General features: G+C 35.7%; 4 protein-coding genes and 1 non-coding gene across 5 annotated transcripts; 3 read left to right on the top strand and 2 right to left on the bottom strand.

The window, feature by feature from the left end:
• Positions 1 to 104: 104 nt before the first annotated feature.
• LOC145164351 (uncharacterized) lies at positions 105 to 692 on the bottom strand. Its single transcript, XM_079083071.1, has one exon. The coding sequence runs from the start codon at positions 690 to 692 to the stop codon at positions 105 to 107; it is 588 nt and encodes a 195-aa protein (XP_078939197.1).
• A 33,286-nt stretch (positions 693 to 33,978) lies between these two features.
• On the bottom strand, positions 33,979 to 34,569 carry LOC145164350 (uncharacterized). Its single transcript, XM_079083070.1, has one exon. The coding sequence runs from the start codon at positions 34,567 to 34,569 to the stop codon at positions 33,979 to 33,981; it is 591 nt and encodes a 196-aa protein (XP_078939196.1).
• Positions 34,570 to 35,635: 1,066 nt separating this feature from the next.
• LOC145168002 (small nucleolar RNA R71) lies at positions 35,636 to 35,742 on the top strand. Its single transcript, XR_013741598.1, has one exon. It is a non-coding gene; the product is annotated as a small nucleolar RNA R71 (small nucleolar RNA).
• A 13,540-nt stretch (positions 35,743 to 49,282) lies between these two features.
• Positions 49,283 to 54,572, top strand: LOC145164349 (replication protein A 70 kDa DNA-binding subunit B-like). Its single transcript, XM_079083069.1, has 13 exons — positions 49,283 to 49,401; positions 51,728 to 51,884; positions 51,975 to 52,208; positions 52,321 to 52,463; positions 52,548 to 52,675; positions 52,785 to 52,869; positions 52,951 to 53,086; positions 53,164 to 53,348; positions 53,425 to 53,545; positions 53,633 to 53,815; positions 53,909 to 53,977; positions 54,061 to 54,264; positions 54,546 to 54,572. The coding sequence occupies exons 1-13, from the start codon at positions 49,283 to 49,285 to the stop codon at positions 54,570 to 54,572; spliced, it is 1,791 nt and encodes a 596-aa protein (XP_078939195.1).
• Positions 54,573 to 56,788: 2,216 nt separating this feature from the next.
• Positions 56,789 to 57,319, top strand: LOC145164348 (bZIP transcription factor 53-like). The gene has a single exon (XM_079083068.1). It carries the CDS (start codon positions 56,789 to 56,791, stop codon positions 57,317 to 57,319), a length of 531 nt encoding a protein of 176 aa, XP_078939194.1.
• Positions 57,320 to 72,089: the final 14,770 nt, after the last annotated feature.

Genomic DNA, 72,089 nt, shown 5'->3' with positions numbered 1-72,089 from the left:
AGTTGAAATATCAGGATGAGCTTTCCCCTTTGACCCACTATTGGACGGTCCAACTTGAGCTTTCCCTTTCCAATTGGGTTGGGCATTTTCCATCCTTTTCATTCCTAGCCATGATTAACAGCCAGGATAGGAGCACTTGTCTCAGAAGGGACATGAGTCTTCTTCATTCCCGATTCAACAGTTTGCAACAAGCTGTGGAGTTGGGTCAATGTGGTCTCTTTTTTGTTCAAATGATATGTCAAAATAAACTGATCATAACTAGCAGGTAGGGAGTTAAGGACCAGGTCAATGTCCAACTCCTTATCGAATTTTGCATTGAGATTTTCCCACCTTTCCACATATATATGCATCTTTTGCACATGAGCGCATACAGATTCTCTTTCCTTTAGCTTACATGCAATTATGGACTTGACGACTTCATAACGCTCTTGTCTTGCTTTATTGTGAAACTTTTCAGCAAGGTCCACGCTCAAATCATATGGCCAGTAGTCCCCATAGAACTTTTGTAGCTCATGTAACATAGTTACAACTATTATACAAGCGACCTTAGTGGCGTTGTCAACATGTTGTTTGTAAAGAGCTAATTCTTCAAGAGTAGCATTCGATTCATTAATCTCGGGAATGAGGTTATCGAGAACATACTCTTTTTTCTTGTAACAAAGATTCATCTTCAAGTTTCTCATCCAGTCCATGTAGTTTGGACCAGATAATAACTAATTAACAACCTGCTAATAAGATAAGGTGAAAATTCCAGAAATTCAGATTCCAAACTGATCTCATGTCGTGGCAGAAGACATCCCACGTTGTGACTAAACAGAATGTCAATTTTTTTTTCAATTCATCTCATGCACAATCAATGTAAGACAATCTGGCTCTAAAACCACTGATGGGTTTCATAGGTTGTAAAATTCATGTACAGTGCGGAAAATAACACTTAACAAATAAGGGCACATACAACCTATTACTGATCTATGTCTTCACATTAAGGCAACATACTATGAACTACAAACCCTAGACTAACCCTACTAAAATTGAAAATCATAGGTTAGGGTTACATACCTTTTGAATTGTTATTGTAAACAATTCTTTTGATTCCTTCCTTTGTAGATCTTTAGAAAGCTAGCGCCAAAAGGATGACGCCTTTAATGGCTCACACCTAAGACTAGAAACTAGAACACAAGAGAGCAGAGATGAGAGGGATGCAAATTTTTGGCTAGGGTACTCTTGAATGAAGTGGACGGAAATTTGCTAGCCAAATGCCCCTTTTTATAGCTGCTACGAAAATGTAGAAACCCTAGATTTGAACATAGAGTAATATTATTTCAAATCATGGTAATTATCTTCTTTCATTAAATTAAATGGAACATTCTAGATTGCCTTGAAAGGCACTCTAAAACTGTCCCCATCAAGAGGTTTCTAGAACCTCTCATTTGTTCAACTATTAAGCAATTACCAAGCAGCCCTTGCACTTCTAATTAATTCCAATTGACCCAAATTAATTCTGATTGATTGTTAGTTAAGGTAAATCTTCAGAAAAGTCCTAAAATTTTACCTTAATTTACGAAAAAGTCTCAAACTAAAATTTGTTTACGAAAAAACATGAATTATCGGTAAAAATGGCGATTTGACCCATTTTTTCCGGTTTACCGGTTTTATTACTTACATGTTTCACTAAAGTCCCATTATTTTACCCTAATTTGCGAATAATTCCCAAAATAAAATTTACTGATGATTTGACCCTTTTCTTCATGTAACATATATTTTATCGGTTTCATTGCTGACTTAGACACCTAGTCATTAATTTAGCTGATAAGATGCATACGATGGGTTATATAATGTCACGTTTACTATAAAATTTGATATTCATCTCATCGGCTCATTTATGACTATGTATCTACATCATCAATGAAACAAATAAAATGTGTGTTTCCAAGAAAAAAGGACAGAAAATGAGTTGATGTCTGATGAGATGAATATATTGAGTTACATAAGATTAGATAGACAATTTGATATTTCTTATAAACGTAAAAAATAACGCAGTTGTTGTTAGTTTATGTAATTATCGTAGTCTTCGTTGGATGCATTTTATGTTCCAAAAAGATATACAATACATCAGGATATCAAGTTTTATGCTAAACATAGCAGTATATAACTCAACATATCCAGCTCGTCATCTCATTTAATAACTAGGCGTCCGGGTCAGCAATGAAACCGGTAAAATATATGTTACATAGAGCAAATGGCCAAATCATTAGTAAATTTTATTTTGAGACTTATTCGCAAATTAGGGTAAAATAATGGGACTTTAGTGAAACAGGTAAGTACTAAAACCGGTAAACCGGAAAAAATGGGTCAAATCGCCATTTTTACCGGTAATTCATGCTTTTTCGTAAACAAAATTTAGTTTGTGACTTTTTCGTAAATTAGGGTAAAATTCTAGGACTTTTCTGGATATTTCCCATTAGTTAATCTAATCTATTTCTAATTAATTTATTAATCATATAAAAAACTAATAAATTATTTCCTCTCTCTTCTAATGTTATTCTAATCAGTTTCTAGTTATGAGGGCAACCCAAAAAGGACTTTACTTCTAATTACAAGTTTATACCAATTTAGTTATGAGCTTAGACACCTTAATCTACCATTTAGGTCATAATGGATTACTTAATATTTGAACAAGAGAGCTGATATGGTATATAATTACTACCTAAAAAGATTATAGGTTATCTTTTGGGTTTTATATGCTTATCATCAATTAATTGTTGAAACATTACAAACAAATAGTATAATTATCTACTACCTACATGTTTATATCCTATAACTTATATCCTATGTATTAATATGTTCGTACAATCTATTGGTCTATGTTATGCATTTTCTATTTAAAACAAATATTGTTGAATCATTTCTAGTGAATATAATTTAAATATATACATTTTCAAAGTTATTGAGTAGTCAGATAAACTATCATCATTATGACATCAAGTGTCACACATAATTAGTCTATTTACAGTCCGTTTAATAGGACAAAGAGTTGAAAAACTTATATGATACGCGTAAGTCATATTCATTATTATCAACACCCCATTTACGTTATAAAAAGACTCTACTGTTGTTCCTTATTCTTGATAAAATCTTATCTAAGATATCTATATTTACATTCTTTTGTTATACTTCCGTCCTTTTGGAAGATGTTCAAGGTGAGGTATCATTCAAACAACAAGATGAAGCACATAGCAGAAATGTTCTCAGTGAAGAATGTTGTATATCTTCTTTCCAGTGAAGAACAATTTTCACTAAATCTAAATTATTCTTTTGAAATTATCATTTGATCATCTTATGAGATCTCATTTTATAATTCTTATTCACATAAACCATGTTTTTGCTTTCATTTTCATTTATTCCTATCAGCTAAGTTTGTATTTTTGTTTTCATTCCCCAAGTATGCAATAATGTTATCAGAGAAAATCATTTACAATAACATTTAATCAAATTCATCACTTACATTATGTTTGATTATGCTGAACATAGTTCCATTTAAAGAGTAATTATTTAGCATTATCAGTCGAAGAATAATTTACATTGAATCTAATCACTGTTTAACAATTTTATTTTCATCATCCAATGAGATCTCATTTCATAACCTTAACTTGTATATTGTATTTTTTTCTCTCTTGAATCATCAAGCAATGTGTTATTAAATAATGAACATTACAACCTCTTATTCCACATCCTATGTCGATGTTGTCAACAACCTGGCGTTCTCAGCTCCATCATGTTTCTTATAGATGTACTCAACTATCATGGTAGTATGTATTATCTAGGTAGGTTAGTTTTGCTCTGCTATTGTAAGAACATTTATTGATGTTCATTTTTATCTTTTAGGAACATACACAACAAGATGTTATTTGAAGCCCATAATAATAAAGTTTTATCTGCAATGACGAAATCATCATAAGTAACCATTTTTGCATTGAAGTTGAATAGCAGAAACTTCTGGATTTCCATGTAATGTAACTATATGCTATTTATGGTGAAACTAACTCATAACACCCGTGTAATGTAATCAGCCGTTTTGAATGGTAAAATTGCAGCAACATTAATTAATTATAACTTTATAATTAACTTGCATTTAAAATTGACTTTGTTCCTTAATATGATAGTTATTGTATAAACATGATCATTTTGTTCATATAAACTCAAACTTTGTGTCATATATAATGTCTAACTTTTTCTCAAAATATGAAATTATGCTTTCCATACATAAAGATATCATAAACGATATGGAAGAAAGAAAAAGCACAATAACATCCTTGGAAGACACGATGAAAGTTACTGATGAGTAGACGCATATTTTGGAGAAACTTCGTTCAAACTCTTCAAGTATGCCCATTACAGAAGTCTTAATGTATAAGTCAATTACCCTTTATACAAAGCTTATTATGTCTTTAATGTATTTGCTCGATTTTCTTGGTAAGTGGATCAATGTAAAAATTAATTTGTTTGACGAGTACATGAAAGATTGAAAAGATTTGATAGTTTTTTTGGGTTTTTTTTTGCAATGTCTTTTTTAATGTTATTGTGTTTCCGCATTTGGGAGGTATAAATTTTATATAAGTGCATTAAAAAAAGTATTCCCATTGAACATATTATATTACTACCATTTTTTTATATCTTTTCACGAGCTTCTCAAATAGTGATATATTAATACTAACTCTATGTTGAAGCACCATCAAGATCTCCTCCAAAGTAGTTTGACGGTGCATGACCCTTTTGATTATTTCAGCAAGGTATAGTCGTGTGATATCATTGTTTTCAAAGTTAGATAAAGTAGCAAAAAGTGAGAGTATTACAATTTTATGTTGTCAAATGGCATCTATGACATCCCTTGTGTCTTGCACGTTTTTCATACTTTCACGATCCATGTTCAAAGCATGCCGAATTTATCTGTCAAGTTCATTTATGTTACAAATGGTTGAAGTTGCTATTTATGGATATGCTATTGTTAAATGGATTTGTAGCAGTATAATTTTAGGAGTAAGCGATAGTGTACGCTAATATTAACTTTACATAAAAAATGATACACGGTATCCACATCCATACTTTTTAGTTTGGATGAGACGTTTTGGTGTCTATACCATGCTAATTGAATGCAATTAATATAAGCATTAACTATGATTTTTGTGAAGCATTTACTTAATATGTGACATTTGAGTTGCTTTTGTGACCATCTTCTATTTAAATGAAGCATAAAATATTTAAGATGTTTTCAAAAAGAAAATTAACATCTCGGTATGTTTATTTCTTTTTTTAAAATAATGTAATGTTTCAATATGTAATTAATTTTTTTCTTTAAATATAAATAAATAAAATATGTTGGTTTATGTGAAATAATCACTTCATTGCTATTTTCAAGCTCAACATCCCCACACCCATGTGAATTGCTATTTTTAAGTTTAATATCTTTACGTTCGTATTCACACATGCCTATCCCTTAGTTATATAATATGATGAAATAAAATAAAATGGATTCTTGGCGTCAACTCATGCATAAAAGAATAAATATGAATTTCATTGGTTGATGATGTGTAATACTATGATGGTACCTCCAATCACAAAATAGTCGTTTCCATATCCTAATTTAGGAACAACCAAGTAGAACTGTAACATCCATAAAATTCATGAAAAATTTAAACTTTTCAAACAATTCCACAAGCCATCATTGTTTACAAAATAGTTTTCAAAACATGTTTATTATCAGAGTTTTCCAAAAATCATAAAAAAAACATGAGGAAGTGCACGATCACGCCTTTGACTTCCCGCGATCATCTGAGTACCTAAAACATAACCCAAAACTGTAAGCCCAAAGCTTAGTGAGTTCCCCCAAATTACCAACACATAACAAATAACACATATACAATAACAACATACTATGGGGCCAATCAACCATCGGGTTGGAATGCCCTTGGCCCCTCAAACATCGGGTTGGAATGCTAACATATTATATGTCCAATCAACCATCGAGTTGGAATACCTCAGGCCCTCAACCCTTGGGTTGGAATGCCAACATACTATGAGTCTAATCATCCTCGAGATGGAATACCCTAGGCCCTCAACCATCAGGTTGGAATGCCCCAACCTGTTGGCTTACATACAAAGCAGTGAAGCCTCAGCCACTGACCAAACATGTGCACATATAATAGATAAGCATACAATAACCAACCAATAAACAAACGGACAGATCTTACAGATCACTAAGCATAACATCATCCTATCTACCAGGATGCAGATCTAACAAATCACTACAACACACAATCAACTGATAAACCAAGATAATAATCAAAAGGGCCGGCCTTGGTGGCTTCGACCCATAAGTACAGTGAGGAAAACTCACCTTGCAACTGGATAGAATCGATGAGGCCCGACTCCGAATCTAATCTCACAACACAATACCTAAATCCACCAAGTGACCAATTCCATCGAAATCCCAAAAATTCCCATTATGCCCTCAAAGTCCAACTTGGTCAAAGTCAACAGTCAAGGTCAACAGTCCATGTTGAACCAACATGCCGTGTTCCGCGAGCATACAAACAGACGGGAAAACTTCAGCCAACACCCCGTGTTGACTTGAAAACACGCCGTATTCGCCAGAGTTCCAACATCTTAGTACATTCAGCTACCTTTGCGTCCCCAAGAGCTCCAAAGCTCAGATCTAGACCAAAAATGAGCTTAGGAAGGATAAATTTTCCAACTTTATCCATTGGCACTACCAAAAGGTCCAAGAACCCAAATCACAAACTTGACAATGCAAGGGCTTGACTACAATCCCCTTAATCCTTAAGATCTGAAGTTCATCCCTTCCAGAAGTGGTTCAAACACCTAAACCATCCCAAAGGTTGGTGATTTTTAGACTTGCATGTCCAATGCATGTCTTGAACCCTTATTAGGCCAAAAGGAGGATTTATGACCTAATCTCTATGCAAGGGATCAAAACTTGGTTATAAACTAGATCCAACCCACTACTAGGTCACCTTGACCTGTAGATTCATAAAGTTGCAAACTTTATGAGATCCATCCATTGCAACATCCAAGAACAAGGAGAAAAAGGGACAAAACTCAAGATCTAACAACTTTAAATGATAAAAATTAGGTTTTGGACACTTACAAAGGTCCAGGAGAGTGCCAAACTGAAGAATGGGGCTTGCATGTTAGGTCCTTGCTTCCTTCTTTCACCTTATTCTTTCCAAACACCAACTAGCTTCACAAATGGGAGAGGAAATGCTTAGAGTTTCTTTTAGAGCTTGAGGGGCTGATGGAGGCTGAGGGTGAACAAACCCTAGCCTCCACATTTCTTTAAATAGGGAGAAAAACTCGGAATACTAGGATTTCATTTTCAGTGGTCAACACGCCGTGTTCCAAGAAGAAACACATCGTGTTGCCTAAATAAAACTCGCGCCTTTTAATATTCAGACACACTGTGTTGGTGCCTCCAACACGCCGTGTCCAAACATCAATTTTACCCAAGAATGCTACCACTTGACCAATTGACATGAAATGGAATTAAAGGGATGAATTTAGAAGTACCTGAACATCGGATGTTACAATTCTCCCCCACTTAAACTAGACTTCGTTCTCGAAGTTTGCTGCGGTGAATAAATCCGGATAATGCTCCCGCATCTCAGCCTCCGGCTCCCAGGTCCACTGGGAGCCCCTCCGGTGCTGCCACTGTACCTTTACCAATGGTACTTCCTTGTTATGCAAAACCTTAACCTTCCTTTCCAAGATATCGATCGGCCTCTCAACATAGTTTAAGCGCTCATCAACCTGAATATCCTCCAAGGAAACCACCGCATCCTCATCCAATACGCACTTTCGCAGCTGCGAAACCTTGCCCACCCTGGCGAGCACTCGAAACGGCCCAATATACCGGGGACCCAATTTTCCCCTCTTCTTTAAGCGTATCACATCTTTCCAAGGTGAGACCATCAGTAATACCATATCGCCAACCTGAAACTCCAACTCGGATCAACGTCAGTCGACATAGTTTTTCTATAGACTCTGAGATGTTTGCAGTCTCTGCCGGATCTGGTGAATAAGCTTTTTAGTCTAAAGGACCACCTCAGTCTGCCCCATTACTCTATGACCAACCTTGCCCCAACAAACTGGGGTACGACATCTCTGCCCATACAAGAGCTCGAAAGATGGAGCACCAATGCTGGAATGGTAGTTGTTGTTATAGGAAAATTGTGCAAGAGGTAGGTAGGAGTCCCAGCTCCCACCAAAATCGATAACACATGCCCGCAACATATCCTCATGGGTCTGTATCGTCCCCTCACTCTGGCTGTCAGTCTACGGATGATAAGCAGTTTTGAAGTTCAACCTCGAACCCAGTTCCTCATGGAACCTCTTCCACAACGGGAGGTGAACCTAACATCACGGTCTGAAACAATGGAGACTGGAACCCCATGGCAAGCAACGATCTTACGAAGATACAGATCAGCCAACTTCTCGGCCGAAGAACTCTCCCGAATCGCCAAAAAGTGAGCACTCTTGGTCATCGATCCACGATGACCCAGATAGCATCCAAACCCTTTGCTGTCTTTGGCAACTTGGTAATAAAATCCATCGAAATCTGCTCCCATTTCCACATGGGAACCTCCAGAGGCTGTAGCTTGCCATGCGATCTCTGATGCTTAGCCTTGACCATCCTTCAGGTCAAGCATCTCTCCACATACCAGGCTATCTTTCTCTTCATACACGGCCACCAATAACTCAATCTCAAATCCCGATACATCTTGGTGGCCCCGGATGGATAGAAAACGAGACTTATGAGCCTCCTCTAACACAACCTGACTGATCCCACCAGAAACTGGAACCCAAACCCGACCACACCAGGTCAATAGCCCACGACTATCTGTGAGGAACCTGAAAATCTCACCTCTGATCCTCTCCTGCTTCCAGTTCTCCTTCTGAACTCCCTCGACATGAGCCTCCCTGGTCAAACCCAAAAGCGGGGAATCAACTGATATCCTCATATACACCACCATATCTGAAGACCCAACCGACTTGTGACTCAAAGCTTCTGCCACAACATTCGCTTTACCCGAATGGTAAAGGATCTCACAATCATAATCCTTGACCATGTCCAGCCACCTGTGCTGCCTCATGTTCAGGTTTGGCTAATCCATAATATGCCTCAGACTCTTGTGATCCCGTAGATAGTACAACGGATCCCATAAAGATAGTGCCTCCAAATATTTAGGGCAAAAACCACTGCCCCCAACTTCGGATCATGAGTGGGATATCGCGACTCGTGCGGCTTCAGCTACCGCCAAGCATAAGCTATCAATGTAAGGGTCGAATTTAGTTGTAATATGTCGAAGTCTTTCTGTACCGTTCGTATGTTTGTTAAGTTTATTTACTGAGGTGTATTTCGTTCGAAACTTAAATGTCAATGCCTTAGTATTTTTTGTATGCTTTCACTGTTCCTATAAATATGGAACTTTACTAGAGTTAGATAAGAGTCCTTTACAGAACCTGTCTATTTTCTCTGTAAATGTTGAAAGCATAAATGAGCAGAAACCATATCTTATTTACATCGTTTGTTCAATCTGCATTCGTTTTACTCTGATTTTGATTAATACTTGATTCCACGATTCATCAATTGGTATCAGAGCAGGAATCATGATCTGAGATCTAATTTTCACTTTGTTTCAAAAGGTTTTTGAATCAAAATTCTGGTTCAAAAAGTTCCGCATCTTTTGACGTGAAAAAGCTTTCTAGATCTTGAGTTGTGATTTGATTTTGCAACAGATTTGTTGAATCGAGTATTCTACTTTGTCTTTCTGTTCAGTTCAGCAATTTGCTCTTAAATTCTCTTTGATTACTCAAAAATTATCAAAAATTTTCTTCCGTACATCAATGGCGAACTTCAATCTCAACTCGATGACTTCATACTCTCATCTGCTAGGATCTTCAACTAAGATTCCTATGCTCATTCCTGAATACTATGATCAGTGGTCTGATCGTATGCAGGATTACTTGAATGGAATCGATGAAGAGCTTTGGTCTTGCATCTTAGGGAATGTTACTCTTCCAACGAACCTTCAACCAATTGGATCTTCATCCAGTACTACGAGTGTGGAAAATCAAATTGATCGTATGAAGAAACTTGAAAAACGATGCATAAGGGAGTTGTGTGGTGCATTGCCTCCAGTGGTGTATAACTATGTCAGAAGTTGTACAACTGCAAAGGAAATCTGGAATAATCTCAAAGAAAAGTTTCAAGGCAGCGAGAAGACGAAAATCAATTCAGTTAAGCAATGCTTGATTGAATTGAAGGATTTCAAGCAAAAAGATGGTGAAACGATTGAAAGTTACTATGATAGACTGAATGAGCTGATTTACAAATGCAATCGTTATGGAATCACGAGATCTGCCATGGAATTCAATCTCACCTTTGTTATGGGACTCCGTAAAGAATGGAGAAGTGTTAGTATGATGGTGAAAAATCAATAGAGTTTCGATACATCTTCTTTGAATGATTTGTACAATCAACTGAAAACGCACGAAAGTGAAGTGAACGAAATGGCAGAAGAGTCGAAGCTTAGTCTGGGAGGTCCATTAGCACTTGTCTCTAAAGTGACTGAAAAGGAAAATGTTGAAAAAGGTGATTCTGATGATGAAGAGGGTTTTCTCATGAATTCGGATGATGAGGCAATTGTTTTTTACTCTAATAACCGAGTCAAAAAGTTTTTCAAGAAACCGTTTAATTCGAAGGTGAAGCAAAGTGAAGGAAAAGGAAGTTTTGTGAACAAAGCTGCAGGAGAAGAGAAGAAGAAGTATGAGAAGAATGATGCGAAGGGTGCTGAGGAGAAGAAAGAGAAGACATTGAAAGGAGATTCTGGTATGGATTGTCATTACTGCTATGGAGCCAATCATCTAGCAAATGATTGCATGCTTCGAAAGAAAGATGAGAAGAAGAATAGAGTGAAGGATGAGGCATATTATGTGGAGAGGTTGGAAGAGGTACGTACGAAGGCGAAAAATTTGTCTTTGGTGGCTCAAGGTGAACAGGAGAATGATGGCACATATCAAATCTGGTCTTCGGGCTCCAATGATGAGGAAATGCGTAATCCTACGCATGGAGCTATGTATGCAAAACTGGAGGAAGATTCAGACGAAGAGGTAAAGGGTCGTTGCTTTGTGTCAAAATCTGCTAATAAGTCTCCAATGACAACAAAGGTACGTAATATTCTTCAATCTTTCAATATTCCTTTAAGTGCATATGATTCTGAAATTGTTGCTTTTGATGATACCGTTGCTTATTTCGATAATTTGGTTGTTTCTGATATCAATGAAGCTAAGAAATTAAGCAATCAGTTGTTAGAGACATAGAAGAAGTTAGATTCGAAAGTTGTCAAGATAGAATGTTTAGAATTGCAAATAACAAACATAATGTGTGATCGTGATTCGTTATCTAGTGATGTAAAACTTTTGTTAGCTCAACGAAATATCTACTGCAATTCTGCTAAACGTCGATATGGCAAATTAACTGCATTGCATCATTCGTGTGATATTAGCAAGGAACAACATAGGAAATTATTACCTTTTCTAGCATACAAAAGAGCGAAGGTAGATAATATTTCGTATGATTGTGAGAAAAACATTGCTGAGTTTGACAAAATTCTTGATGATAGATATGCTTATGGGATTGTCAAAATTGATGAATGTCTTGATACAAATGAATTGGTTAACATTGTGAATGATACTTTGACAAAATCATAACAAATCAAAATTTTGAAAAAGATTGAGAATTCGACATCTGATTCTCAATCTAATTTTGCCGATATTGAAGATAACTCTGACAATATTAGCGAAATTGGTGATATTGAGGATGTTGATTGTTCTTAGTTGTCTGTCATTAATGTAGCATCAAAATCTAAAGGAAAAGAAAAACTTAAGGATTTGGAAGTTAAGATTGACACTGACAAACCTTCAATTTCAAAAGTTTGTGATTCTGAGTTTGTGGATATCCGAGATAGTCAAACGGATAGCAGTGATGATGAAAAAATGATGATGACCAATCGGACGAAAAGGTCTCTTCAAACAAAGATTCGATAGAAAAATAAATTCCTCGTGTTGTTGTTGATCAAATATTTGGGGACACTGAAAATTTCGACAAAGTGTTGTCTGAAAAAGGAGCCCATTATTTGGAAACAAATCAAGTGGTGTATCCTAATTTCAAGTGTACTGATGATGTGGTCTTTCCAAATCAAGTGTTTGTTACAACTGGAAATGTTGAGAACATTAAACCAGAATTCCACAAAATGGTCGAAGATGACAACAAGAAGACAACGGACGAAGGATTCTTTTCAAATCAAAGCACAGTCGAAAATTCCTTAACAAAGAATTTGTATGTTTTTCAAAGACAAAAACCACAACGCAAATGGGTTGAAAAATCGAAAATTGTGAAAGAAGATACAAAAGAAGTTGTTGTGGAAAAAGAAACTGTTGTCAAATTAAACTCCAAAGAATTTAAAGAACAAATTGACAAGTTTTCAAAAGAAAATGCAATTTCAAAAAGACAAGCTCGAAATAAAATATTTTGGCAAACCATGGAACTTCGAAAACAACAAAATGGTGTGAATTTGAAAACAACTGAAAACACAAAGACTAAATCTGTTGAGAACAAGTCTTCTCATTCAGCAATTCATTCAGATCCAAAGCAAAATCCCACTCAAACAAATAAATCTAAATCTGAATTTCAACCAAAAACAAATTTATCGAAAGTTTCAAACTCATTATTTTCAAAAGATAACAAAAATACCTCAAAGATTGTTCAAAATCAACCATCACGACAACGGTTTTCTTTTAATCAACAAACAAGGTTTTCTCAAAAACAAAAATCTACAAATCGATTTTCTCAAAATCTAAGTGTTGGAAACAATGATGGAAGTCGATACACTATGGCATTTCGACCTAAATCAAATGTTGATTTCTTTCCACAAAAATCGAATTTTCCAAACCCTACAGGAAAACAAACCTTAAAAGTTTCGTACACAAAAGGGTTGTCTCGTGACAAAAACATCCATCATTGGCTTGAAGGAAAAGGACGAAAATATCAATCAAGGAAATATTCACAACAACAAATTCACGAAGCCTATGAGAATTATGTGAATTCTTCGTCAAATGAAAGCTCCTCTTCAAAAGATTTGAATGTTTCGGTAAAAACTTGGCAACCAGTTTCGAAAGAAAAGCTTGTTCATACTCAATCTAAAAGGACGAAGGCATGTGTCAGTGACGATCCCAAACTAACAAAAACTTATGTTTGTGTTTCTTTAAATAATGATGTGGACTTAATTGATAGTCTCAAAACTAAAGTTTGTGATTGGGTTAAAAGTTCTTCATTTCATTCTGTTTTCAAAACTAATTTCCAAGGACCCAAACAGCCTTGGGTACCTAAATTCTTTCATTGATCGCAGGTACTATGTGACGAGCAATATGATGAGAAATGGTATATTGATAGTGGTTGCTCACGTCACATGACTGGACGAAAGGAAAATATGAGAGATTTTCGAAGCTTGGAAAATGCAGGAGTTGTGAAGTTTGGCAATAATCACAAATGCCAAGTGAAAGGTTATGGCAAAGTCACGAATGGAAAATTCACTGTTAATCGTGTTGCTTATGTCGAAGGTCTTTAACATAACTTGATAAGCGATTCTCAACTTGTTGTGGGCACTGGAAATCAAGTGGTGTTTAACGAAGAAGGCAGCATCATTTCAAATGTTGAAACTAACGAAGTCTTGCTCAAATCCAAACGACATGGTGACATGTTTATTCTTGATATCAAACCAATCATTGGAAAACCCTCAGTATGCTTACTTTCGAAAGCTTCCTCTGACATCAGTTGGTTATGGCATCGACGTTTATCACATTTAAACTTTCGAAATTTGAATAAATTGGTTGTTGATGATCTTGTTCGTGGTTTATCTGTACTAAAATTTGACAATGATACATTGTGTGCAGCTTGTGAACAAGGGAAACAGCACAGGAAAGGACATCCAATTGTGATAGATTCGAAAATTTTAGAACCGTTGGAACTTCTACACATTGACCTTTGTGGACCATCGACTGTTGAAACCCTTAACAAGAAACGGTACATTTTGGTTATTGTTGATGATTTTTCACGATTTACTTGGGTATATTTTCTCAGGTTAAAATCTGAGGTTGCTCAAACAATGATCGAGTTTATTAAGAAGATTGAGATGAGTCTGAAGAAAAATGTTCGAAAGATCAAAAGTAATAATGGATCTGAGTTTAAGAACAATGTGTTGGATTCAAACTTAATAGAAAAAGGAATTTCGAATAACTTTTCTTCACCTTATACACCGCAGCAAAATGGTGTGGTTGAAAGACGAAATAGGTCACTTTGCGAAGCAGCGAGAACTATGTTGACATATGTGCATCTTCCTTAATATCTATGGGCTGAAGCAGTTTCGACAGCTTGTTTTACTCAAAATCGATCTTTCATTCATCGTTGATTCAACATCACTCCGTATGAAATTATCAATAACCGCAAACCTAATGTCAAATTCTTTCATGTTTTTGGTTGCAGGTGTTTTATAATGAATCTTAAAGATAGCCTTTCAAAATTTCAAGCTAAAGCTGACGAAGGCATATTTTTGGGATATTCGCACAATTCGGTTGCATACAGAGTGTTAAATAAGCGCACAAGAAAAGTTGAAGAGACTTTCAATCTTACTTTCGATGATTATTATGTCAAACAAGTTGAAAAGCAATTTGAACATAGACCAATTATTAATGAATCATCTGTTGAAACTGAAGAATCAAATTCATCTTACTTTGATTATGATTTAATTTTTGGTATTCCTGACACGGCTGTAGATGTTGAAGTTCATGCGAATTATAATCATTCCCCTGAATCTTCGAAGCATAATGATGACTTGGAAATTCCTCAAAACATAGTAGATGTTAATTCAACAATGAATTCTCCCGGAGTTGGCGAAAGTATGCTTAATAATCCAGTGGAAGTAGAGCACTTGGATTCGAATACTCTGGTTGAGGGGGAGCATTCTTTCGAGGGGGAGAATGGGAGAATGGATGATGTTGTTGAGGGGGAGCATCAAAATGATAATCGTGTTGAGGAGGAAAATGATACAATAAATTTTAATCAAAACAATGATTTTCATGATCTAAATGATAATGTTTCTATTGCAGGATCTGAAAATGAAGAGATGTACGAAGATGCACCTTTGGAATTTGATCCAGCATATCCACCATTAGAGAAATGGACAAAGACTCATCCTATAGATCAAGTCATTGGAAATCCTCAAGATGGAGTTTTAATAAGAGCTCAGATTCGTGCGAAGAATGAGGTATTAAATACTCATCAAGAATTTTGCATGTTCAATGTTTTCATATCTAAAGTTGAACCAAAGACAGTTAAGATGGCAATGGAACACTCAGATTGGGTTGTTGCAATGCAATCCGAACTGGCTGAATTTGAAAGAAACAAGGTTTGGAGATTAATTCCTAAACCTGAAAATGTTTCAATTGTCGGGTTAAAATGGATTTTCAAAAACAAAACTGACAAAGATGGAAATATTTTACGAAATAAAGCACGTCTAGTTGTAAAAGAATATTCGCAACAAGAAGGGATTGATTATGAAGAAACTTTTTCCCCTGTTGCAAGACTCGAGGCTGTTCGAATATTCTTAGCATATGCAGCTCATAAGGATTTTGATGTCTATCAAATGGATGTGAAATGTGCCTTTCTCAATGGAGAACTCGAAGAAACTGTTTACATAGAACAACCTCCAGGTTTCGTAAATGAAATGCATCCTGATCATGTGTATATTCTAGATAAAGTTGTATATGGGTTAAAACAAGCACCAAGAGCATGGTATGCAACTCTTACCAGTTTCTTAAAACAGTCGAAATTTAAGCAAGGATCAGTTGACCCCACATTATTTCGAAAGAAAGTTGGGAATAATCTGATGCTTGTTCAAATTTATGTTGACGATATTATTTTTGGCTCTACTGACCCTGCTTTGTCTAGTGAATTCGGAAATTTGATGAAAAGCCAATTTGAAATGAGCATGATGGGTAAAATCAATAATTTTCTTGGCTTAAACATATGTCAAAACAGAGAAGGCATATTCATCAATCAAGAGAAATATACAAGGAATTCGCTCGAAAAGTTTGGATAAACAAATAGTACGAAGTTAAGAGTACCAGTGGCTGTTGGCACAAAACTAACACCTTCGTTAGAAACGCCTGCGATTGATCTTACTTTATACAGGAGCATGATAGGTTCATTGCTTTATCTTACTGCAAGTAGACCTGATATCATGTTTTCTGTATGTAATTGTGCTAGGTATCAAGAAAATCCTCGAGAACCACATTTAACAGCTGTGAATAATATATTTTTCGTTATCTCAAGGGAACAATTTCGTTAGGATTGTGGTATCCTTCGAAAACAGGGTTTTTTATTCAGGCATTTTCAGATACAGATCTAGGAGGGTGTACCTTGGATCGAAAAAGTACAAGTGGTGGTTGTCAATTTTTAGATGGAAAGTTGGTTAGTTGGCAGTCGAAGAAGCAAACGTGTGTTTCGATTTCTACTGCTGAAGCCGAATATGTAGTAGCTGCTGCTTGTACATCTCAAATTATTTGGATTCAAAGTCAGTTGAGAGATTATGTTGTAAATATGAAAAAGATTCCATTGTACTGTGATTCTCAAAGTGCTATACGCATTTGTCATAATCCAGTACAACATTCGAAAACAAAACATATAGCTCTTCGTTATCACTTTATCAAAGATCATGTGGAAGATGGAAACATTGAAGTTCGTTTTGTAAAAATAAATGATCAGCTTGCTGATATTTTTACAAAAGCATTGGATGAAAAATCATTTGTTCGAATTTTGACAGGTTTGGGAATGATTGAAGCGAGTTCTGTTCCAGGAAGGATTTCGAATGTATAGCAAAGGTGTGTTATACAAATGTGTCGATTCAGAGGCAATAAGACGCCATTCAGCGGTTACTGTTCATAGTCAACGCTTCGACACGCTTCGAATTCGACAATTTGCATGTTGGTTGTATGGTACAAAATTTTCGTTTGTTTGTCAAATTTTCGTAAGGTTGTTTAATTTTCGTTAGGTTGTCAAATTTTCGTAAGAATGGAAAATTATAGTTTATTTACAAATATTCGTTTGTTTGTAAAACTGTTTTTTGTAAATTTGTGTCTTAGTTTTCTTTTCGAAAAATCAAAAACTCCAAAAAGATTTTATTTTCATTTTGTTGTTATCTTTTCGAAAAATCAAAAACTCCAAAAAGATTTTATTTTCGTTTTGTTGTTATATTTTCGAAAAATCAAAAATACCAAAAAGATTTTCTTTTGTTAATTGTTTTATTTTTCGAAAAATTCACAAAAACTCAAAAATATTTTCTTTCTGTTAGAAAAATCAAAAATATCAATAAGATTTTTGTTATTTTTTTTTTGTTTGTTTCTTTTTCTCTGTGCAGATATCACGAAAATTTTTCAAGGGGCATGCTTGTGTTTCTATGGGAAGGTAAACTTTCGACAGCTATGTACTAGTTAGACTGTCCCTAGAAGCATGTTGCAGCATGTTGACCCAAGCCTCTGTAGACTCAATGTGTGTTTATGAAAGCCTTAATGAAATTTTTCATACGAAAATTTCTTCCCAAGTCAGGCTTATATTCACATTAGTCGATTGAGCTACCTTACTCTTCTCACATGAGTTAAGAGTTATTTGTTTTGTCCGAAAATAACAGAGGTACAATTCGTTACTCAAAACCAATCTTTTTCATCATCAAATTTCTTACACTTGCACACACAAAGACATATGTCCAAGAGATCTTTGATTCGACCCATCAAGATCTAGATATATCAAAATTCTGTGTTAATGATCTGATATCATGAGGCCGTGATGAAAGTGAAACCCAACTTCTTATCTTAGTAAGGAATTGATGGGGAACTATGTTCCAGATTTGACGAAACATTTGTTTCAGTACCATTTTTAGAAACTCAAAATCATATTCCATGCTTATGAGTTATCTTGATCAAACTATCGAAGCCCACGATGTTTGTTACCCAACAGGATCCAAAACAAATAATTTTTTTTTTGTGAATATGATTTCTGTATGAGTTTCATTTGCTTTCAAAGTTACTATCAACATACTTCAAAGCATACTTGTCACTGACTACACTGGTGAAACAAGTAATTTCTGTTACAATTACTTACCTTATGTTTAAGATGATATGTAACGAAATTATAAACCACCCAATAAGCTTAACAAAAGAAGCCCTTCGATACTTCTCTATAAGTATTCGATTGTAATTCACGGGAACATACACAAGCAGTTGATTATCTCTCTTGATAATTAATGAAGCAACCTTTTCCCGGGGTTTCTCTGCTTTTGTGTCGAAATTTTTTTTTGACATCACAGATCCAAATTTTCGTTAATTTGTTTCTTATCTTTTCTTTGGCACACTGCACACACAAAATCCTTGAGGTTCTGAGTACTACCAACTCAGGCTGATGATTTCGACAGTCTAGCAAATGACTTTGTCTCTAAACCCAAAGACGAAAGAGCTTAACCTCCATCCGAAGGTCGATGACAGTTACTATTCCTTGAGGTGACACGAACAGACTGTGTGAGGAGACGTTTCCTGGTTTCAAGGCGGTGTGACAGTTACTTTTTGACGCATGGCAACTTTATTGGCAGACTGGTGTGACTTTTAAGGTGCCACGTCAGATCTCAATCAATGCTTATCTCGCGTTCAATTCAAATTCAGGGTTACATATAAAAAGGGTATTTACGGGTTCTTTGTCTCTTTACGCTCACAAAAGAAATCAAATACCCAAATTCTCTCTATTCTTCAAAGCTTCAAAACCCTAATCATGGCTGGTGTTGATTCTGCTTCTCGAACAACTGAAGACATCACTTCTCAACCAATAATGAAGATTCAAAGCACCAATTACCAAGTGGAAGGGGATGTGTCTATGTATCCTGAATAATTGAAGATGTTAATCGTAGCATTGAAGAGTTTTGTTCTTTCAAAGGCGATGTTCAAGTCGTTCGCAGTTCCTCTCTCATGGCTTTCTCAGGCAGGATCCACTGCTATGTATAGCAAAGCAATGGATATCATCACCTTTCAACTGGTGAATGACAATAAAATTCGTCTGTCCAAGAAGATGTTTTGCCAGATTCTGGATATTCCCAATTCTCAACTTGTTACTGATCTCACTTATGCACAAGTTGTTCGTATGTTTAATGAGATGGGTCATCAACCCCCACTCACGAAGATTAGTGATTTCAAGAAGTCAGCTCTTCCAACTGTTTGGAATTTCTTGTTTGGAATTTTTCTTCGATACTTGACTGGTCGAAGTGTTGGATTAGACAAAGGTCGCATGGAGGTTTATACGATGGTGGCACGATTGTACTATGATCTTTGTCGACTACTCTACACAACTGTGGAAGGAATTCCAAAAGAGTGTCGAAAACACGAATGTGGTTCAGGGCATTTCGTGTGCTAGGTATTGGAGTTGGATACTTGGATATTTCTTTGAAAAAGAAGGAATTGTTGTACCTGCTGATGAAGAAAAAGCTGAGTTTCTGAAGTATCACTTCCCAAAGGAAGTTTTGGATGATATGGAAGTATTCACACACATTTCTCGGATTCCTGATGCAATATTAAAGAGGGTTGAGCCAACAAATTCGGTGTTGGTTGAGTACTTGAAAACTATCAATCCAGATGTTGAGACTGGTAAATTATTGTCGAAAGAAGAAGTTGGTCCTTCCAAGAAGTCAAAACGTTCTAAGAAGGATGTAAAGGCTACACCTGAGAAACCAGTGCACGAAACTAAAAAGTCTCCTGAGAAGATTGTGCACGAATCCACGAAGTTCCCAAAGAAGCCTGAGACGGCTGAAGTGCATGTTTCGACTGTTGTCATCAAACCAGTGGAACCTGTTGATGATACTATAGTTGCAGAGAAAATTCCTTCCAAATCTGGTGTTTTTCAAAGATTGAAGAAAAGGACTAGGGGTTCACGAAAATCTTCTGATGGTGTGTTAAAATCTTCTCCTTCCAATGTTCGTAAACCACAACTTTCTCATCAAGGGGTCATTTTTCGTGAGGTTCCAGCTCCAGTTTCGCCTTTGTCAAAGAAACGTAGAGCTGAAGATGTGGCTAAACACATTTCAAAGAAGAAGAAAAAGCAAAGAAAGTTGGTTATCCAAGAGGAGTCATCCGAAGAAGAAATAGTTCCTGAAACACCAGAAACAATTGTTTTTCAATCTGTCTCTACTCCTGAGAAGACTACTGTCATACCACCCGAAGTTTCGTTAATTGAATCACATACTGAGGAGGTTCGAACTTCAAGCATTTCTACACACGTATCTGATACGGATGTAAATGTCAATATGGGTGAGGGAGAGTCGAACAAAGAAGTTGCTGCTATTACTCAAGGTATTCCTATATCTTCGAAAATGGATACTTTCGTGTCATTACCTCCTTTTTTTGTTTTGAATACTACAAGTTCACCTACATTTGAAAGCATTCTTCATCAACCATTTACAACTCTTTTTTCATCTCAATCCACTGATCCACCCAAAAACGATTCACCTGTTAAAGGTTCACCTGTTGTTGAACCTGATACTGACAACGAAGGTTTTGGAGGCATGTTTGAAGATTTACAGTTTGATGATGAAGAAGATAATTTTCCTGATCATATGTTGATGACGATGAAACAATTCAAGATTCTCAACAAGAAATTGAATTCTATTCTTCAATCTCAAGCAGATTTGGGGAGTAGTTCGTCTGTCTCCAGTATGGAAGTTGATAGTCTGTTGAAAACATTCGAAGCAAAAGTGGTGAATAAAGTTTCTGGAATGGTTCGTGACTCAGAGACTCGACTCTTGGAGAAGGTTGATCACAATGATCAAAATGATGAGTTAAGAGTGAATTCTCTAACTTCGATGTTTAGAGGGGAGGTGAAAGAATTTAAGCATTTGGTGAAGGAACGACATGTGTTATTCGTTCAGGATGTAAAGAAAGTGAGGGAAGATGTGAATTTGCAACTTCAGGAGCTTCGACAGGATATGCAAAAGGATATTTCAATTGTGCAAAGAGATTATGCTTCCATCAATCAAAAGGTTGACATTATTTGTGATGCTGTTACCAAATATGTCAAGTTGTACGAAGATTTGAGACCTCAACTTACTCAAATTTCGACAACAGAAAATCAAAGCTTTATGGAAGTGCTCAAACTGCTGAAGGAGTTAAAAGATTTATCTGTTAAATCAGTTTCATCTCCGTTGATCACTCCGGAATTTTTGTCTCATAAATTCGTTCATTTTGAAGCCATTTTAAACAAACAATTAGCTCCTCTTTCTCACATTTCGAGCCTTCTTCCAACGAATGCCCTACTTGTTTTCACAGGGGTGCAAGGGGGAGAAAAGGAGGTTGGTGGTACGAAGGCTGGTGGTGAAGATTTGCATGCAGATGCAAAGGTTGTTGGAAAGGTGTTTTCCTCGATGGTTCCAATAACAAAACCGATCATGTCAACAGCTGGGCCAGTTACTTCGACTGTTGTAACAACAATGCGAATTTCAACGAAGCCAATTTCAAGACCAATTTCCAAAGGAATTATGATTAGGGAAGGTGGCAGTAGTTCGAAGCCTAAGGAAGTTGTGGATAATTCCTCAGTTAAAGACAAAGGCATAACGGTTATGGTCGAAAAGTCAAAGGAGGAAAAGAAAGCTGAAGCTGAGGCTGAGGTTGAAAAGCTACGAATCGTACAAAGTATTATGCGACTTCGTGCAAATGATCCACCTGGAATGAACAAGGGTGATCCTTCAAAGCATTACAACTATGAAACGATAGAGTCGAAAGTTACATATAATCATATGTATGCTTTCGAAAAGAAGCCAAAGCAGAGCTATGTTGTTCTTAACACAGACATGAGTCAATTGGATTTTCCCATTAATGAGATGATGTTTATTATGGCTCAGTACAAAATAGCTGAGAAATTTGACAATGATGATGAGTACACTTACATGAAGATCAGATTTCATGCTGTACTTGGAAAGCTTCCAGAGGAGATTTGGTCACTGGTGAAGATAAAGAATGTGATAAGCATAAAGCAAGATGTGTTGTTCGAAAATATGATGCAGAATCTTCGCTTTATTGTTTCGAGGGCAAATAGGCAAGTTTGTGATTTTTCAGTGGCTGACTTTCCTTTAATGAACTTGTATGATCTGATACAATTTGCATTGTTGTTAAAGGATAAAGACGCTTCATATCTTCGAGAAACTGATCCTGAAGTTTTTCGACTTGGGTTGGCTCACATCAAGATTTTCATTGACAACTATTATGAGTGTTTAGCACTTACTGATGTTGAGTTAGCTACAGCAAAGGGATTGACAGTAAAAATGCCAATGGAACTTCCTTTAACTCAACCTGAGTTGAAGAAGTATGCAGACGGAGAAATTTTTTTGAAGCCATTTGGTTTGGTATTTGTTGGGAAGGATAAAAATGGGAAAGCTAAAAGGTTCTTGTTTCAAGCTTCCGAAGTGGAAAGATACACAACATCCCAATATACGAATTTCATTGTTCGTATGAATAGTTCTAAGAAGAATAACGAAGGAGATAAGAAGGAGCTGAAGAAGATTATCTCATGGTACACTGAGATTCGAAGGGTTATGTTGTATGCTATACAGTTACTCTTGAACTGATGAAGGTCGACATTATTACAAAGGGGGAGATTGTAAGGGTCGAATTTAGTTGTAATATGTCGAAGTCTTTTGTACCCTTCGTATGTTTGTTAAGTTTATTTACTGAGGTGTATTTCGTTCGAAACTTAAATGTCAATGCCTTAGTATTTTTTGTATGCTTTCACTGTTCCTATAAATATGGAACTTTACTAGAGTTAGATAAGAGTCCTTTACAGAACCTGTCTATTTTCTCTGTAAATGTTGAAAGCATAAATGAGAAGAAACCAGATCTTATTTACATCGTTTGTTCAATCTGCATTCGTTTTACTCTGATTTTGATTAATACTTGATTCCACGATTCATCAATCAACCGCCCTCTCTGCATGAGGACCGCCCCCAAACCAGTGATGGAAGCATCACAGAATACAACAAAATCCTCAAATCCCTCCGGGAGGGTCAATACCGGGGCCTCACATAACCTCTGTCGAAGGGTCTCAAATGTCGACTGCTACTTAGGGCCCCATCCAGAAATCCACCCCCTTCCTCGTCAGACGATTGAGGGGTACTGCAATCTTGGAGAAATCCTGAATGAATCTCCGATAGTACCCTGCCAAACCCAAGAAACTCTTGATATCCGAGGGAGATTTTGTAACCTCTCATTGCATCACGGCCTTGATCTTGGCCGGATTGACCAATATCCTATCCTGGTTAACGAGGTGTCCAAGGAACTGAACCTCTCGTAACCAAAACTCGCACTTCGAGAACTTAGCATAAATTCGTTCTCGCCTCAAAACCCCCCAGAAGCTCACGAATATGCTCCTCATGCTGTTCTCTGATCTTGGAATACACCAAGATATCATCAATGAACACAATAATGGAACGATCAAGCATCAACCTGCATACCCAATTCATCAAATCCAAGAATACTTCAGGCGCATTGGTGAGCCTAAATGGCATCACCACGAACTCGTAATACCCATAACTAGTCTGGAACGTGATCTTCTCCACGTCCTCCTCCCTCACTCTAACCTGACGATACCCAGACCTTAGATCTATCTTGGAGAACCAAGACACACCCTGCAACTGATCAAAGGATCATTAATTCATGGCAGGGGATAACGGTTCTTCACCGTTAGCTTGTTTAACTCTTGGTAATCAATGCACATACGGTGTGAACCATCCTTCTTCTTGACGAAAAAAATCGGTGCTCCCCACGGAGAACTGCTCGATCTGATGAATTGCTTGCCTAGCAGTTCCGACAGCTGAGATGACAATTCTTACATCTCAGGCGGTGTCAAGCAGTACGACGCCTTGGCAATAGGGGCCGCACCTGGCACAAGGTCGATCCTGAACTTGACCTGCCTCTCGGATGGTACACCGGGTAACTTATCCGGAAATACATCTTCAAACTCCCTCACAACCGGGACCTTCAAAATTGAAGTTTGATCCCAACGCGCGTATCCACCACATAAGCCAAGTAGCATGTACACCCATGTTGAATATACTGCCGACCCCTAGCTGTAGAACAAAACACTGAACCCATCCTGCTGCCCTCTTCGTAGATAACCAGTTCTCCCCCACTTAGGATTCGAACTACCACGCGTTGGCCCTCACAATCAATCATAGCACCGAATCGGCTCAGCCAATCCATACCTACAATCACACAAACGTCCCCCATGAGGATAGGGATCAAATTGATCGGATAAGGCACCCTGAAGATTTCTAGAACACAACCCTGGTCCACTGATGATTCAGAAACCCCGTGTTCATTGGCGATAGAAACTCGCAACGGACACTCCAACTCCCCAATGGGCATATCAAACTCCCTACTGAATGATAGAGATACAAAAGACCGACTCGCACCCAAGTCAAACAACACTAAAATAGGAAAAGAGTTCACTAGGAACGTACCTAACAGAGGCTCATAAATAAGCATAACATAAAACATAATAAATAGAGAAATAAATAGAAACATACCAGTCACAACATCTGGAGCTTCTCTGGCCTCCTCGGTGGTGAGCTGGAATGCGCGACCTCGAGCCCTCGGGGGCTCCACCCTACCCTGAGTCCCATCAGTGATCCTCAAGGTAGCCGGCACTGGAGCCTGCTCCGGCCTGGCAGCAAGCAAGGAATATTGGGCCTTCATATGGCCCACCTGATCATGATGATAACAAAGTCTGATACCCGGAGCTGGAGCCTGCTGCCGTCAGTCCCTCGCGATATGAACCTGGTTTCCACATTTGTGGCATCCCGAAGAAGATAGACAAGCTCCATCATGCACCATAAGTGCGCCTAGGCCACTCTCTGCTCCCTCGTCTACAACTCAATCTCAATCTCATGCTGCCTAGCGGCCTCCTGTAACTCCAACAAAGAACCATAGCGCTGGGTGGATACAAACCGACGAATCTCCGTCTTGATCATGCTCAAGTAACGGTTCATCTGAGCCTGCTTAGATGCAACAAACTCAGGAAAAAACATGGCCTTCTTGGAAAACATCTTGGTGATCTCTGCCACCGACTCCGACCCTGTCTCAAATCCAAATACTCCTGGGCCAACATCTCATGCTCCACCAGCGGCACATATCGAGAGAGGAACATATCCGAGAACTGCTCCCAAGACATAGCAGCTCTCTGCTCAGCAGAAACTAGTAGCAAGTATCCACCAATCCTTCCCTCCGGACCTCAGAAGGTTCAGTGCGCACCTGACCTTCTGGTCAGCTGGGCATGAACAGGTGAAAAAGCATCCCTCAACATCAGACAGCCACCTCATGGCTATGATCGGGTCCTGCACTCCATCGAAGGTCGGGGGCTTCATGTTGTTGAAGTCCTAATTTTTTAACCGTTCCCTGGCAACGGCGCCAAAAACTTGATGTGTGTAAATTCAACTAGTTTTAATCCTACTTTTAGTTATAAAATTGACACACAAAGGCAGTGGACCTGTCAATTGTGGTGTAGTTAAATAAATAGGGTATCGAACTCAGGGAACGGAAAATTAAAACTAAAAACTAGAATTAACTAAAAACAAGTAATAGAAAATAGGGGCTTCTCTAGTTTTACAATACTAGAAACTTAACTAAAACTTAACTACTCAATTAAAAGCTGAAAACACGTAAAAACAAACTAAATTCAATGATCAAAAAGGGTTTCTGTTTAAGTTCAACTTATTTACTCCTATGGTTAATTTTTATGATGATATAATAGATTAATTGTTATTGGTTACCGACTCTAGTGATTAGATTCTCATTCGCTATTACTAATCCTTAGAAAACATACCAATTCAAACAATGGCCAGTTGATTAAACTAATAGATTTCCTAGGTTGATTATTCGGGTTAAATAAGACTTGTAGCTAGCTAATTAAGTTTGGTGATTCAATTAACCTCTTGTTGATGGTGTATCATACAAGCTCACACATTAATTTACCCATTCTCTAATTAGTCCTAGTTTCATGTTCATTATTCCTAGGCATATAGTATTGTGTTCACATAAATTATATGAGATAAGCAATTAAGAGATGTTCATGCAGCTTAATCACTTAGCAATTAACAGAAAATAGTTATAGTTAATGCATAAGGCTCTTTAACAAGCTTAATTTAACAATATCACCAACTAACAATTAATCAAAAAGAGTAAATTAAACCATAGGAGCAAATTTGTCTTCCCCAAACAGAAACTAACGAAATTAGTTCATGATTTCAGTGTATGAAAGCTTAAAAACGAATTCAATTAAACCTAACATAATTCTATTCAAGGTAAAGTGGAAAATTAAACCTAAAGTGCCTTAATCTCTTGAGAATGAAGGATTAGGGTTCTTCACACGTTCTTCTGATCTCCAGCAAGTTCCTTAGTCGTCAAGTAAGTTCTCCAAAAAGCCAGAGAGTCCTCAATTCGGGTTTGTGAAGTCTTTTTATAGTTTTCTCAAAACAGGGGCTACTCGTCGAGTAGATAACTGACTCGACGAGTCCCTTTTTTGAATCCGTATGCGGCAAGGACTTTTCGTATTTCTTCGCGAACCTTCGTGTCTACTCGTCGAGTAGACGACCCTACTCGCCGAGTAGCTTCAGAATTAAGCCTTTTTCTTCTTTCTCCCATTTCCGAGCTTCCATTCATGTCTCCTGCTTCCTTTAGCTTCCGAGCTTCTTTTTTTTGACTGAAAATATAATTTGAACAATAATAAGTACCTTTTGTCCATAATATGCAAATATTTAGCTAATAATTGATAAAAATTTATACTAAATATATGGCTAAATATGCAAATATCAAAATACCCCACACTTGACTTTTGCTTGCCCCCAAGCAAAACTGAATTTTAACACACTAATATCACATAACACAATCCTAATCAAACCCAGCCATTGTGCCAAGACCGCAACGCATGCATTTGTGTCTAAATTTTTCCTAAACGACCCCCTCATCCTAAATACTCACAATCCTCATAAACACTCGCCCACTTCTTTTGAACAATGCTCATTTTGTGCATCCCTCCGAATCCATCTGCAGAAAACCTCCAAGTCTCAAGGTATTTTTGGTTGAGCAACCCAAGCATACATATTCTAAAAATTACAATTTTCGATACCACTATGGAGCTTTTTGAAACTCTTCACTTTCTTGATAATTTGCACTTTAATTTATTTGAATTCTTCAAAATTTGCCACCTTTTTTATTTTCTTTGATTTTTGGGTATCTTCAACTTTTGAACTTTGGAATTCTGATCTTTTGATCTTTATTTTAACTGCTCCAAAATTTCTTCAAACTTTTCTTGTAATTCTCTCATGTAACTCACTTTTTTTTCACTCAAAACCTACATGCTTAAGCAAGGGCGCTCAACTTCAACCTTTATTGATTAAAGATAAAAATTTTCCTGGATACATTTCTGGTACACGATGCTAAACATATTGCATCCCTCAAACTAAGCGAGGTTGTGTTTTTGTCCCATGATTTCACTAGAATAAAGGAGGCCACAAATGCACTAGAACATATATAGGCTCAACTAAACATTTGGGTCTTCATGCAATCATCAAACATAACACTAGCATGATTCCTAATTGCTTTACCAAAAATTTCTAATTTAGCCCTAGCAATTTTTATGCAAAATTTCAAAATTTAACTAAAATTCTAACTAATGTAACCAACCCCCTACCCCACACTTAATTTATGCAATGTCCCCATTGCATATTATGCATGATAAAGAATAATAAAAACATAGATAGGGAACTGGAACAAACTCCCCTGGGGTAGTAGTGGAAAGGTCGATCTTCTTCATTTAAAGCTCCATCTTCCATTGACTTTAGACATGGGAACAGCTCATCCATGTCTTGGGTGTGTCATATCTTGTGTGGGAAAGCTCCAAAAATGCAGGAAAAATACTCGGAAATCTTCAGAAATTAAAACTCTAAGGAATATGAGCTCGACCCGTAGTGAATATGAGCAGAATATAAGCCTTGAGAATGAAAAAAAACTGTAAACTCGTCGAGTCTATACGGAAACACGTCGAGCAGCAGCGTATCAAGTAGAGAATTCGTGAAATTGAACTCGGACTCGTCGAGTAGGTAATGTGCACTCGGCGAGTCCATCGCTGAGTAAAAAAATAAAAATATTCTGCTGTTGGGTTCCGTTTCTGATATGGCTGGGTATAATAACTCAGTGTATTTTCTTCATTTTTCTTCAACAAATAACACTCTAAGACCCTCCTTGAGAACGGACTCGACCCTAACTCATGCACATTCTCATCTAGACCCGATCTTCACTCTAAACTTGACAATTAAGACTCTTGCATGCATCCCATCCTCCAATCTGAAAAGAAAACAACCACAAGTAATAAAAGAAAACAAATACCTACTTAAATATCCTACAAGTTCAATACCCAACACAAATAAGAATAAATAGTTTTAAACATCAAAAACACAATAAAATAAGGCATCAATCTTCCTCCTCGTCTTCAGCTCCTCCGACTCCACTTCCACCCGCTTGGTTTCGTCTCGCTTGCACCCTTTCATCCCAACTAGGCACATACGGGAATCCGGGCCCGGGCCTTGGCGCAAAATGCATTTGGTCAAATAAATAAGTAAATGACTCGTTGACATAGTTCACGCCCCGCCCAAGATCGTCTTGGTACCTTCGCTACTCCACATTATACCAATCCATAGGGAGCTCCTCATCCACCGGAATAACCGGTGGGTCTCGTGGTACCCGCTCTCTCCTTCGCCTTACCCTCCTTCCTGGTTCTTCCGGCACCACTGGCTCATCATCATTGGGAATGCTAACATGGCCCCCTCCATAATCCTCAATGATCCTAGCCCTCCTAAATAAAGTTGTGGTGAAGGGAGGACTAGGAATCATAGTCAACACTCGTGCCTCTGGTCGGTCCAAAATGCCATAGGTTCTCGCAAGCCTTGTCACAAACATGCCACCATTGATTTTTGAAGTTACTCGTTCTTTCACTGCCCCCTCTGCCAAGTATTTTGCCATGCAATATGGAAAGTTGCAAAATAAATTAGGAGTAATAATACTCCACATGTAGAAGATGTCAAGAGTGGGGACTTTATTGTCATCCTTTCGCATGTTTATAGAGCTCGCGATCAGACGATGTATTAGGCGATGAATCGGGGAGCGGATCATCCCCTCTTGATCGGATGAAGGGATGTAGACTTGGTTGGCAATGGTGTTCCACCAAGTAGAGGCAACAACACCCTCGGGCAAGTCTTTGTAGGACTGCTCTAAAAATGACTCGAAAGTCTCAGACATGATCTCATTCTGATCATAAATTCCCAGCCTCCATGCCAGCTCTGCCATGCTACACTGGCGATACTCTCCTCCAAGGCAGAATGAAATGATGTTTGGACTATAGTAGTCATCACCACCACGGAAAGAGATGGTAGCAAAGAATTCCCAGCAAAGCGCTTGATATACCGGCTCTTGCAGCTTAAACAACCGACTCCACCCGTCACAGATTATTTCTACCCCATTTATTTCAGAAGACTTGACCAAATAATGGCTTAGTGCTTCTTCCAGCCCAGCTTGCCCCATCCATGACCAGTCCAACTCATTGGGAACATATATTTCCTTCCGCCTCAAAGCCTCCAGCTTGTTCTTTGTTCGTGTGAGTGTACACTTGTTGGCGATGCTTGGAAAAGTCAACCATGGGATGTCCCCATAACCGCCTCCTCGTGAGCTTTGTCCTCTCCTAGACATGGTTCCTGCACAGCAGAGAAACAAGAAAACCATAAGCGAAATACCAAAAAATATTAAAAATTGCAGAATACTGGGCATCAGCAGTATGGACTCGCCGAGTCCATGAACTACTCGGCGAGTAGGACGAACTGCTCGAGTCCAAAATCCGTTCTGATGAAATCAACAGGCCAAATCCATAAATTATTGTAGGGGTTTGCTGCGGAATATTCCAGGAGCATATGAATGTAAAAATTTATGTCTAAAACGTCCTAATTTGTCAAAAATCAAAACCCTAAAATTCAAGTTTTCCCAAAATCGGGATTTTCCATAAATTAAAGGTGTTATTACACCAAAGATCGAAACTTGTAAAGGATTAAGAGCTAAAGTTGTTACCTTGTTGGTTGAAATTGCAGAAGAAGAGAAAAATCAAGATGGATGCTTGAGAGTGTTTGCACGTCGAGTAAGGGGAGGCGGCTCGTATGAATGACTGAATGTTTGCAAATTAGGGTAAAAACCCCTCTTTTACAGAAAATATATGTACTCGTCGAGTAGGCGGACCTACTCGGCGAGTAGATGCTTGATTCAACGATTTTTCGGGGTTTCTGAAATGGGCTCATCGAGTAGCCTTAGGGACTCGTCGAGTTTTTCATTCTGTGAAAAATTTGAGTTTGTAAAATGAAATGTATGGCACCCCACACTTGAGCATTGCTGGCCCTTAAGCAATCATTTTGAACATAGAAGAATATTGATAAAAAAAATCCTAAGCAAAATAAAAATAAAAAAACGAAAGAGAAGAAAAGAAAGCAAACTCTAAACGCGGGTTGCCTCCCGGAAGCGCTTCGTTTTAAGGAGTCATTAGCTGGACTCCTTCCCGCTCTACGTTTCTGTAATCCCTTCCAGTAGCAGCCCTTCTTGAAGTTCTTCATTCCTTGGCATTCCTTCTTAATATTTTTTCACCCTATGACCATTAACCTTAAAAGGAGTTCCTTCTCTTGATAGTAGCTCAATAGCTCCATGTGGAAAAAATTTCTTTACTATAAACGGACCATCCCATCGTGTCTTTAGCTTGCCCGGAAATAGTTTGAGCCTTGAATTAAAAAGTAACACCTTTTGTCCCTCTTTAAAATCTTTATTACCCTTGAGTCTCTTGTCATGCCAATTCTTGGTCTTTTCTTTGTAAATTAAGGAACTAGTGTAAGCCTCATTCCTAAGCTCTTCCAAGGCATTCATTTGCATTAACCGGTTAGTTCTAAGTTCAGCCAAATCAAAATTGCACACCTTTACTGCCCAATAAGCCTTGTGCTCTATTTCAACCGGTAAGTGACAATTTTTTTCATAGACTAGCCTATATGGTGTAGTACCAATAGGTGTCTTAAAGGCTGTTCGGAAAGCCCAAAGTGCATCATCAAGCTTATCCGACCACTCTTTTCTATTACTCCCAACCGATCTTTCTAGTATTCTCTTCAGCGCCCTATTCGTTACTTCGGTTTGGCCACTCGTTTGAGGATGATAGGATGTTGAAAATCTATGGTGAACACCATATTTTTGCAACACCTTTGCTAATTGATCATTGGCAAAGTGAGTGCCCCGGTCACTAATGAGAGCTTTAGGAACTCCAAATCGTGAAAATAATTTCTTTAAAAATCGTACCACCACCCGAGCATCATTAGTGGGTAATGCTTGTGCCTCCGCCCATTTAGATACGTAATCAACCGCCACCAAGATGTATTTGTTTCCTTTAGACACGGGAAAGGGTCCTATGAAGTCAATCCCCCACACATCAAATACTTCACACACTTGGATGCTTTGTTGGGGCATTTCATTTCGGGATGATATATTTCCCGCTCTTTGGCATGAGTCACATTCCTTGACATATTGAGCAGCATCCTTGAAAATTGTAGGCCAATAGAACCCAATATCAAAAATCTTCTTTGCGGTGTAATGTGCTCCATGATGTCCTCCGGCGGGTCCACTGTGGCAATGTGCCAAAATTTCTTGACTTTCCTTTCCAAATACACATCTTCGTATCATTCCATCCGCGCAGCTTCGGAAAAGGTATGGCTCGTCCCAAAAGTAGTATTTAATTTCCGAAAAGAATTTCTTCTTTTGTTGGCGAGTCAAATCTTTTGGGGTGTATTTGGTTGCTAAATAATTTGCTATATCCGCAAACCATGGCACTTCTCCCGCTACTACCAAGATATACTCATCGGGAAAATCATCCCCAATTTTATCTTCTTCTAGCTTCTCCAAAAGTGGGTTCTCTAGTCTTGATAAATGATCGGCAGCTACGTTTTCCATCCCCTTTTTATCGCGAATTTCGATATCAAACTCTTGTAGAAGTAGGACCCAACGTATCAATCTGGGCTTCGCATCTTGCTTGGCAAATAGATACTTCAACGCGGAGTGATCGGTAAAAATGATTGTCTTGGATAAGACTAAGTATGGCCGGAACTTGTCAAAAGCGTATACCACTACTAACAGCTCCTTCTCGGTAGTAGTGTAGTTCTCTTGAGTCGGATTCAATGTCTTGCTTGCATAATAGATTGGCTGAAAATGCTTGTCAATTCTTTGTCCCCAAAACAGCACCCACAGCATAATCACTAGCATCACACATTAGCTCGAAAGGAAAATTCCAATTTGGTGCTATCATGATAGGAGTGGTGGTTAATTTTTCCTTTAGCAAATGAAATGCCTTATGACATTCCTTGGAAAAATCAAATGGGCGTCCTTCAAGAGTAATTGAGTCAAGGGCCTAGCAATCCTTGAAAAATCTTTAATAAATCGGCGATAAAATCCCGCATGGCCTAGAAAGCTTCTTACTCCCTTGACATTTGATGGAGGTGGTAAATTGGCTATCATATCAACCTTTGCTCTATCCACCTCTATCCCCTTCTTAGAGATCTTGTGACCCAACACAATGCCTTCCTTCACCATAAAATGACATTTCTCCCAATTGAGAACAAGGTTGGTCTTCTCACATCTTGCTAGCAGTAGATCCAAGTTGGACAAGCAATCTTCAAAAGAGGACCCAAAAACCGAGAAGTCATCCATAAAAACCTCCATAAACTTTTCGATCATATCATGAAAGATAGCCATCATGCACCTTTGGAAAGTAGCTGGTGCATTGCATAACCCAAAAGGCATGCGTCTATATGCAAATGTTCCACTCGGGCATGTAAAAGTGGTCTTCTCTTGGTCTTGTGGGTCGATTGGAATTTGAAAGTACCCCGAAAACCCATCGAGAAAACAATAATAAAGATGACCGGAAAGCCTCTCAAGCATTTGATCGATAAAAGGTAATGGAAAGTGATCCTTGCATGTGGCCTCATTTAGCTTCCTATAGTCGATGCAAACTCGCCACCCGGTTACTGTCCTTGTTGGAATTAATTCGTTGTTTTCATTAGCCACTACCGTCATGCCTCCGTTCTTCGGAACCACTTGGACCGGACTCACCCATGGACTATCGGAGATTGAATAAATGATTCTGGCATCTAGTAATTTCACCACCTCCTTTTTCACCACTTTTTGCATATTCGGGTTGAGTCTTCTTTGGCGTTGTACTACAGCTTTTGATCCATCTTCTAAGTTGATTTTGTGGGAACAATAGGCCGGACTAATGACCTTTATGTCGGTTATCTTCCATGCTATAGCACCTTGTCTCTTCTTCAGTACACTCACAAGGCTCTCCTTCTCATGTTCGGCCAAATCGGCAGCAATAATTACAGGTTTTTGCTGTCCATCTTCAAGAAATGCGTACTCCAAGTGATCTGGTAGTGCCTTGAGCTCAGTTTTTGCGTTCTGAATGCTGAACACGTCGAGTCCAGTAAAGGGACTCGTCGAGTATGGTGTAATATTCGCGACTGTTCGAGTTTCTTCGAATGGACTCGCCGAGTCGATCGAGGCTACTCGGCGAGTCGGTCTTTCTGCACTTCTGATCAGATCGTCATACTCAGCTTCCTCGAGCAGTCTTTCTAACTCCATCAGGTCCCTTTCAGCATCAAACTCTTCTTCAAATGAAACGGTGGACTTGCTTGGTTTTTCTTCTTTCTAGTCTTCCAACATTTCTTCCAACATGTCGATTGAAAATGTCGTGTCATCACTACTCCTTGCATGCTTCATGGCTTGATCAACTCCAAATGTGACTGATTCATCTCCTACCCGAAGGGTAAGTTTAGAATCTCGCATGTTGACGATAGCACTTGCCGTATTAAGAAAAGGTCTTCCTAATATGATCGGGACTTGGGGATCCGCTTCCATGTCTAGAACTATAAAGTCCGCGGGGAACACGAACTTGTCCACCTTCACCAAAAGATCTTCACAAATTCCTCTAGGAAATGTAACCGTTTTGTTTGCGAGGTGGATTGCCATAGGAATGGGTCTTGGCTCGGGGAGATCTAACTTTTTGAAAAACGAGTAAGGCATGAGATTTACACTTGCCCCTGAATTAGCTAGTGCGTAAATGGTGGCCAAGTTTCCAAATTGGCATGGCAATGTTAAACTTCCCGGATCTCCTTTCTTCTTAGGAAGTTTGTTCAACATAGCAGCTGAACAGTTCTCGTTTAGGACCACCTTCTTCACTTCTTCCATCTTCCTTCTATTAGTTAGAAGATCCTTGAGAAATTTGGCGTATTTTGGCATTTGAGCAACCGCTTCTATGAATGGTAAATTAATTTGAAGAGCCTTTATGTGTTCTAGAAACTTCTGGTAGTCTTCTTCATTCTTCTCTTGTCTAGCTCGGGCTGCATATGGCAGTGGAGGCTGATATGGCTTAACAGGAGGTGCATTTTTCTAATCAGATGTCGGACTCGTCGAGTCCATTTCGTGGACTCGGCGAGTAGGGTCTGTGTTCAGCTGGGTCTGATTTTGGTTCTGCCCTCCTGCCTCCTTCTCTTGTACTAGCTTCGGGTCTTCGTTCTGAATAGGGGCCAGAGGGGTTATAATCTTCCCACTCCTAGTTGTGACAATGTTTATATGTGCGCCTTTTGGATTGTTTTCGGTGTTACTAGGAAGTTCTCCCGGTGCTCTTTGATTCATTTATTGGGCAAGTTGCCCCAGCTGCTTCTCAATGTTGTGAATAGATGCTTGCTGATTCCTTAATATTGTTCTTGTATCTTGTATTGCAGCATCGTGGTCATTATGTCTTTTTTCGGATGCAGCTACAAATTTAGTGAGCATTTCTTCTAGATTTGGTTTCTTTTCTTGTACCGGCTCCTCCTTTTGGTAAAAACCCCTTGCCTTTTGTCTAAATTTCTCCTCCCTCGCTTTCTTGTACTCATCATAAGGGAGCCATTCTTTCTTAGGTTTTCGCCAATCGTCATCAAATCTATCACCACTAGAATAGCATACTTGCACTTTCTTATTCCCGTTCTCGTCCAAATCACAATCTCTAGTTAGATGAGGCCCATTGCAATTCTCACATCCTACCCGAATAGCATGGATTGTTTGATCCATCTTATCCATCCTCCTATCCATGGTTTTCAACATTGCCATAACTGCCGACAAATCTTCAGAAGCTGCATAAGCCGATCCCTTGGTCATATCATTCCTTGGATTGTGGTATTCTCTAGAATGCTTAGAGAATTCTTCAATTAGTTCTTTGATCACCGGGGGTGCCTTCTTTGTGAGGGGTCCTTGCGAGTCAAGGAGCTGCCTAGTTGTTACATTGACTCCATCATAGAAAATGGAGACTTCTTGCTGGCTATTAAGATCATGATGTGGGCAATTCCTTAGTAGACTTTTGTATCTCTCCCATGCCTCATAAAGGGACTCTCCAGGTTGTTGTTCAAAGTTGGCAATAGCTTTCTTCAACTTGGCTATTTTCGAAGGTGGGCAAAACTGGTTAATAAATTCTTTCTTCATCTTAGCCCATGTAGTGATGGATCCGGGAGGGAGTGACTTGAGCCAATCCTTTGCAGCACCTTTGATTGTAACTGGAAGCATACGAAGCAGTTGGGTTTCGCGAGGCACATTTGGAACATTAAAATAATCAGCTACATCATTGACTTCATCCAAGTGTTTATAGGCATCTTCGTGGTCTTTTCCATAGAAGGGGATCTCCTTGAGTTGAGCAAGAATGTGACCCTTAAGCTCAAAAGTGGCAGTCGCGGGAATTGCGGGTTGCACAAGTCCCGGACCGGTATCATCCCATATCCTCTTCTTCCATTCGCCCATGGGAACTTCATCGATGTTCGCCATGGTGTTGTCAAAGTCACCTTCTATATCGCTACCTTCTCCGAATTCGCTTTCTTCCCTTTCGGATTCGTTCGCTATGTCTTCCTTGATTGGGTCTTCGTTTGCCAAGGAAGAGGTGCTGGATGCTCCTGATTTGTTGCTTTTCTTCTTGCTAAAAACGGATTTGAGATTCTTCAAAGGTGAGTTCTTTGAAGAAGCGGATTCTCCAATGGCTTTTCCTTTGTTCTTCCTTAAAGCGGACTCCGGGTCTTCAAGTGGAGGAACCAAAGACGTATTGGATCCTCGGGTCATGTAACAACTGCAACCAAAGTAAGAAAAACGCGTAAAAAGAACACAAAGAAAATAAAAATAAAAAGTGCAAAACTGCGATGGACTCGCCGAGTAACTTCGACTGCACTCGGCGAGTTCAAGGCAGAAACATAAAAAAATTTTAAATTAAATTTCTAAAACAGAAAACTATTAAAACTAAACCTAATAACTAAATTACCTAAAAATAACTTTGTGCAAGATAAATCTCACACAGAGGATCGATAAAACTAGAAATTAGTGCTAATTTTTTAACCGTTCTCTGGCAACGGCGCCAAAAACTTGATGTGTGTAAATTCAACTAGTTTTAATCCTACTTTTAATTATAAAATTGACACACAAAGGCAGTGGACCTGTCAATTGTGGTGTAGTTAAATAAATAGGGTATCGAACTCAGGGAACGGAAAATTAAAACTAAAAACTAGAATTAACTAAAAACAAGTAATAGAAAATAGGGGTTTCTCTAGTTTTACAATACTAGAAACTTAACTAAAACTTAACTACTCAATTAAAAGCTGAAAACACGTAAAAACAAACTAAATTCAATGATCAAAAAGGGTTTCTGTTTAAGTTCAACTTATTTACTCCTATGGTTAATTTTTATGATGATATAATAGATTAATTGTTATTGGTTACTGACTCTAGTGATTAGATTCGCATTCGCTATTACTAATCCTTAGAAAACATACCAATTCAAACAATGGCCAGTTGATTAAACTAATAGATTTCCTAGGTTGATTATTCGGGTTAAATAAGACTTGTAGCTAGCTAATTAAGTTTGGTGATTCAATTAACCTCTTGTTGATGGTGTATCATACAAGCTCACACATTAATTTACCCATTCTCTAATTAATCCTAGTTTCATGTTCATTATTCCTAGGCATATAGTATTGTGTTCACATAAATTATATGAGATAAGCAATTAAGAGATGTTCATGCAGCTTAATCACTTAGCAATTAACAGAAAATAGTTATAGTTAATGCATAAGGGTCTTTAACAAGCTTAATTTAACAATATCACCAACTAACAATTAATCAAAAAGAGTAAATTAAACCATAGGAGCAAATTTGTCTTCCCCAAACAGAAACTAACAAAATTAGTTCATGATTTCAGTGTATGAAAGCTTAAAAACGAATTCAATTAAACCTAACATAATTCTATTCAAGGTAAAGTGGAAAATTAAACCTAAAGTGCCTTAATCTCTTGAGAATGAAGGATTAGGGTTCTTCACACGTTCTTCTGATCTCCAGCAAGTTCCTTAGTCGCCAAGTACGTTCTCCAAAAAGCCAGAGAGTCCTCAATTCAGGTTTGTGAAGTCTTTTTATAGTTTTCTCAAAACAGGGGCTACTCGTCGAGTAGATAACTGACTCGACGAGTCCCTTTTTTGAATCCGTATGCGGCAAGGACTTCTCGTATTTCTTCGCGAACCTTCGTGTCTACTCATCGAGTAGACGACCCTACTCGCCGAGTAGCTTCAGAATTAAGCCTTTTTCTTCTTTCTCCCATTTCCGAGCTTCCATTCATGTCTCCTGCTTCCTTTAGCTTCCGAGCTTCTTTTTTTTTGGCTGAAAATATAATTTGAACAATAATAAGTACCTTTTGTCCATAATATGCAAATAATTAGCTAATAATTGATAAAAATTTATACTAAATATATGGCTAAATATGCAAATATCACTGTGTATCTGTCATCAAAGAACTCCATCATCGCGGTCTTAATAGACCCAAAAAACTCCGGTATCCGATCCCGGACAATATCCACAACCTCCTCACGGAGAATCTCCCTAATCCTGTCATCCAACGCAGCTGACCCACCCTGAGTCCTGACTGCCAGCTCCTGATCTCGATCCAGACCCAGTCTCAACTCGCCTCGTCGTCACCATAATGAAAATAAACCAGGGGATATCACATAACACGCAAATCACATAAGGGAAACCAACTCCCAAGAAAGCCCTAGGGGTTGTGACTTCCCTGTTACACGTACGGGTTCTGTGCTTCCAGTAGTACAGGCCCATACTACCTTCCACACCTACCCATATTTGTCTCAGAGGATCATCGCAACAACCCTAACAATACACAATAGCATAATCATACACTCAATCCTCACACCATAGAGGAAAGGATAATCATCTCGGAACTGGCCGGTTGACCCCACATAACTCATCCATGAAACTTCCACCAACCCTGCAGCACTCGTGTATGCTAATCATACATAACGTTGGACCCTATAGACATTTGTATAACTGATCCTACCCTAAGCCCCTCATCAAACAAGAACATGAAATAAGGCCAAACCAAATATTATCATGCTATAGAATCTTAGTTATGTATAACCATGATGCATACACTAAGCAACTACAGTAATGATGTCAATCCCATATAAGAAAAACGCTAGGCTATCATGCATCATATAATCAGGCAATTCTATTGTAACGCCTGGTTTCTGGTATGATTTTATTTCCCATTATTGCATTTTTCCTGGAGGAATCGTCGAGTTGAAGTTGTCTTGGTCACAAAGTTTAATGAGTTAACTCGACGTGTTGAAGTTGTCTTGGTCACAAAGTTTAATGAGTCATCATATAAGTATACTTGAAGTTAAAGTTGGAAACTTTATGTGGTATTTCAACTTATAGGGCCAGATCTTCAGTTTGGGGTTATGCCTTTGGTGATTTAGTGCTTAATGATTAAGTCCTTACTCTTTTAAGCCTAGGGTTTGGGTTTTGAACCCATTTTGGTGGTTCTTAGGGGTAAAGTTGGAAACTTTACCCTTCTTGAGGCCATTCCAGTTAAGATCTGATTCATGAAGCTCTTAGTTTCGTTAAGAACGGCTTAATGGATTAAGATGTTGGATTTCTGGCGAACTCGACGAGTTTACGGAGGAACTCGACGAGTTGGATCGGTTTTTTCCTGACTTTGCAAACTAATGGATAAACTCGGCGAGTTTATGGATGAACTCGGCGAGTTGGGTCAACTCGGATTGTTGTCTTTGACTTTGACTTTAGTCTTTGACCAAGTTTGACCTATAAGGGGCTTTTGGGCATTTTGTGTTGAACTTAAGGAAATCTTTTATGTTTAGAGGTTGAGTACAGTCGATATTCAGAGTCGGGATCCATCCAGCTACCTTTCTGCATTCGAGGTGAGTTTCCTCACCAGGTTCAGTGGGTCTAAGGCACCAAGGCCGACCCTTGTTTGATCATGTTATTATACTTGTTGTCTGTGTGATACTTGTATATGCTTGTATATGTATGTTTATTGGGCGGGGCCCGTTATATGAGTGTGGATGCGGCCCATATCTTATTTCGATCCGAGTGTGGGCGGGGCCCGTATCTCACTATCATCCGAGTGTGGGCGGGGCTCGTATCTCATTGGGCGGGGCCCGTTATTCGTGTGTGGGCGGGGCCCGTATCTCATGATTATATGAGTGTGGGCGGGGCCCGTATCTCATTATTGCATGATATGTATAGTATGCGGTATTTTGGGCGAACTCACTAGGCTTTGTGCTTACGGTTTTTAGTTTATGTTTCAGGTACTTCCAGTTGTAAAGGGAAGAGCTCGGGATGACTGCATTGCACACACCATTGAGATTCCGCTATGATGTTTTACTCTGATTTATGACAAATTGATACATTGGTTTTATTCGAATGTTTGGATGTTATGGGAAAAATACTATTTATTTATTATTAAATTAAAAAATTTGGGACCATATTTTTGGATGTTACAAGTTGGTATCAGAGCCTTGGTTTGAGGGATCCGGGCACACTCTCGGGTGTGTCTGAACTCAAACTAAGGACTTGTTAGAAATTATCCAAAGAAAAACATTTTATCAAAAGGATTTCTAAAAGAGGAAAGGGTGTGGTGCGTGCAATCAACCGAGCTCAAGTAAGTTATCCCAATATACCCATACATGTTTATATATGATATGAATTTTGAAATTGTGAAGCGCATGATAGATTAGGGCTAAGGATCTAGGAGAGATGCCTTTGTATGCCTGTTATATGAGCTTATAGATTTGAATGCTAGTACTGATCAGTCAGTGATAGGATGTCCTGATTAGATTATGCTCAGTTCTGATTACTTGATGCTCGAATGCTGCTTGCTTTGTGCTTTTAGGAGTTCTTGCTAATCTCAGCTAGTTAGTAAGCGAATATGCTAAGTTACATATTTTGGAAACTAAATATTTCAGAAGGTTAGGTTTAGCTCTATTGCGCAGCTCTTGTTTGAGTCCAACCGTTGTAAGGAGAGACCTCACATTCGAAGAATTATCTAGTCCTTGTAATATGTAATTGTATTCGTGAGCTAGTTAGAGAAGGTTAGCATGAGTTCCTTCTGCGGATGATGGCAGATAGTGGTGTGGAGTTTGCCCTAGGAAAACCTAGGATGAGATTTAGTGTTGGGAGCCCTAGCTGCGAGGATCTGTTGGTTATATAGTAACTTGGCTGAGTGAAGGCACTTCTTGAGGAAAGTATGGATAGATGTGGAAGGTAGTATGGGCCCGTACTATTGGAAGCAGAGGATCTGTACTCGATTCAAGGAGGGATGTAATGAAGCCAGGAAGCTTGTGTAGTTATGATTTTCCCGATATGCGCTTTGATGCTTATTTTGATGGTATGGTCTATTTTCAATATGGTGGTATTGCGAGGAAGGCCAGTGGGCAGTTCCGGTTTCGGGGAGGGTTCATGCTCAGGTTTTGGAGTCAGGCAGCTTGATGACTAGACGAGGGAGTTCATCTTCTTCTGAGATTACGCGTAGCATCCTTGATCAGACTATTGTGATCTTTGGCACGGTCAAGGAGGGTATTTTGGAGATTCTTGATGAGAATTTGAGCGCCTTTCGTGCTGAGATTGTGGCTTTGATCGGGACGCGCTCTCTGACTTTTAGGGAGTTTCGGGCAGGTGGAGCGCCAAACTATCATGGGGCTAGGGACCCCATTGTGACCAGCAGGTGGTTGGCAGATGTTGCCAACGTCTTCCGTACACCTTGTCCCGAGGAGGACAAGGTCATATTAGCTTCCTTCCTCCTGAAGGACAGGGCTCGTGATTGGTGGGAGGAGGTAGGGCATGTTGTAGGAGGTGATGCTATTGATTCGATGACCTGGAGTGATTTGTCGACCAGGTTCCGACCCGAGATTGCACCGGTGATCGAGGTGCAACAGTTGGCACGAGAGTTTCAGGATCTCTGTCAGACTACTGAGACGGTGACTGAGATCACTACTATATTCAGGGAGAGGACACTTCTGGTTCCGTAGTATGTGGCGGATGAGAAGATGAAGAAGGTCCGGTACCACGAGATGCTTAGGAGCGACATTCGGCAGTTTGTTAGCCAATCTAGCTGCAATACGCTGGAAGACATGATAGCGAGGGCTAGACAGAGGGAGATTTATCTAGAGATGGAAAAGAAGAGGAACCCATATTCTGTGACCAGTGTTGAGAGTTCGAACAAGAGGCCCAAGGTGGTTCATCCAAAAGTGAAGGGCCATCAGGGCCGAGGCCGCTGTGGCAAGTGCGGCAGATCGAACGAGGGAACGTGCAAGGTGGATGGTTCTGGCTACTTCAAGTGCGGCCGAACTGGTCATGTCAGTAGGGATTGTACTGCTACCACCACCGTCACCCCAGTATCTGAACTGATTTGCTTTTAGTTCAATCAGAGGGGCCACAAGAGGGCCCAATGTCTGATTTTAGGTGCAGCAGGACCGGTGTCAACACCTGCTCCTACGACATTGCAGATTACTGACGGCCGTCAGGGCCGGGCAGATACGCCAGCGGCGAAGAGCAGGGCGTTCCAGCTGACGACGGAGGAGGCGCATGCAGCTCCTGACGTTGTGATGGGTATGTATCTTCTCCTTATCTCTTTATTTATATCGAACTGTTGCTTATGTTTATGTGTTTTATTTTAGGATCGTTCCTCGTGAACGATATCTCTGCCTTGGTATTATTTGATTCGGGGGCTACCCGGTCTTTTGTATCTCTTGTGCTTAGCAAGATATTTGTTGGAGCTCCAGGGGAGCTAGATCTTCCTCTTGATGTAGAGATTGTTGATGATAGGTCTATGCGGGTTGTGAGGGTTCATCGAGGGTGTACCCTTCTGTTGTTCAGCGAGCAATATCCGGTGAATCTGGTTCCCATTCCTTTGCGTGGGAACAAGGTTATCGTGGGCATGGACTGGTTGAGCCCTAATGGGGCAGTGATTGACTGTGAGCAGTAGTTGGTTCGGGTTCGGACCCCAAGTGGGGGAGAGTTGGTGATTCAGGGTGAGAGACCGCAACGTGGGCCGGTTATGTGTTCTGCAGCGAGGGCCAGACGCTACCTTTATCAGGGTTGTGCGGGTTTCGTCGCCTATGTCATGGATACCCTGGATAAGGCTTAGGCGATCGTGGATGATGTGTCGATTGTGCGTGAGTATCTGGATGTGTTCCCGGAGGATTTGCCTGGGGTACCTCCAGAGAGGCAAGTGGAGTTCAGGATTGATTTGATTCCAGGTGCAGCTCCGATAGCAAAAGCACCGTATCGGTTGGCTTCTCCCGAGATGCAGGAGTTGTCTACATAGCCGCAGGAGCTGTTAGACTAAGGATTCATCAGACCGAGTAGTTCGCCTTGGGAGCCCCAACTCAGTTTGTGAAGAAGAAGGACGGATCCCATCGGATGTGTATCGACTACCAGGAGTTGAATAAGGTAACGATGAAGAATCGTTATCCCCTCCCGAGGATTGATCATCTTTTCGACTAGCTTCAGGGTGCATCTTGGTTCTCCAAGATTGATCTGCGATTCGGTTATCATCAGATACGAGCCAGGGGCGAGGATGTGCAGAAGACAGCTTTCTGGACTCGCTATGGCCATTATGAGTTCGTGGTGATGCTATTTGGGCTCACCAATGCTCCTAGCGTGTTCATGGATCTCATGAACCGCGTGTGCAGACCAATGTTGGATAGGTCTGTGATAGTCTTTATTGATGATATTTTGGTCTATTCCAAGACGCAGGAGCAGCATGAGGAGCACTTGAGGGAGGTACTTGAGACATTGAGGAGGGAGAAACTTTTTGCAAAGTTCTCCAAGTGCGAGGTGCAGTTCCTAGGGCACGTTGTCAATCAGAAGGGTATTCTGGTCGATCCGGCCAAGGTCGAGGCCGTGATGTAGTGGGAGGTTCCGAGGTCTCCATCTGAGATTCGGAGTTTTCTTGGTTTGGCTGGTTATTATCGGAGATTCATCCAGGATTTCTCTAAAATTGTTGTTCCATTGACCCGACTGACCAAGAAGTCGGTGACATTTCGCTGGGGGCCTGAGCAGTAGATAGCTTTCGAGACTCTTAGACAGCGGCTGTGTGAGGCGCCGATTTAGACCTTGCCAGAGGGTGTCGATGATTTTGTGGTCTATTGTGATGCATCGATCATGGGTTTGGGTGCAGTTTTGATGCCGTGGAGTCGTGTGATCGCATACGCTTCGAGGCAGCTGAAGTCTCATGAGGCGAATTATCCGACGCATGATTTAGAGCTAGGGGCTGTGGTTTTCGCCCTCAAGATTTGGCAGCATTACCTCTATTGAGTTTATTGTACTATTACACGGACTACAAGAGCCTGAGGTATTCCATGGATCAGCCAAACCTGAATATGAGGCAGCGTCGTTGGTTGGATGTGGTGAAGGATTATGATTGTGAGATCCTGTACCACCCGAGGAAGGTCAATGTGGTGGCCGATGCTCTCAGCCGCAAGGCGGCCGCGACTCTGATTCGTGGTATATGTTTGAGGATGACAGTGAACAAACCCTAGCCTCCACATTCCTTTAAATATGGAGAAAAACACATAATATTAGGGTTTCATTTTCAGCGGTCAACACGCCGTGTTGCCCAAATAAAACCCGTGCCTTTTAATATTCAGACACGCCGTGTTGGTGCCTCCAACACGCCGTGTCTAAGCCTCAATTTTGCCCAAAAATGCTACCACTTGACCAATTGACATGAAATGAAATTATAGAGATGAATTTAGAAGTACCTAACATCGGGATGTTACAAGAACCATCGAGTTGGGGACCAACCCACTAGACACTGAAATGCACTTAGAAGAATAACCCAAGGGAACCCGTGATGTGTATAAATGAGCTAATTTGTTCTTCTCATTATGAAATGAGGAAAAGTGATTCAGAATTTTGATTCAACATTGTGAGTTCTTGGATATTATGTAGTGCATTTACAATGCATAAATGCATCGAAATGTTAAAAGTAAACATGTTTGACAAATTATTTGAATAATACATCAAAACTTATGTATCTCACTAGATTTTTTTTTTTTTTTTTTTTTTTTGCATTTCGTACTATCTTAATGACATATATTCTTAAGCACATGTATTCATTAGTACAAAATGATAAGACATGATGTGTGTAGAAGACACGAGTCCTCTTGGGATAGAAGTCATGAGCTGAAATAATTTACCTCTATAAATGATTTTTTGTTATAATTGTACAAGGAGAGTGTTTATTTGGGTTTAGTAATACCCTTATTTAGTTCTAATTGTAATATTTTGTACGGTTTGTGTATGTATTGAGTTGATTATTTAAATATATCATGTAATTATGCATAAATCTTGTTGAATTTTTGGTACAAGTATTAGAAAGTTGTTGGATATTGGATCTGAAGGGCTCCGCTCGTTGCTGGTGAACGTGTGTTTTGATATCTTTGTAAATCCACAAATCTTTTTGCGAAATGTTTTTATCATACGAAATAACCTCCATATAAAATTATACCAAACTATCTAATTCAGGTTTTTCAAATATATTTAGTTCACTTTATGTCGTTTGGTTCCCAAAATTGTTTGGAAAAATAGTGCGCTCTAAATAATTCGGGAGTACTATTTTGTGAAGATTTTACATGACATTATCATAAAAAATCAAATTGTAAGCACTATTTTTATCATATTTCACAAATCGCAAAATCCAACTTTCCAAAATAGATTACTTGGGTGCAACACATTATATATGTCATTTTTGTCATTTATGTGATTTAATCTTTCATTATTTTGTGAAGACACAAAATAATTAGTTATGTATGACATTATGAATGCATACCAATATTCCTTGATTTTTTAATCTTCTTCAAAGAAATGATTCTGTGAATAAGTAAAATATAAAAGAGATTCTAACTTGGCCGCACTAAACATTGTATTTTTATTTATTTATTTTTTTTTTTTAAGTAGAAGATTGAAGCAGAAGGTTGAATTTTTGTCTTAAAAAATAAATTAAATTAAAATTAATTTAAATTAGATTAGATTTTTCGTTTCAGGTTTTTTTTTTAAAGTCTAATATCTACTCTAATAAATAAATGTTTTTTTGTCATTTGTTATAATCTAATTCAATTTGCCAAATGTCATTTTCTGGTTTTTTGAATTAATTTTTTTCCACATTTCATTTTATGAGTTTTTTTATTTTATTAAATCCCCCATAATATTTTAATCTAATAATTGCAATAAATGTAGTAATAAATGGATATAAATTTCATTAATCAACTTACCTGTTAATTTCAAAATTCCAAATTAAAGCGCATTAATTACTTTTATTTATTTATTTAAACTATTTGTTAAAATTTAAAAGATAAAAAACATTTTCATCATAATAATTCATTATTTTTCTTATTTTCTTATAAACTCAAATTTCTCAAATATTTTGACCTTTATATTTAACTTTTATTTTTTTAAATTAACTCATATAATACATGGGTCTCACAATCTACTCTAATAAATGAATGTTTTTTTTTGCCACTTGTCATACTCTCATTCAATTTCCAAATGTCATTTTGTGGTTTTTTGAATTAATTTTTTTTCACATGTCATTTTATGAGTTTTTCTATTTTATTAAATTTCACATAGTATTTTAATCTAATAATTACAATAAATGTAGTAATAAATAGATATCAATTTCATTAATCAACTTACCTTTTAATTGTAAAATTCCTAAAATTAAAGCTAATTAGTTTCTTTTGTTTGTTTATTTAAATTATTTGTTTAAATTTAAAAGATAAAAAACATTTTCATTATAATAATTCATTATTTTTCTTATTTTCTTATAAATTCAAAGTTCTCAAATATTTTGACCTTTATATTTAACTTTTATTTTTTTTTAAATTAACTCATGTAATACATGAGTCTCACAACTAGTTTTTATCAAATTAGAGTTTTTCATAAACTAATAATTAATCACATACACATCTCTGTCACGTAAGGTATACTCATGTTTAGGGACAGATTTAAAAAGAGATTAAGGGGCACATGCCTCAATGGTTATATATATATATATATATATATATATATATATATATATATATATATATATATATATATATATATATATATATATATATATATATATATATATATATATATATATATATATATATATATAGGGAGTGGTTCAAATGAGAACCACAAAAGATTAAGAACCCTACGAACTCACATTTAATAAGTAATATGTATTGTGAATATTACTACATATGTTAAAATCTTAATTTTTGTATGTTTGTTAAGAAAAGGGAAAAATCGTATTTTTTTAGTCTAATATTTTCATTCATACAATCGTTTTATATTTTTAACCCAAAATTTATGTAAAATGAAAATTTATACAGTTCATTTACAGTTTAATAGAAAAAATTCACAACTTAATGCAATCTATTTTACACTAATTCATAAATCTAAGAAGTCAAACCCAAACTCTACCACCAGTACACGCTGCCACCAACCACCTATGCCAACATTGCAACCATCTTTTCTTGAAAATCAGATCTGCATATAAAGTCATGCAATGAGAGGGTAAATACTACATTCATAATTTAATAAACCTATTAATTCACCCATATTGAATTTAATACAAAACAATTAAAAAAACTAATGCATTCTTACGTACTTATACAATACAAAAAATAAATATATTCTAACATTAATACCAAAGTTCATTCATAAATCATTTATATTTTAACACAAAATTTATAAAAAAAAAAATCATAGTAAGTTGCAGTCAGTTCACAAGTTAATATAATAAATTACCGTTTAATACATAAAACTCACAACTTAATATATTAAATTAACAAAATAATATACTGAAATGTCATATTCTTAACTTAAAACTTACATTTACACTTTCATATATCAGTTCACAAGTTAATATAAACAATTACCGTTTAATACATAAAATTCACAGCTTAATATATTAAATTAACAATTTAATACAATGAAATGTCATATTCTTAACTTAAAACTTACATTTATACTTTCAGATATGAAGGTTAGTGTTTTTTTTCAAAGTTAAATTTACACAATATTCTTAATTTAAGTTTTTGTATAATCTATTTAAATTTAGAAAAAATCATATATGTGTGTAATGATTATTTCTTATCATATTTCAGAAGCAAACACAAAATTCATAACAAGCTCACAACATAGTACAATCAATTTACAACTTAATATAATCAATTCACAGTTTAATACGTAAAATTATTTATTTACATCAATATTATCAACTTAAAAATTACATTTATACATTCATATATGCAGACATTTCTATGTATTAAATTGTGAATTTATTATATTAAGTTGTGCATAAAATTTACAACTTAATACACAAAATTCACAGTTTAATACTATACATTTATAGCTCATTTACAAGTATAATCTCATATGTTACTGTATTAAACAAATCATTCACAGTATACATAAATTATCTTATATTTCAGAACAAACATAAAAAGAAAAACATATACAATTTAGTGAATCAAAAAAAAATATGATCTAGATATAAAAAAATCAGAATTCACAGTTTAGTTCAATATTTGAGACATTAATTCACAACTTAATTCAATATTCCAAACACTAACTCACAATTTAGTGAAAAAAAATATATAATCACAGTTTAATAACTTATATATTCACAAATTAATATATAAAAAACACATATTCACAGTTTAATAACTTACCGAATTTTGTTGAAGCATTTCATCAAACACGTTGTGTTCACCATATACATCATATCCATAATCACCATAAAACAGAAGATCTGAACAAATATACAAAGAGACGTTATATTAACAATTTATTCATTGTTTAACTCTAAAAAAAACTTCACCAGTAACATTCACAACTAAATTTACAACTTAATAATTTATCTAGTTTCATTGAGGTATTTCATCAAGCACCTTGTGTGCATCTTTTTTTTGCAGAATTTTTTTTATGTATACACCATCACCAAATAGATACAGATACACCATACATATAAACACCAAATCTAACCTGAAATAACACATTTACATCATTCACAACTTAAAACATACCTTTTTTCATTAGCATATCATCAAACATATTCAAAACTCTTGTTTCCAGATCTGAGAGTGCTTCCTAGCTTCAAATCCACAAACACCTATGGTAGGGCATCAACGGTGGTGGTATGACATCGACAATAGCGGTAGTAGAGTGATGTCGGTAAAGTGACGTCGATGGCGATCAACATGAAATCGTAGATCCAGAGGAGATTGGCTGACAAAAAAAGCAGATCTGGAGGTGTTCGGTAATCTGGAGGCAACAGATAACTTCATTCTCCATCAGATCTAGTGTTCCGGCAAAGCATATCAAATAAGCTTTCTAGTGCTCTGTTAGGTGGTTGTTTGACGTTGGAGGTGGTGGAGGTGGTTTAACATTGGCGGTAATACTCTCTCTCCATATCTGAAACATTTTTGCGATTTAGAGATAGAACGGAACTGAAGGAGGCCGAGTTGTTGGTGGTAGATTGAGGTCGTTAGCGGCGAATCGGAGTAATGATCGAGAAGAGGCAGTGACAACAGATCTAGATCTGAAAGAGGCGCTTCCAGATCTGAAGTTTGTGCGACAGATGTATGTGTTCTCGCAGGTGATCGGAAGTTGCGAGAGAGGAAGGGAGGTAGAGGAAGTGGAGCCGCTGTCAACGATGGTGGCGGCAGTGGGCGTCGTGGCGGTGGTGGAGCAGCCATGGTAGCGGAACTGGACCGTCAGCAGTAGTGGTGGTGGTATTTATCACAGCTGGTTGAAGTAGATGATATAATTCCTTTTGTTTTTGTAAAACAACGAGAGTAATGCATCAGGTTTTATGAAATAAGAAAAATAGTCTTAATAATAAGTTGTTCTTAGAGTTCTTAATTTTTAGTGGTTTTCATTTAAAATTTTACCTATATATATATATATATATATATATATATATATATATATATATATATATATATATATCTAATCCTAATAAAAACCTCTCCTAAAATCCACTTGTCCAACTCTTAGACTAGGACTCTGCCACGTGGCATTATATCAAGCAATTCACAAAAAAAATTCCCGCCCATATACACATTTCGTCATAATCCCTTGAATTGAAGATTGAAGAATTCAATATCCTGTATCCCTTAAATTGAGGAGCCGAAATTAATGCTGATCAATTATCTTCCAATCTTCCAATTCAAATATACCGTAAAAAATCCCTAAAAATCAGGTTAAAAATAAATGCATAGGCATATATCAGTTCCTATAATCGGTTTTACTTGCACATACTATTATATTTCAAACAACTTTGACGACCGTCTCTCTGATTACTGATGAATTCCAAGGAACAGGCAAAACTAAAGTCAGTCGACGATAATAACAAAAGGTTTGTGCTTTATTTCGATTGCAACCCATTTATATCGTTTTATTAGTCAACAAACAAATGTACATACTTTAATGTTTGGAACATGGTTATCTACTCTAATATTCTTACTCAAATATTCATATTTTGATTAAGTTTTTATGTTTTTATTCATCTGCTATAAGTTTTTTCATAAATTATCCATTTAAAATAAGTTTCCAGAAGTACCATATCTATATTTCTATGTTTTTATTCATCTGTGTGTTTCTCTATCATTAATTTACAGTCAACCAAATTATTTGTATGTTTCTCATTCATCATTTGAATACATAGGGTCTTATATAAGTATGTTGTTTGTTCTTCGATTAATCTCTATACATGATTTGATACTTTTTTAATGTCTGTTAGTTATGATTAATTTTGATGTCTAGGTTTCTATGTGTTTATGTATGATTGTAATATAAAGTCAAGAAGCAGTTTCACATATATTCTGTTTAGTCGTCCATATTTTCTATTTTTAATCATTTGCTTATGTTTTTATTCATCCTGTAAAAGGTTTTCATAAATATGATTTGTTTAAAATAACTTTTCAGAATATTACCCAACTATTTAGACATCTATTTTTGATTGATGGTAAAATTACACATCATTGAAAGTATGGATCCTATTTTATATTTCAATTCTTTTGAACAGGGATCTATTTTACTCAAATTTTCTGAAAATATTAAGGTCTAATTATCATAATATAGCATCATATTTTGTATATATAAAACTATTATAAAATAAAACTTACTTTTTTAACCTTCTTTTCTATAAGGGTGGATCATTTGCTGCAAAAACTTACCATGCTATCCGTACATATGTTTTTTATTCTATTTTACTTGATAATTCATATTTTGTTAAAGTCTAATTATCATTATATAGCATCATACTTTTCTTATCATAATATAGCATCATACTTTACTCAAATATCCTCCACCATACAATCCCTGTACAATGCTCTCCTTTCTGTTTTTATTCCTTTGTTTATGATTATAATTTTTATATTTTTATCCATTTAAAATAACTTTTTAGAAGTACCATGCTATTTATTCATCTGTTTTTTATTCTATTTTACTCAAAAATTAATATTTTGTTAAAGTTTTTATTTTATTTCTTTTTTATTCAAATTTATCATTTTGCCCTTTTCGCATCTATTGTGTTTAGTCATTTCTATTTTCTGTTTTTAATATAGCATTGTTTGTGTTTTTATTCCAAATATCGTAGAATGTTTTTCATAATTTATACTTTTAAAAATTATTTCCAGAAGTACCATGCTATCCGTACATATGTTTTTATTCTATTTTACTTGATAATTCATATTTTGTTAAAGTCTAATTATCATAATATAGCATCATACTTTTCTTATCATAATATAACATCATACTTTACTCAAATATCATCCACCATACAATCCCTGTACAATGCTCTCTTTTCTGTTTTTATTCCTTTGTTTATGATTATAATTTTTTTATTTTTTATTCAATGATGAACTTGTTCAATAAAAAAATGATGAATCAGATCTAGGGAGAAATTACATGTCTTTCAAAAACAGTACATATATACTGTTAAAGATGATTTCACTAATACTCTCTTGTAGTTACCATTTATTTTGCATCAAACTTATACAATGAATTTTGATATTTGCAGGGATATGTGTGCAACAAATATCACTTTAATAGCTGATTTGGATGTAATAAGGGATGATTTGAGTCTGAAGGTTCGTGTCATAAACTTTTGGAAGCAGATGTCTTTCTACAACAAGCATGAAATATGGTCTATTGAATTAATCTTGGTCGATGAACAAGTATGTTATATATATCTTTACGTATGTGTTAAATATACATATTGAATTTCATTTACTGTTTAATTCTTATAATATATTGTTGTTTTTTAGGGGAGCAAAATACAAGCATCTGTCCCTAAAAAATTTCTCTATCGATTCAAAAATGTTTTGAAAGATGGGAAGTCATATTACATAACATGTCCAAGCTTTGCAGCTCTGAAGCATGATACTTTTAGGCTAACTCCCCAAGATCAGAAACTCGCATTTGTGCAGGAAACCGTTGTTAAAGAATGTACCGAATTTAGCGGGCCTAGATTTGGTTTTTCTTTTGTTGATTTTCAATCTGTACTGTCAATGGTTCATCCTCAAAATTTGTCACTCAGTATGTTTATTTATTATATTTTTAACTTAATTATATTTAAACTTTTTGAAATTTATTTTTTATATATGATATTAGCTTTCCATATTCTCAACACCACTTCATTTGTATTTTTCTTATTTTGTAGATGTTATTGGATTGGTTGTTGCTATTGGGGAAATGGGGAGAGAAAGAAGTGATAAGTCCAAACACAAGATGAACATCCATATCCAAAATGAAAAGTATGTTTTTCAATATGTTTATATTTTATGTTTAAAAAATATTATGTTTATGTATAATTAACTTACTAATTGTTGCCTTCTCAGTGGTTTGGAACTGTGTTTGGTTTTGTGGGGTGATTATGCGTACCAGATGCAAGAGTATATACAAGACAATCCAAACAATCTTCAAATCATTTTTATACTTCAGTTTGCACAAATTAATGTTTGGAGAGGTATTTTGATTTTCTCAAAAAAATACAATCTGATAATAATTTAAACAATATTTATACATTTTTTATAGATCGTCAGTTGAATTTAAATAATATTTATATTTTTTTATAGATCGTCCCAATGTCAACACCTACTATACATCCTCAAGATTGTTCATTAACTCTGACATAGATGAGATTACTGTTTTCAAGAGAAGGTTATTTATGTTATATAGTGTTGTTTTTATCATTACACTTTATGTAAGTAATATTTTATGAGTTGTATGAAAAAAAAACAGGTTAGATGGGGATGATCGTCCTGATTCCTCTTCACATACTTTTTCACTTATTCCTTCTAACCAAGTTTCTGAATATGATGATTTCGTGGTTAAAAATAAGCTGAAGACTATTTCTGAAGTTTGGGAACCCGTGGAGGTATATGTGATGGTATATTAATTAATATACTTTTTTTGCTATCCATATTATTTTAAATAAGTTACTTTTTTATCCAGATATGTACATTCATTATTGTGGGTACTATAAAAGGAATATTACAAAATGAAAAATGGTTTTATCAAGCGTGTACCAACTGCAGTAGCAAAGCAGTCCCTATCAATGATGAAGTAGATGGAACAACTAAATCTTATGAATGTCATAACGAACATTGCACAAAAACTAAAACATCTGTAGTTTCAAGGTTTGTACTTTCCATAAGAATCTTTAAAAACTATCTAATACCAAATATATTTTAATATAATTTTTTATTTTCCTAGATTTAAGATCCCGATCCGTGTGCAAGATAACACTAGCACAATCACCTTAACTGTCTTTGAAAGAGAAGGAAGGTATTTGTTGAAGAAATCAGCCAAAGAGTTTTTTAACGCAGCATCCAAGGTCGTTTCCTTAATTATATAAAATGTTGTAAATTTTGTATTTGTTTTCACTTTAACCAGAATGTTTGATAATGTTTCATAAGTGCAGAATGGAGACAATGTTGATTTATATGCAGTGGAGATGAATGCATTGAAAGGGTTGAAATTTGCTTTTAAAATTTCTTCTACCAGATTCAATGTGTCCAAAAAAACCAACCAATATGGTATTTCTAGAGTTACTGATGATGAGAGTTTAATTGAACAACTGGAAGATAGATTTACCTGTTCCCAGGTAAATCCATTACTAATTGTTTGTTTTATGTTATTTACCTAACCATGTAGTATTTAATAAATAATTTATTTTGCTACTTATTTATGTATACAGGCAGATAATTCACAGTCATTAGATTTTAATTCAGCTGATTCTGAATCTCAAGACAACAAGACTTTAAAGGTATGATACATGTTAAAGTATCGAAATATAATATAAAATAGTACTTCATTTTAAAAAACAATTTTACATAAATGTTTTTTTAGGATGCAATTTCTGCTATGGATGATAACATAACTCCTTCAACTTTGGACAAAAACTCGGCAACAAGTCCAATGAAGATTTCAACCACAACACCAGTTTTAAAGCGAGATCTTCAACAAGTTTTTGATATGGAGTCTAATGAAAAATTATCATCGTCAAAAACTCCAAAGATATCTCCAGATGGTCCAGGAAAAGAATTGTTAAAGGTAAAGTTGGAAAAAAAATGGGTGACTTAAGGTTTCGTGATTAATTTGGAAGGGTTCTCCAATTTGGATTTACATGATCAGAGACTACTTTTTATTTTTCATTATGCTATTTAAACATCTTGGTTTTAAGTGTGAAGACTTTTGTTTCCCGGTGATGGTTTTTTATTGGTTTGTTTCTTATACATTCATAAAACCTTTTGAATGCATGTTGCAACATTTTTTTAGGACAATATGATTTGGTCATTTATTCTTTCTAATTTTTTATGTTATGACATTCATAGAATGCTTTAGTAAACACTTTGCTGTAGGTAACAGTAGGACTGCATGCATTATGTTTGTCAATTCAATTTAAGGACACTAATTAAATTGCTACAATGACTTCTAATTACGTTGAAAAACGGGGTAATATTTATTAAAATCCGTACTTATGTTGTATCTTACTCAAATAACAACCCAATTTTACTTTATTTGTTTATTATACCATCCTATTTACTTGATTTCTATTTTTAAGTACAATCCCTAAATATTGTGAAAAAAAATTGAAAAGTAACATGTTCTAAAAAATCAAAATTACAGTGATTAAATTATTTTTAAACTACATTGCTATTACTATCTATATCTATATTGTGGAATATACTCAACGATTTCCCATGTGTTTTTAAAAAATATATGATGTTCATTATTAAACAATAGATTTAATTGATCATTAAAATGTTGAATTTCCAAAAACAATATTTGACCAACAAGTCTTTAACCGTTGGTAAAAATTTTTTATAAAAGACCAACATTTTTTTTTCAATAGGTTGCTTTTTATGAATACTTTATAAATAATTCATTATGTGAATCAATTAACATAATTTTATCCCGCCCAAATACACATTTACTCGATCCATATTGAAAACAAATTGAAAATTGAAAACTCCATATTCCATATTTTATAAAAGACCAAACACTTTTTTTTTCGATATATTGATTTTTATGAATATTTTATACATATTTGTTTATGTGAATCAATTAACATAATTTTATCCCGCCCAAATACACATTTACTCAATCCATATTGAATTACATGGAAAATTTAAAATTCCATATTTGAATTTCGGTATCCCTCAAAATCCGCAGCCGAAATTAATGCTGCTCAATTTTTATTATGGAGATTATCTTGCCAAAATTACAACATTTATGTATATATGGTCTATAATTATCTTTCAATTTTCCAATTCAAATATACCGTGAATCACTCAATATCAGGTTAGAATAAATGGATATTCATATATTAATAATTATCACTTCTTAATATCGGTTTTATTTGCATAGAGTATTATATTTCAAAAACTTTATTTTACAATAGTTATGTTATCATATTACTGCAAAACATATACATTTTTTAATTACTAAAGATTTTATTATCAATTTTCAATAACTAAGCTACAATTTAATTGAAATTGAAAAAAAAATGTTATAACCTAGTATATATATATATATATATATATATATATATATATATATATATATATATATATATATATATATATATATATATATATATATAGGGTGAGGTTCAATAGAGAACCATAATTAACCAAGGAATCAAGGAACCAATCTTTTTTTCAACTTTTAGAACTTATTTTTTATCAAAAAAAAAAAAAAACTAAAAATACAGAAATTCATAACTTTTTATCCTTTTTCCAATGATATCAAATTCGATTTTTTTTTTATGTCCAATTCACAATGTGAATCTTTGAAAATTCACAATGTGAATCCGGATTCACACGGTGAATCCGAAAAATATTTTTCACATTTATAATGTTAATATATGAATTTAGATATTTTTAGATTTTTTTTTGATAAAGAATAAACTCTAGAAATTGAAAAAAAGATTTGGTTTCTTGAAGAACCAATAATTATGGTTCTCTATTGAACTTTTCTCTCTATATATATATATATATATATATATATATATATATATATATATATATATATATATATATATATATATATATATTTCCCACGTTAAAAATTGTTTATTTGACATAGAATGCCCACGCCCTATCATATCACAAACATACAACCATAACCTAGATTTTGCATCAAGTGATAAGTAAACATCTAAAGATCCATGAATCATGACGATATCCCATTTTACCATAATTAACGCGTTTACCGCTAACCTGTAACCACGTCAGCAAGTCTCCATCCTATTGGCACTCTCCACACAAGCCCAACTGACTGTAGCCACGTGTACAACAGTGTTCCCACCTGCTCTCTTACTTCGTGACTAAGCATGAAACATCAATCTTATGGGACCCACATCTTTTATAAAAGGCCACGTTAGACCCACCATTAAGTGCCTCTTGACTCAAAAGCAATATCCTTAAAATTATTATTTTTTCTGACAATAATGCTTCGAGTGGACCCTCAACAACACCTTCACCAAACTCACCATTAAATACGGCATCCCAACCCATCGTTTCTTCCCTTTCCTTCTCCTACCTTCCTCACTACATTAAACGTTTTTCCGGCAATGTTGTCTGAAGTATTCACCGCCGGTGACCATCTCCCCTCTGACGGAGCCGGGTTCTTTGACACCGGAGGTTTTACCCAAGAAAACCAATTCCTTTTATCACCCCAAGAACCTGTCTTCTCCTTCTCCGGCTCCGACGACTCCACCCCGAAAACAAACAGCTCTGATGATGCCAACGTGATGGATGAACGTAAGAGGAGACGAATGATATCAAACCGGGAGTCAGCACGGCGGTCGAGGATGAGAAAACAGAAGCACTTGGAGAACCTGAGGAACCAGATGAACCGGCTTAAGACCAACAACAGGGAAGTTGCGAACCAGTTACGGGTTGTGAACGTCCATGGAAAACTCGTACGGGAAGAAAACCAGAGGCTCCGATCGGAATCGGTGATGCTTCAACAAAAACTATGGGACATACGTCAAGTACTGCTCGTTCGGCAGCTCCACCACCAGTTACTGCCATCTGCATGGCCTTGCAATAATAACGTTACGTCCATCTATGAACAATACCCACCATCATTAATCACATAAATACCTCAAGTTTATAAAAGAAAAAAATACTCCATAAATAAGTACCTAATTATTACGTGCATTAAAGCAATCGCAAACTCATGCATTGAGAGTCTTGAAATATATCTTTGTAAATTCGAATCACGTAGGTCGAACTGAAGAAAGAACTTTGGGGGTTTTCTTTTTGTTTTTTTATTGATCTTTTTGTTTTTGTGATATCTTGAAAATGGTGGCGTTGAAGAACCATCGGTGTGTTTATGTCAAAACCAGAGTAATCATTTTGTGAAGATTCCTCTGAGTCTTTTGCTCGTCAGATATACTTAATGAATGAATAACTCAGTTTGCTTCTCGTGTTATATTTGTTATTTGTTAAGGTTTAAAATACTTTTTTCATTGGTTTAATTATTTACATAATATTCATCCATATAGGTTGCACAATATGATAAAATTTTAAGTGCCACCTAATTAATTGGCACCATATATGTGATGGCCTAGTAAATTAATGTGGAGTCCGCATTAACATTCCTTAATTTGTTGATATTTTTATATATTTTTCAGCGACGTGCATGTCCCTTTCTTAATGGTAGGTAATCTAATAAGTTTGAAACCCATGGGATATGAACCGAAAATTTAGGGGTGCCAAGTAATGATACGGATGAAACATGAAATTTGAATTTGTGTTTTTTTCGTATATAAAAAGAACTAGGTTATAACCCGTGTACTACACGGTAGACAAATTAAAATAACATAGAATTGATTGGATGCGTAGCAATCAAAATTTATTAAATTTTTGATATTGACACCACCATAAGTTTGTTTTATAAGGTTTAAGATATTATTTTTATTGTTCAGTAGCTAAAATAATAATTGTAGGCATAAAAAATAGGGTAAATGGCACAAAAAACACTCTTTTTACACAGAAATTCGATTTTGACACCGTGTTTTTTTTGTGTCAATTTTGACACTATGTTTTCCAATTTATTATAATTCTGACCACTTGAACGGTTAACCAGGTTACATGCTGACGTGACATGATGACGTGACATGATATGCTGACGTGTCAAAATTGATTTTTTTTCCACAAAAAACATTAAGTTTTCACCTTTTTTCGATTTTGACACTAAGTTTAATTTTTTATTTCAATTTTGACACTGTTTTTTTTGTTCCAATCGAACATCATTTATCAAATTTTGTTCAATTTTGTCTATTTTCCATTTGAAACCGTATAAATATATATATTTTTAATTACATTTTAAACCGTATAAACATATTTTTTTCGTTTAAAAACCACATTTTTATTTAAATACAATGTGTTTTTTTATTACATTTAATTTAATGTTCTAATAAAAGTAATTCTTATTATATTAAGCTTGTCTGTTAAATAGATATGTAAGAAAAAAAAACACCTTGTATTTAAATAAAAATGTGGTTTTTAAACGAAAAAAATATGTTTATACGGTTTAAAATGTAATAAAAAAAATATATTTATACGGTTTCAAATGGAAAATAGACAAAATTGAACAAAATTTAATAAATGATGTTCGATTGGAACAAAATAAAACATAGTGTCAAAATTGAAAAAAAAATTAAACATAGTGTCAAAATCGAAAAAATGCGAAAACTTAGTATTTTTGTGGAAAAAAAATCAATTTTGACACGTCAGCATATCATGTCAGCATGCCACGTCATCAAAAACTGACACGTCATCATGTCACGTCAGCATGTAATCTGGTTAATCGGTCAAGTGGTCAGAATTGTAACAAATTGGAAAACACAGTGTCAAAATTGACAAAAAAAAACACGGTGTCAAAATCGAATTTCTGTGTAAAAAGAGTGTTTTTTGTGCCATTTACCCTAAAAAATAGGAGATAATTTAATTTAATAATAATAATTAACTAATAATGATACGACGAGACAACCTATTGCTGAGTTAACCATTCCTAAAATTTCAGTCTCACAGCAACATATTGCAGAAAATTACTATTACTTTGTTTTTTACCATTCAATTTCAAATTATCAAAATTTTAAAAACTCTCAGTCTTTGATTTTCTAATAAGTCAGGACCTCACCCTTTTCATATTGCGGCTCACCATTCACCCTTTTCATATTTCAGTCGCTGTTTTTTTTCTATAGAAATGATTGAGTTGGCTCCAAACCATTTTGGGCAGATATCATATTCTTTACATGATTTAGCATGGTTTTCACTGAGAATGATAGCATTAGATTCCTCTGGTTATGCACATATGAAATACGCCATAACATCAATACATTTTGCTAAAATTGGTTCAAAGCAACATTTTATAAGTTAGTTTAAGTAAGCATTGTACTTTGGTTTTAATTAAGCTTCTAATTCAAAACAATCTGACCTTACATGAGATAACTTTTAATTTATATATTTTATACCTAAAAAGATAAATTAATAAGTAGTTAAATACTCACTTAGAAAATGGAAACTACTTTACACAACAACATTCTTAACACCAAAGTACATAATCTATATATTTGACATTTTAAAGTTGAAATTATGATTTGCATTATCAACAATAACACATGAAGATCAAAACCAAAAGTCTAAAGCCAGTAAAAAATATCTAAAAACTCATTGTCTTATTCGGGAAGCTGTGTAAAATAGTTCTACCAAAAGAGCCGAGTTTAAAATATTCAAGTTTAAGATATTCATACAGTAATCTCCCATGGCAACCTAAAAAATCAAACATCAATTGAGCCATTTTCCTCCTCTATACTTGTTCTTTGCAACCTAACAGCATAAAAAATAATGTGTTGGTCGAACATAGTATCCCATAGAAACTAAACTATAAACAATATTCATCCTCCATTTTGTAACATTTTATCCACCCCAGACTCAAAATTGGGATTATTTCCCACCATAACCAATTCCTGTTTTTTTGTGAAAATTCTATTCTACAGAAAAGCAACTATGACAAATGAAAACAATATATCTTCAATATATTTGTTATCTTGGTTGATGAATATGAAACAAATAATGAAACTAAGAGCAAATTAGAATACAAGAAAGAGTATCAATTGTAAGAAATGTCTTTTGGTTTGGATTCAAACTGAAATGAACTCCCACCATGTATTCTCAGCACCCACTACCTCTTCAACCATTTTTATCTAAAATCACTGATATCATCTTGCTGTTCCATACTTTGACCATTACAACTCAAGTCAATAGCCAGCTAAAAGTTGTTGAAAATTAAGAGTTTTCATTTAAATCAAGAGAAAAAAAGAAAAGATATTTTCTCTTCCTTTCCCAAGTGGGGAATCCAACATTGTCTGCCAACTTATCATAGTATTCGAGATGGAAAAAGATATAAGCATTCCAAAATATACAAATAGTAAATATATTAGTTACATAAAAACTACAATCATTTTATAGGCTGTCAAATTTTTTTTAGATATCACCTGATTTCTATTAGGATATTTATAGACCGAGATCTGTAAGTTAAAAGAAAACGTTGAGCATGTCAAAATATTTCAGTAAATAATATGTAAAGCAGTAGAGAAGAGAAGGATGGAATTTGACCATGTGGTATGGACGCATACCAGAGGTTTGACAAATCAACTACCATGGAGAAAGGCTTGAGTTTTCACAGCAAACTTACTTATTGAGTTGTAGTTGGGTTAGAAGTAGAAGAAAAAAGGACGAATTTGAGATCAGGTCACGCGGAATTCAGATCTCAGATCTTAACAACACCATCATTTTTTCCTTTAATCACCTTCATGGTGGTGCGGTAGTTGGTTGGCGGCGTTACACGAACAACGACTGGTGGGATGGTGGTCGGGGTAAACGATGGAGAGGATTCAATGAAGTAAGCATCGTCTATGGCTAGGATTTTCGACATCCCTATGGAGTGATCGAATACAAAGAAAACATTTGGTGGTTGTTAAAAGTTGTGTAAACAAAATAATGTGGTTGGGAGGATGTTACGATCGAGCAGAACGAAAGCTTGCAGCAAAAAAAAACTACAAAATTGATTGTAAATTGTGACAGAGGACTCAAAAGGAAGATAGGTATTTGAATTAACTTTGTTCCCGATTTTTCGGAATTCGTTATAATTTTTTGCAATTTAAAAAGGAAATGGGACCTAGTTAAGGAATGTTTTGAAAATATAACAAAGTAAATAATAGAAAAATCCGGAAATTTTGAAAATCTAGTCTAGCTGTTCTAATAATAGACTAAAAAGTAGAAAAATCCAGAAGAATTGTTACGTTACTCATTGCTAAGAGCGGGAAAAAAATTTCTAGAAAAATAGGAGAATGCCATGTGTCAAATACTAAGCCTGAAAAGATGACATGTGGCTGTGTAGAGAGTCTTTTATTAAGAATAGATACGATGGAAAAAGGGTAAGACAAGGGGATACTCTATCCCCTTTCTTTACATCTAGCCGTCGAGAGCCTTAAAGCCATAACGGATGAAACTCTTCACAAATGGATTTTTCATGGGATTGATATACCTAATTATGGGCCCAATATTTACATTTTCCAATATGCATATTATGTTATCTTTATATGGAAATAGTCAAAGGAAAAGCTACAGGCCTTATATATATATATATATATATATATATATATATATATATATATATATATATATATATATATATATATATATATGAGGATCCTTTCTTGCTTTCACACTTTCACCTTGCTTCATGTCTCAAGGTTAATCTTTAGAAGAGTATGGTTGGGGGTATTTGAGTTAAAGGCTTAAGGGGGTTGTGTGTGTGTGTGTGTGTGTGTGTGTGTGTGTGTGTGTGTTGAAGTTAGCATATTGTGTAGCTCTTTACATAAACATATTCTTCTAAACTGATTATCTCATATATTGTCTCTTAGTTATTCTTAAGTATTCTTAGAATGTTCTTATAGTCATCCAGTGACTTAACCATGTATCCAATTGTTATCTTATGATATATACACGACATAATCATATACTCAGTCTTGTGCATAATATGACATAAATGATGGATTCATTTGCCAAACAAATTGAATATAAATCATTCTATCTAGCTCACACATATGTTCTAGGTCCTTTTGAGACTATCTCAAACTTAGTGTCATGTGACAATGCCAAAATTCATCCAAATGAATCTTGTATCTTGATCTATTTCAAGACCTTATCAATATGTGCATAAACATTTTGAAACTTTAACATTCATCTTTATCTATCTCCATAGAGTTTACATTCCAAGAAGGTATCTTGTCATTCATAATTCTTTTATCTTAGAAACACATTCCGAGTCAAGGTGAAAAAGTCTGGCATGGTCACAATATAATTTCTCATTATTAAGTTTGTCTCATTCATACAAGATTATAAATATAACTATGCTCCCACTAGGTCTTAGTAAACACATATGTCATCTTCATTTTGATATAAAAGTACACCTTATATTCATATATTGAAATGATGATTCCAACCTTGAGATGTTTGCTTTATATCCACAAGTAGATCTTAAGCTTTACACATTTTGTTAGGATAACTAGGATTAAGAAAACCTCCAGGCTAAGCTATATAGACATCCTCAAGTATGTGTCTTTTAAGAAAAACATTTTTTTTCTTGAAATCTATTTGTCATATCCCATACTAAGAATATGTATTAATAGTAAATAATATCCTTGGAGATTTAATTATAGCAACTTGTGAAAAGATTTTATCATAGTCAATGTCATGAGTATGATAAGGACCATAGCTAATGACACGAGTATGAAAAAATATGTTTATGACAAGCCTTGATAAATGTGTATGGATATCCATGTATGTATTCTTTCTAAAAGAATCCCATACTCCTTTTAGCCTTGCTATAGAGAGGAAGATTAATCAAGCCCATACTTGATTACTAGACATGGATTACATCTCAGTGTTCATGACTCTAAGTAATTAACCGTATTCAAGATCTGGTATAGTATTTTGGTAATTGATGGATTTGCTAGAAACCATCAAGAAGTAATTATCAATGAGAGATTCCACATTTGTCAAGTCATAGATGTTTTCTACCATTAGTGGGAACAGTTTGTATTTATGAATAGTTGTTATTCAAGTTCAACAATTTGTATCCATGCGTCTTGCACTTGCTTTCTGCAGACTCAGCTTTCACAGGAATATGAGAACTTATTCTTGGTCAGTTTTTATATAATAATCTAAGCAACTTTTAGAGTATTCTACAAATATCAAATTAATAGATTTTAGGATTATAAGTTTTAGTCTAACATAAACTTTAAATCCATAAAACATTAAGTAAGAGAATGATGGAGCTTTCCGTACAAAATCTTATGAAGTGTTTTGTCTACTTATTAGTTGGTGTTTGTATTCAAGATACAATTAATAATGATTAAAATATAATCCTAAGAGGATAAAGGAGGATATTTCTATAGTCTAGAAAGTAAACCATATCAAGTAAAGTTTAATTCATCCTTTAATATCACTAAGGCTTTATATGGTGTTACTGGAGTGTATCTCGTCTTTATATTCGAAAACTTTAACAAATATTTCACAATTATGTTTTAGCATGTAGAATATAATTAGAACTATTATAGTTGTTAATAAAGTTGATTGGTATCTTGCACCAAATCTTGGATTTCATTCGAAAGGAAGTTGTACATCACAAGGTATAATTGGTTAATAATTGTTTTCTCTATAGTTTAGTGAAAATATCATTAGGAATCTTTTAGATATAAATAAGATTCACATAAGTCAAATAAACTACATCATTTTTCTTCAAATATCCATTTCTTGAAGTTGGAATATGTATAATAAAGATAACAATGTCATAGATAATTTTGATTCAAAATAAGTTGAAGTAAAAAATGTTTGCATATAGAACTTGTTGTTTTTAAGACATTGATATTTACTTTATTATTCCATTATGAGATTCAGTCGCATAAATAGAATTAAATCAATTCAGAATATGAATATTATCGTTATGAAAAATGATTTAAGTAAAGAATCAAATTTTAATAGATGTTATGAGTCATATATTTAAAGATGCTAAATTAATACATACATTGTTCCAAAACAAACATTGTTTTACTATACAAGTACATTATGTTCTAAGAATAAATTATAAATTAAATTCCAAAAGTAAAGTTATTATGTTCTAAGAATAAATTATAAATTAAATTCCAAAAGTGAAGTTCCAACTTGCATGTGCTCAGCTGGTTACTCTTCTTGAATATCTGCAAGCATTTTAGAAATACTAGATTAACATCTAAGTACCAAGTACTTGAGTGTTATATGAAACGTATAATTTCTATATAGTAGATAACTAAATTACTTAGTCTCTTCAGACTTTCTTTTTAGATAAAGGAGCATTTCCTTTTCCAGTATCATGTTTCTTCACAGAAGTAAAAAGATCCATTTGTATGGGACTTATTGGATTTCTTTGGGCTAAAGGTATTCATTACCTAAACTATAGGTCTCTTGGATCACAAGTGACTCTTTTTCATCCTTGTAAGATTCTATTGTTTGAACTAGCTTAAAACAAAATATATTTGTATTGTTGAAATATTTGCATAAAACGTTATATCATCAGATATACATCTATATTATCCAAGACTTCCTGGAATCATGAATAATTGTTCCTAGTATGATATTAGAAACATCTTCAAAATCATAGTGGTGCCTTCACCAGGTATCATGTTCATGTATTTTGTTTAGAACATGTGGTTTAGGAATAGGTCATTTAAGAGTGTACAATTTATAGTCTCTCAATAAATGAACCCATTTATTGAAATTGTATCTATTGCATGTTATTGTTTTCAGATCATTAAGTAAATGATGATTCATGATAATGAGAGTGGATTATATATCTACAAACTTTAACAAAATTCATTTAGTATTTTTGATATTTAATCTTTAATAATTATTACCCTTTTAGTTTTTAAAAACACTAATTATCATAGTCTGGGATCCAAGTTGCAAAACAAATAGAATGGCTAGGTGACCTTTATCCCATTCATCTGAATCCAACTAGGTAGATATCGATTATCAGTTATATAATAATATATAATTCTTAGATTTATGGGATTGCTAATAACAAAGTTTAATACACATGTTTGATCTCATCTATGCCTCAGATCTCTATTGCTTAGGTGACCTTTATCACAACAGATTTACGATCAAATCATCCAATTTGAAGAACATGTAGAACCGACCCATAACAAGCGGTTCAGTGACTTTTATCCCTTTAGAAAGTCTGAAACTACCTCGACTATCAACAGACGAATCCAAGTGGTAGGGTGACCTTTATCTTACATGAACAATACAAGTGACATGCGAATGTCTTTCAAAGCGGATTTCATAGATTTGAGGTTTTAATGGGTCTTTAATGTTTTTATAAATCTTGTTTAAAAATAATATTAAATCATGATTATTGCATGCATCCAATAAGTGATGTTATACATTTAAAATTAATAGCTAGTATTAAGTTTTACCATTTGAGCGCTTTAGAACATTTGTAAACCATTTAATAAACTTCTTTTTATAAAATAAGGTTTAGATGTTGATAAGTTACAAAAATCTCAATTTTAATCTGTCACACCCCCAAATCGGATGGTGGAAACGTCCGGGGGTGGAACGAGAATACAATATCACAATAATTGTATACATTGAAACTCAAGTACATCAACAACCATCATATCATATGATTATATAAGTTACATGACCCAAATGTCACTTAGAGTTTAATTGTTTCCTGAGATTATATGTCGTTTTAAAGTCAACATAAAGTTGGTGAGTTCATAAGAGTTAAGTTGTAGAAAAATCCGATATTTTTCCGTAGATGAAAAATCGTATCTCCGTCTTGTAAAAAGTTTTGTATTTGTATGCCTTCAGCGTAAAGAAGAATGTATGTATGTAGTATGTATAAAAAAACATTTATAAAATAAAAGTTCCCATAACTTCTAAGCTTATAAAAAGAAGTGTGACTTGTCATGTGATTTTTTATTATCCAAAAATCAAGTGTATAAGTAAATAACCATACTTATAAATGTGGTGTATAAGTAAATAACCATACTTATAAATGTTGTGTATAAGTAAATAACCATACTTATAAATGTTGTGTATAAGTAAATAATCATACTTATAAATGTAGTGTATAAGTAAATAACCATACTTATGAATGTGTTTTGCACTAGAATTTCACTATTCGATGTTATGGTGAGCCCCTATAATCGAGCTATCGACTGTAATGCTGCCCGCCACGACGCTTCTTCGGATGTCGTGAAATGTTAAGACAATTGTCACCTTGACCCGTCGATCGTGGTTGTATGTCACACCCCCAAACCGGAACGGCGGAAACGTTCGGGGGCGGAGGACGTCATGCACAGTTTCACAACAATTGTATAATAGTAATCAAAGCAACAACAACCATTGTATTAATAACATAGTAATTACATTGTGTTCAAAAACATTACTTGTTTAACATTAAAACTATAGCAAAAGATAAGATGAAATGCTAATAAACTCCGTCTTCGCAACGCCTGAGAAGGATACATGTCTACTATCTTTCCTGAGAATACAACTGGTTTGAAAAAGTGTCAACATTAAAGTTGGTGAGTTCATAAGTATTTTGTTTGAAAAGGTATGTTCTTTGTTATTGAAAATGTTACTATTTTATTCCAGAAAATCCAATGTTTTATTAGTAAATAAATCGTAATCTTAGTACTTTGAGACAAAAAAGTATAAGTTTCTTATGTTTATAACATGTGATTCGAAGTTTTGATTCATGTGATTGGTATGATTCGTACTTTTACCTCCTATGATTATTTAGTGTATGCTAATTATATATGAATAATATCGAACGGACAGTCAATTGGGTGATTCTACCCTAAGCCCACAACCAAAAAAGGATCAGGAAGTAAGGCGAAAATCGTATATTTCACTGCCTATCGGATATTATTTACATATAACTCTGGTGTATACGCTAAAGAATCATAGAATTAACAATTAGAGGTCCTTTATGTTATACTAGTTTGTAAATAAGTACTAAATCTTTTGTAAAAATGTTCCTAGTTCCACCCGTTCTATTGTAAAGCATTGTTTTCGATGAGTAATCGTATTTGTTTTCAGAAAGTCATATTGTAAACTCTTTACTGGCAAAATAATGATATTTATCCTAGAAAACCCTGTATTTTCCATAAAACCAGTTTGTAGTTTTAAATGTTCCAAGACCGAAAAATATAAGTATAATTGTCGTACTTAATTTAATGATACCTAGTTTTATTCATAAATAAAACTAGCTGAAGTTGTGTTTGTTCTGAAATCCGAATGAAAAGTTAATATTCAAATAAAATTATTTGAATATATATTATTCGTAAATAAGTCGTTGTTTTCTCTTTGTGAGTTCTTATAACCATACCAACCCAGTCGGCCTGATTGCGATGTTTTTCAAGCGTCGGAACGTTAACGACATTTCTCATCCCAGGCTTGCCGACCTAACTGTAGCTAACAGTCGGGATGTGGGATTGTCAGTCCCAAATAGATCTATATACAAATATCTTGCTCTCCCTACAAGAGACTCTGGTTATAAGTCAGGACTTTTACCAGTACTTAGATAAGCACACGAAAATTTCTCACAAATTGCTTCAACGTTTTTACGAGTAATAACTGAAAACCCTTTGTTATTTCAAAACCCTTTTTTTAGCTGAAAACTCTTTTGTTTATCTTTGAAAATGTACTTTGTAAAATAGTATTATTGTTCCACAAACTATACCTATTATAGTTTATAACATGTACTTTGTAAAATAGTATTCTTGTTTCTGTGTTGTAATCTGAACGTTGTAAAATAGTATCTTTGTTCCATAAACTATACCTATTATAGTTTATAAGTTTGTTTCCGTGTTGTTGTGAAAACCGTTGCGTCTTAACATGTTTAGTAAAGTCATTTGTGAATTTAATAGTAACGATATTTTACGTATTTAGTAAATTTCACGTTTAATTTCTTATTAACTGTAAGAAAACAAAAATAAGAAATTTAATATTTTTAAACACAATATTTCTTGTGTTTTACTTGTATCTCCCCTAAAACAATTAAAATTGTGAAACGTAGGGGTATGAACTCACCTTATGTGCGTGTTCTTGTTTAGATATGAATTGGTTGCGAATAATCCTCGGGATTGAATAGGTGATTATAGACGTATCCTAATAATTTTTACACACGATATCACATTTAAATCAAATAAGAATAATTTAAATACTAAGTTAAAGTGTTAAACAACACTTAATTATTGTAAGAAAACTTACAATAAGCCTTAAAATAGTTTTTAGGTGTTCTTGGTGAAACTAAGGAGATTGAGTGTTTTTGGTTGGAATTTTAGAAGATGGTAGGGTGACTCACGCAATACTTGAAGAATATATAAAAGATTTCGGCAAGATTTTCAAGGTCTTCAAATAATACTTGAAGGAAAGAGGATGACGAACTCGATGATAGTTGAGAGAAAATAGGGAAAAGTTCAAATGAGAACCAAAAAATATTAAGAACTCTAAGAACCTTTAATTTAGGTTATAATTTGTCATTTCTTAAATAAATTTTTATAAAAGGTATTTTGTCAATCTATTTTTAAAAACGAATGGTATAGCTGTAAATAAAAACAAGTCTAATATCATTTTCACAAACATATTATTACATTTGAAATTTAAAAACACCAAATCAAAACGTTAGATCTAGAAAAACTCATTTTCCTTCTCTGTCTCACCAACCATCTTTTTCTCTCCCTCCTACCTCCGGTTACTTTCCACTGCCACCACCTACCTCCGTCACTGCCACCAACAACCGCCACCACCTACCTCCGACGGAAACAACCTCTACTATTGCAACTCAACTACTCTTACGACGTTGCTCCGGGGACACATCTCCATACGCCTTGATCTCCATAAAACACCAACAGAACTTTTCGAATCTAGTCAACCACCTCCTCCACCAACCATTGATTTGTGTTTTCGGTCTCTAAAAGCTTCATTTTCATCAGATATGTGGTGGTTCAGTCCATATCAATGATCTCCGGTGGTATATCTACGATATCTGATTATAGATCTACAATTTTCGCCATAAAATCTATGATTTACGCCTCCAAATCTACCCTACGGTGAGATTGAGTGACCGGATCTTGCTCCGGTGACACATCACTTTCGCCACCATCTTTTTTCTCTCGATGTCCGTGAAACACCACCATCATGTCCACCACCTCCTCTACCAACCGTCGCTGAATGTCATCGACCTCTAAAATCCTACGTTTGCATCTGATCTGAAGTGGTTAGGTCCAAATCTATGACATCTGGCGATAGATCTATGATCTCTGACGACGGATCTATGATTTTTGCCTCTAGATCTATGATTATGCCTCCAGATCTATAAGATCTACGACCTTAATGAACTAGATCAAAGATTACCGTCAACCACCACCACCGCTACTTCTTTGCCGCCCCGGTGCAACTCACCTTCATCTATTTTTGTCTGATATTCGGTGAAACACCACCACTTCTGCATCAGGTATGTCGATTTGTTATTTGATTGTTTTTAATTCTTTTAAGCTATGAATTCTTTTTAATAGATTATATGGTAAATTTGGGATTGACATATGTGAACAACCGTCCACTCTCGTTTCTCTCTCCTCTATGATATTGACGTCTTACATAGTCAACTTCTCTTTATTTTAGTAGTAAAAACTGTGTACTTGTATTTTTATTAGGCCGGACGGAGTGATGAGCGGGGAAGCCGCGGGAAACGATCCCGCATGAAGAAACACCGCACCGGGGGTGCGGGAAAGGAAACACGGGAAGAAGGTGGGGGGAGGGAATCCCGCACTCTCTCTCTTCACATGATTGGCTGTTTATTTATTTTTTCTTTTTTTTTCTTTTTTTGATTCCAAACGGTTATATAGCCGTTATATATATATATATATATATATATATATATATATATATATATATATATATATATATATATATATATATATATATATATATATATTCTTTCCCTTTTCTTAACCTATAAATACTACAACATTCTATCTTATTTTTAACCCATAACCTATATTTCTCTCCAAAAAATATTATTCAAAATGTCATCATCTTCATCATCCGATTCGACGGCTATAGAGGAGGCTAAGTTTATCGGTTCCGTCATGGAGAAAACGGTTGCATACTATCAAAACCGACTAGGCGAAACATCACGTGCACGATCTAACCCAAGAAAGCCGCCGTTGCGTAGAAATCACTAAGCCGAACACAATCGCCTTATAGAAGATTATTTTGCAGATGACGTCATCTACGCTGTAAAGTTTCGACGTCGGTTCCGGATGAGGAAGGAACTATTCTTACGTATTGTTGGCGATTTGGAAGGTCGTTTTCCATATTTCCATTGGAAAATGGATGCAAGGCGGAAAAAAGGTTTCTCTCCCATTCAAAAATGCACGACTGCAATTCGTCAGCTAGCATACGGCATGGGCGCAGACAAATGGGACGAGTATTTTAGGATGTCAGAGCGTACCGTGCGGGAGTGTGTGTACAAGTTCTGCAAAGCGATCTGTTTGGTTTATGGGCAACGATATTTGCGAAAACCAACTATCAACGATATCCACCAATTGTACACGGTGCATGAAGGCAAGCATGGATTCCCGGGAATGCTAGGTAGTATCGATTGCATGCATTGGAGTTGGTCATTATGCCCCAACACATGGCGTGGTCAGTACATGAGAGGCGACCACAAAGAGCCGGCAATCATTCTAGAGGCTATCGCATCACATGATCTTTGGATATGGCATGCATTCTTTGGTCCAACTAGTGCAAACAATGACATCAATGTGCTAGACCAGTCGCCGGTATTCAACGATATCTACCTTGGAAAGTCGCACGATGTACCTTTTCAAGCAAACGGGGTAGCATATAAGCGTGGATACTATCTTACTGACGGTATATATCCTCCCTTGTCTGTTTTTGTGAAATCGTTTACATGTCCTAACGACCAGAAAAGGAAAAAGTTTAAAGAAGCGCAAGAGTCAGATAGGAAGGATGTGGAGCGAACATTTGGTGTACTTAAGAGACGTTGGCAAGTACTAACGGTCGGGGCAAGGTCATATGAGGTGAAAAGGTTACAACACGTAATGTATGAATGTATCATATTGCATAATATGATTCTTGAAGACGAAGGAAGAACAATATGCCAGTACAACGAAAATGAAGTTTTGCCAAATGTTGAAGGAGTAGTCGTTGGTACACAAGAGTATAGGATGAATAGAAGAGAAGTACACAATCGCGACATTCATCACGCCCTTTGTAACGCCCCGATTCTATGTATTGATTTAAATAAGAATTTCTGTGATTCCAAGATCTACTCGACGAGTTGGTTGCCCTACTCGTCGAGTAGCAGCGGGTTGGTCCACATAGTTTAGTGACCTACTCGCCGAGTCCAAGAAGGGACTCGACGAGTAGGAGCTGGCAGATGAAACCCTAAATCCCGGGGTTTTGCACCCTATTTAAAGAATCATAAGCCTCCTTCAGCCTCTTTACAGTCCCTTGAGAGTCCAGAAAACCCTAATCCGCGTGGTGCTTCATTCTTGTGTGTTTTAAGCTTTGGAAAGTGGATCTTTGAAAGAAGAACTTGGAGGGCAAGAGGCTAGAAGCAAGGAAAGTGTGGGGGATCAGAAATCTACCTCAGTTAACATCATTTGAAGGTATCAAGTCGTCACCTTTACCTCATTTCTTTCTAGATCTCATTTGGGTGAGGTTTAGAGTTGTTTTGGCTTGGTTATGATGATATTGTGGTGTATGAGCTAG

Source organism: Lactuca virosa, chromosome 3 (assembly GCF_052849685.1).
Source record: "Lactuca virosa cultivar CGN04683 chromosome 3, Lactuca_virosa_CGN04683_v6, whole genome shotgun sequence".
Classification (NCBI taxonomy): domain Eukaryota; kingdom Viridiplantae; phylum Streptophyta; class Magnoliopsida; order Asterales; family Asteraceae; genus Lactuca; species Lactuca virosa.
Note: the sequence above shows the minus strand (reverse complement) of the source record. Positions and strands in the feature narration are given on the sequence as shown.

What these genes read in the sequence shown, in the direction of transcription:
- LOC145164351 (XM_079083071.1), bottom strand. Translation starts at nt 692, where the DNA reads ATGGACTGGATGAGAAACTTGAAGATGAATCTTTGTTACAAGAAAAAA.
- LOC145164350 (XM_079083070.1), bottom strand. Translation starts at nt 34,569, where the DNA reads ATGCCAAAATACGCCAAATTTCTCAAGGATCTTCTAACTAATAGAAGG.
- LOC145164349 (XM_079083069.1), top strand. Translation starts at nt 49,283, where the DNA reads ATGTATGTGTTCTCGCAGGTGATCGGAAGTTGCGAGAGAGGAAGGGAG. An exon ending in AAGTTTGGGAACCCGTGGAG is followed by an intron (nt 53,087 to 53,163) that starts GTATATGTGATG and finishes TTTTTTATCCAG; the next exon opens with ATATGTACATTCATTATTGT. An exon ending in AAGACAACAAGACTTTAAAG is followed by an intron (nt 53,978 to 54,060) that starts GTATGATACATG and finishes ATGTTTTTTTAG; the next exon opens with GATGCAATTTCTGCTATGGA.
- LOC145164348 (XM_079083068.1), top strand. Translation starts at nt 56,789, where the DNA reads ATGTTGTCTGAAGTATTCACCGCCGGTGACCATCTCCCCTCTGACGGA.